The 70,741-nt window shown below is 45.4% G+C and overlaps 2 protein-coding genes, 1 long non-coding RNA gene and 2 pseudogenes across 5 annotated transcripts in view; 3 read left to right on the top strand and 2 right to left on the bottom strand.

Moving 5' to 3' along the window:
* Positions 1 to 482, bottom strand: part of LOC131382082 (uncharacterized) — a 1,789-nt gene extending 1,307 nt beyond the window's left edge. The window contains exon 1 of the long non-coding RNA XR_009211253.1: positions 248 to 482. This is a non-coding gene — a long non-coding RNA (uncharacterized LOC131382082). The remainder of the gene's footprint in view (positions 1 to 247) is intronic.
* LOC116460062 (class I histocompatibility antigen, Gogo-B*0102 alpha chain-like) lies at positions 471 to 1,610 on the top strand (annotated as a pseudogene).
* Positions 1,611 to 22,431: 20,821 nt separating this feature from the next.
* TRIM26 (tripartite motif containing 26) lies at positions 22,432 to 51,658 on the top strand. 3 transcript variants are annotated; one of them, XM_032140892.2, is made up of 9 exons: positions 22,434 to 22,742; positions 35,372 to 35,475; positions 37,363 to 37,850; positions 37,992 to 38,087; positions 39,785 to 40,015; positions 46,381 to 46,403; positions 46,885 to 47,000; positions 47,219 to 47,251; positions 49,543 to 51,658. In XM_032140892.2, the coding sequence occupies exons 3-9, from the start codon at positions 37,413 to 37,415 to the stop codon at positions 50,223 to 50,225; spliced, it is 1,620 nt and encodes a 539-aa protein (XP_031996783.1). In that variant the 5' UTR covers positions 22,434 to 22,742; positions 35,372 to 35,475; positions 37,363 to 37,412; the 3' UTR covers positions 50,226 to 51,658. The 3 variants fall into 3 exon arrangements, with proteins under 3 accessions (XP_058288118.1, XP_031996783.1, XP_031996784.1); XM_032140893.2 differs by lacking the exon at positions 35,372 to 35,475; XM_058432135.1 differs by lacking the exons at positions 35,372 to 35,475; positions 39,785 to 40,015 and having other exon boundaries at positions 22,432 to 22,742.
* Positions 48,315 to 49,307, top strand: LOC116460061 (polyadenylate-binding protein-interacting protein 1-like; annotated as a pseudogene).
* Positions 51,659 to 60,690: 9,032 nt separating the features above from the next.
* On the bottom strand, positions 60,691 to 69,827 carry TRIM15 (tripartite motif containing 15). Its single transcript, XM_032140907.2, has 7 exons — positions 69,317 to 69,827; positions 66,111 to 66,206; positions 64,850 to 65,080; positions 64,117 to 64,139; positions 62,770 to 62,885; positions 62,378 to 62,410; positions 60,691 to 61,553 (listed from the first exon to the last, which is right to left on the bottom strand). The coding sequence occupies exons 1-7, from the start codon at positions 69,695 to 69,697 to the stop codon at positions 61,036 to 61,038; spliced, it is 1,398 nt and encodes a 465-aa protein (XP_031996798.1). The 5' UTR covers positions 69,698 to 69,827; the 3' UTR covers positions 60,691 to 61,035.
* Positions 69,828 to 70,741: the final 914 nt, after the last annotated feature.

The following is a 70,741-nucleotide window of genomic DNA, read 5'->3' as shown; positions in this document are numbered from 1 at the left end:
TGCAGAAACAGACAGGAAAATCCACTGGTCTTCTAATGAGACAGACCAGAAAAGAACTTGTAAGCATGTAAAATGTAAAAAAAAAAAAAAAAATACACCCCTCTCACTATATTGTTTTATTTTGGAAAACAGTGATTTCTCATAAAAATATTTCTAACATGTAATGTGGGTTATTAACACTCTAGATGAATTAAATATTTTGAGTTTTAATTTCTAATATGGTAAATATTAACAGACATAAAATTACCTTTGGCGTCTTCACTAATTCCTAAGAGCATATAGGGATCATAAAACCAAAGCTTTTGAGAACCAATGACATAGCTCCTGGGCCAGGACTCAGGGAGACAGTGTGACAAAGAGCGCTCGGGGCAGGAGGAGAAGGGTCAGGGCGAAGTCCCAGGTCCTCAGGCATGACCTCAGCTCTCAGGGTCTCGGGTCCTGAGGGCGGTGTCTGGATTGGGGAGGCCCGGCCTTGCGGATTCCCTATGCCCGGAGTTTCTTCTCCCTCTCGCAACCTATGGGACTCAGACTTATCTGCAGATCCCGAGGATGGGGTCGTGGAGCCCCGAATCCTCCTCCTGCTACTACTTGGGGGCCCTGGCCCTGACCGAGACTTGGGAGGGTGAGTGCGGGGTCGCAAGGAAACTGCCTCTGCGGGGAGGAGCAAGGGGCCCGCCCAGCGGGGGGCGCAGGACCCGGGGAGCCGCGCCGGGAGGAGGGTCGGGCGGGCCTCAGGCCCTCTCGCCTCCAGGCTCCCACTCCTTGAGGTATTTCAGCACCACCGTGTCCCGGCCCGGCCGCGGGGAGCCCCGCTTCATCGCCGTGGGCTACGTGGACGACACGCAGTTCGTGCGGTTCGACAGCGATGCCGCGAGTGCGATGATGGAGCCGCGAGTGCGATGATGGAGCCGCGAGCGCAGTGGGTGGAGCAGGAGGGGCCGGAGTATTGGGACCGGGAGACACCGAGCGCCAAGGCCCACGCAGAGACTTTCCCAGGCAACTTGCGGACCCTGCTCCGCTACTACAACGAGAGCGAGGCCGGTGAGTGACCCCAGCCCGGGACGCAGGTCACGACCCCTCCCCACCCCCCAAGGACGGCCCGGGTTGCCCTGAGTCTCCGGGTCCGAGATCTACCCGGAGGCTGCGGGACTCGCCCACAGCCTCGATTTAGGAGAGCCCCAGCTGCGTTTACTCGGTTTCATTTTCAGTTGAAGCGAAAATCCCCGCCGGTTGGTCGGGGCGGGGGCGGGGCTTAGTGGGCGGGGCTGACTGTGGGGGCGGTGCCAGGGTCTCACACCTTCCGGGAGATGTTTGGCTGCGACGTGGATCCAGAGGGCAGCTTCCTCCGCGGGTATGAGCAGCATGCCTAAGACTACAAGGATTACCCCGCCCTGAACGAGGACCTGTGCTCCCGGACTGCGGCGGACACGGCGGCTGAGATCACCGAGCCCTAGGAGGAGGTCGAAGAGACAGAGCAATCCAGGGCCTACCTAGAGGGCCTGTGTGTGTAGTCCCTACACAGACACCTGGAGTACGGGAAGGAGACCCTACAGCTTGCGGGTGCCAGGGTCTGTGGGGCGCCTCCCTGATCTCCTGCAGATCTCCTGGCTGGCCTCCCACGAGGAGGGGAGGAAAATGGGATCAACGGTAGAATATCGCTCTCCCTCTGGGTTTCATATCCTGAGACGTGACTCTGAGGAACAATTAAGTGGTGAAGTCTCTGAGGGAATGGAGGGGAAGACAATCCCTAGAATACTGATCAGTGATTCCCTTTGTCCCCTGCAGCACCTTAGGCACCACAGGGCGATTTTCTCTCAGGCTTTGTTCTCTGCCCCATACTCAGTGTCTTTGGAGGTCTGATTCCAGCCTTTCTGCGTCTCTTGGCTTCCACCCGGGTCAGAAGCTTAAGTGCTTGTCAGAGACCTGGAGCCTCTCAACCTGTGCTGAGTTATCCAGATTCTAGACCTTCCGAGGAATAGGAACATTATCCCAGATTCCAGTGTCCAGGCTGGTGTCTGGGTTTTGCGCTCTCTCCCCGACCCCAGGTGTCCTGTCCATTCTCAGGATGGTCACATGGGCGCTGCTGGAGTGTCCCATGAGGAGTGCAAAGTGTCTGAATTTTCTGACTCTTCCCCTCAGACCCCCCAAAGACACACGTGATCAACCACCCCGTCTCTGGCCATGAGGCCACCCTGAGGTGCTGGGCCCTGGGCTTCTACCCTGTGGAGATCACACTGACCTGGGTGTGGGACGGGGAGGACCAAACTGACAGTGATTGAGTCTCATGAGATCTGATTTTTTTTTTCTGAAAGGGAATCTCACTCTGTCACCAGGCTGGAGTGCAGTGGCCCAGGCCAGAGTGCAGTGGCGCAATCTCGGCTCACTGCAACCTCCGCCTCCTGGGTTCAAGCGATTCTCCTGCCTCAGCCTCCTGAGTGGCTGGGACTACAGGCACGCACCACCACGCCTAGCTAATTTTTGTATTTTTAGTACAGACGGGGTTTCACCATGTTGGCCAAGATGGTCTCGATCTCTTGACCTCGTGATCCCCCTGCCTCAGCCTCCCAAAGTGCTGGGATTAGAGGCGTGAGCCACCACGCCCGGCTGAGAACTGATGGTTTTTTAAAAATGGAGTTTTCCTGCACCAGCTCTCTCTCCTTGCCTGCTGCCATCCACGCAAGATGTGACTTGCTCCTCCTTGCCTTCCACCATGATGTGAGGCCTCCCCAGCCATGTGGAGCCATTAAGTCTGTTAAACCTCTTTCTTTTGTAAATTGCCCAGTCTCGAGTATGTCTTTACCAGCAGTGTGAAAACAGACTAATACACAAGTGAAACACATTATACATTTTAATCCATTAAAGACTAGTAGGCAGCATTCCCCATGAGCTGACACAAGAGCCCGTGGGCCTTAAGGGAATATTGGCTGGTAGTCTACTACAAACGGGTAGTCTGACTTCCCCTCTTCCTATCTGGATACACTTTATTTCTTTCTCTTGCCTTATTGCTGTGGCCAGGACTTCCAGTACTCTGTTGAATAGGAGTGGTGAGAGAAGGCATCTTTGTCTCGTGCTGGGTTTCAAGGGGAATGCTTCCCCCATTTGGTATGATGTTGGGATGTTGGCTGTTGGTTTGTCATAGATGGCTCTTATTATTTTGAGGTATGTTCCTTCAATACCTAGTTTATTGAGTGTTTTTAAATAAAGGAATGTTGAATTTTATCAGAAGGCTTTTCTGGATCTATTAAGATAATCATGTGGTTTTTGTCTTTAGTTCTATGTATGTGATGAATCACATTTATTGATTTGCACGTGTTGAACCAATCTTGCATCCTGGATATGAAGACTACTTGATCATTGGAATTAGCTTTTTGATGGGCTGCTGGATTTGGTTTGCAAGTACTTTGTTGAGGATTATTCCATCAATGTTCATCAAACATATTGATCTGAAGTTTTCTTTTTCTGTTTTGTCTCTGCCAGGTTTTGGTATCAGGATGATGCTGGCCTCATAGAATGAGTTGGGGAGGAGTTCCTCCTCTTGAATTTTTTGGAATAGTTTCAGTAGGAATGGTACCAGCTCTTCTTCATCCATCTGGTAGAAATCACCTGTGAATCCATCAGGTTCAGGGATTTTTTTGTTGTTGGTAGGCTATGTATTAAAGATTCAGTTTTGGAGCTCATGATTGGTCCTTTCAAGGAATCAATTTCTTCCTGGTTCAGTCTTGGGAGGGTGTATGTTTCCAGGAACTTATCTATCTCTCCTAGGTTTTCTAGTGTGTGTGCATACGGGTGTTCATAGTAGCTTCTGACGGTTATTTTTATTTCTGCAGAGTCAGTGGTAACATCTTTTTTGTCATTTCTAATTGTGCTTATTGGGATCGCCTCTGTTCCTTATTAGTCTAGCTAGCAGCCTATTTATCCTATTAATTTTTTCAAAAAACCATCTCTTGAATTTGTTGATCTATTGAATACTTTTTTGTGTCTTGATTTCCTTCAGAACTTAACTCATTCTCAACATTTCACAGCCCACTTTCAGTTAATAATGTACTAGTTCACATAAATATAGAAATCTTGCAACCATTTATCCTCTGTACAGCGTCCATCTTTTATACTATAGATATTATATGTGATATATCTACATAGGTTATAAGCCCCATAAGAAAGCCTGCTTATTTTACCTTTAAACAGTTCTATGTATATAAAGTAAGATTAAACAGGGGGGAGCAAGATAGCCTTTTGTACTTAGTGTCTACCACTTCTGACATCTTCATCTTTTCTGATAATATCATTTTCCACCTGGTATCATTTGCTTTCAGCCTGAAAAATTTTCTTTACCAATTTTTATTGTACAGATCTACTGGTGACAAATTCTCTTAATTTTCTTTTACCTGAAATATCTCCTTATTTAGCCTTTATCTTGAAGGACATCTGTACTGGATATAGAATTCTTAGTTGACTTTTTTTTTCTTCCAGCACTTTAAAGATGTTATTCTACTTTATTTTGTTTCTCTGGTTTCTGATGAGAAATCATTGGTCAGGACAAGAGAAACAGAGAAACAAAAACTGAGAAAATAACATGATAGACCTAAAACCTATCATATCAATAATGACAAAAACCTATATAAATAACACTCCAATTAAGGGCAGAGGTTGGTGACTGAATTAAAGAAAAAAATAACCCAACCATATGCTCTTTTCAAGACATGAACTTTCTTTCTTTCTTTCTTTCTTTTTTAATTTAATGCTTATTTTTAGTTCAGGGTACATGTGCAGGTTTTTTATATAGGTAAATTTGTATTATGAGAGTTTGTCATATAGTTTCTGTACCCATTAGTAGCCACCCAGGTATTAAGCCTAGAACCCATTCATTATTTTTCTTGATCCCCCCCCTTCTTCCACCCTCTATCTTCAAGTAGGCCCCAGTGTGTGTTGTTCTCCTCTATGTGTCCATATGTTCTCATCATTTAGCTCCCACTCATAAGTGAGAACATGTGGTAATTGGTTTTCTGTTCCTGCATTAGTTAGCAAAGGATAATGCCCTCTAGCTCCATCCATGTTCCTGCAAAGTACATGATCTCATTTTTTTTATGGCTGCATAGTGTTCCATGGTACATATGTGCCAGATTTTCTTTAGCCAGTCTACCATTGATGGGCATTTAGGTTGATTCCATGTCCTTGCTATTGCGACTAGTGCTGCAATGAACACACATCTGCATGTAAAACATGCAATTTCAATATGAAGACACAGATAAATAAAAATTGATGGAAAAAGCAATGCCATACAAACAGTAAGCATGGGGGATTGAAATGGTTATTTTACTACCAGTAAAAGATTTTCAAATAATATATATTACCAGAGAGAAAAAGAGGCACTTCATAAACAAAAGGGTGAATTCAACAGAAAGACACACAACCAGAAATGAGTCCAATAGAAAGTCTTCAGAGTTCACGAAGAAAAATTGACAAAATTACAGAGAGAAGTGGAGAATTCTACAAACATGATTATTGATTTTAAAGCTTTCTTTCAGCTATAAATATAAAAACTAAGAAAAATTTAGCAAAGACACAGAAAATTGAAAAGCATTATCAAGCACCCAGACTTAATTTATTTATATACCTATGCACATCAATGAAAAATACATATTATCTCAAGTATGAATAATACATTTACCAGGAGAAACCATACTTCAGGCCATAAAACAATAAATTTGAAAACATTGAAATCATACAGAATATATTTTCTGGCCATAATGGAAATACATTAGAAATCTGTAACAATAAGTTGATCCTGTGGGACTGAATGCTTTTGTCATCCTTAAACTCACAATTGAAACCTAATCTCTAATGTGATGGTATTTGGAGGTGGTGCCTTTAGGAAGTGATCATGCAATGAAGGCAAAACCCTTATTAATGAAATGAATGCCCTTATAAAACGGACCCCAGATTGCTCGTTGCCCCTTCCACCATGTGAGTACACCAAGAAAAGGCAACATCCATGAATCAGGAAGCAGCCCTTACCATACACTGACTCTTCCCAGGCCTTGATCTTTGACTTCCCAGCCTCCAGAACTGTGAGAAATAGATTTTTGTTGTTTGCAAGCCACATAGACTATGGTATTCTGTTATAACTGCCCAGATTGACTAAGATGATCATGAAAATACCAAGTATTGGAAATTAACATCAAAATTCTAAATGACAATTTATTCAAAGTGGAAATCACTAGATAAATTAGAAAGTCTTCTGTATTCTGAAGGATAATGAAACACAACATATCAAATGTATGGGATGCAGCTGAAGTAGTACTAGAGAAAAAACCGATATCCTTAAATGCCTATATTAAGAAAGAAGGTAGGTCTCAAATTAGTAAATTAGTTTCTGCTATAAGAAACAAAGAAGAACAAATTAAACCAAAGCATGCAGAAGGAAGAAAATAATAATTAAATGGAAAAAATGAAGCAGAAAGACAGAGAAAATTAATGAGCCCAAATATTGGTTCTATGGGGAAAATCAGTACACATTATAAATTTTTAGCTAGACTGATCAAGACAAAAAGATGCACATTAACAATGTCAAGAAAAAACGAACATCAGTGCACACTCTCTAGATCTCAAAAAGAAATATTGATAATCTCATGTCAATAAGTTTGACAAGCAAATGAAATGAACAATTTCCTTGAGAGAGAAAACTTATGAAAACTGACCTGAGAAGAGATAGAAAATGTGGCCAGTCATATATTGATTGTAGAAATTGAATTTGTAATCAAAATCCTTCTCATATAGGAAACTCCAGGTCCAGAGGGCTTCACTGATGAACTGTATCAAACAAATAATTTAGAAATAACATCAATTTTACACATACCTTTTAGAAATTAAAGGAGGCAACAATTTTCAATTTAATCTATGAAGCCAGCTGTATTAGTCAGTTTTCATGCTGCTGATAAAGACACACTCGAGACTGGGAAGACAAAGAAGTTTAATTGGACTTACAATTCCACATGGCTGGGGAGGCCTCAGAATCATGGCAGGAGGTGAAAGGCATTTTTTTACATATCAGTGGCAAAAGAAAATAAGGAAGATGCAAAAGCAGAAACCCTGATAAAACCATCTGATCAGCCAGGCATGTGGCTCATGCCTGTAATCCAGCACTTTGGGAGGCTGAGATGGGTGGATCACCTGAGGTCAGGAGTTCGAGACCAGCCCGACCAAGATGGTGAAACCACGTCTCTACTAAAAATACAAAAAAATTAGCTGGACTTGGTGATGGGCACCTGTAATCCCAGCTACTCACAAGGCTGAGGCAGAAGAATCACTTGAACCCGGGAGGTGGAGGTTGCAGTGAACTGAGACCACGCCATTGTACTCCAGCCTGGGTGACAGAGCAAGACTCCATAAAACAGCAACAACAAAAAAAATCAGGTCTTGAGCCTTGTTCAATACCACAAGAACAGTATGGGGGATACAGCCCCCATGATTCAAATTATCTCCCACTAGGTACTTCCCACAACACATAAGAATTATGGGAGTACAATTCAAGATGAGATTTGGGTGGGGATACAGAGCCAAACCATATCATTCCATCCCTGGCCCCTCCAAATCTCATGTCCTCACATTTCAAAACCAATCATGTCTTCCCAACGATTCCCCAAAGTCTTTCCTCATTTCAGCATTAACCCAAAAGTCCACAGTCCAAAGTCTTATCTGAGACAAGGCAAGTCCCTTCTGCCTATGAGCCTGTAAAATCAAAACCAAGCTAGTTACTTCCTAGATATAATGGGGGTACAGGTATTGGGTAAATACAGCCATTCCAAATGGGAGAAATTGGCCAAAATGGAGTTACAGGGCCCATGCAAGTCCTAAATCCAGTGGGGTAGTCAAATTCTAAAGCTCCAAGATGATCTCCTTTGACTCCATGTCTCACATCCAGGTCATGCTGATGCAAGAGGTAAGTCCCCATATCTTGGGCAGCTCTGCCCCTGTGGCTTTGCAGGGTATATGTTCCCTCCTGGCTGCTTTCACAGTCTGGCGTTGAGTGTCTGTGGCTTTTCCAGATGCACAGTGCAAGCTGTTGGTGGATCTACCATTTTGGGGTCTGGAACACGGTGGCCCTCTTCTCACAGCTCCACTAGGCAGTGCCCCAGTAGGGACTCTGTGTAGGGGCTCCAGCCCCACGTTTCCCTTCCACACTGCCCTAGCAGAGGTTCTCCATGAGGGCCCTGCCCCTGCACCAAACTTTTGCCTGGGCATCCTAGCATTTCCATACATCTTCTGAAATCTAGGTGGAGGTTCCCAGACCTCCATTCTTGACTTCTATGCACCTGCAGGCTCAAAACCACAGGGAAGCTGTCAAGGCTTAAAGCTAGCACCCTCCAGAGCCATGGGCCAAGCTGTACCTCGGCCCCTTTTAGCAACAGTGGGAGCAGCTGGGATGCAGGGCACCAAGTCCCTAAGTTGCACACAGCATGGAGACCCTGGGCCTGGACCATGAAACCATTTTTTCCTCCTATGCTTCTGGGTCTGTGATGGGGAGGGGCTACCATGAAGACCTATGGCATGCCCTGGAGACATTTTCCCCATTGTCCTGGGGATCAGCGTTTGGCTCTTTGTTACTTATGCAAATTTCTGCAGCCAGCTTGAGTTTCTCCTAAAAAAAATGGGTTTTTCTTTCTACTGCATTGTCAGGCTGCAAATTTTCTGAACTTTTATGCTCTGTTTCCCTTTTAAAATGGAATACTTTTAACAGCACCCAAGTCACCTTTTAAATGCTTCGCTGCTTGGAAATTTTATCTGCCAGATACCCTAAATCATCTCTCTCAAGTTCAAATTTCCACAGATCTCTAGGGCAGGGGCAAAATGCCACCTGTCTCTTTGCTAAAACATAACAAGAGTCACTTTTGCTCCAGTTCCCAACAAGTTCCTCATCTCCATCTGAGACCACCTCAGCCTGGACCTTATTGTTCATATCACTATCAGCATTTTTGTCAAAGCCATTCAACAAGTCTCTAGGAGGTTCCAAACTTTCCCACATTTTCCTGTCTTGTTCTGAGCCCTCCAAACTGTTCCAACCTCTGCCTAATACCCAGTTCCAAAGTCAGTTCCACATTTTCGGGTATATTTTCAGTAGCGCCCACTCTACTGGTACTAATTTACTGTATTAGCCCGTTTTCACACTGCTGATAAAGAAATACCCAAGACTGAGAAGAAAAAGATGTTTAATTGGACTTAGAATTCTACATGGTTGGGGAGGCCTCAGAATCATGGCAGGAGGTGAAAGGCACTTCTTACATGGTGGTAACAAGAGAAAATAAGGAAGATGCACAAGCAGAAACCCCTGATAAAACCATCAGATCTCATGAGACTTATTCACTACCATGAGAACAGTGTGGGGGAAACCAACCCCATGATTCAAATTATCTCCCACTGGGTCCCTCCCACAACACATGGGGATTATGGGAGTACAATTCAAGATAAGATTTGAGTGGGGACATAGAACCAAACCATATCACCTGCATTACCCAGATAAAAATCCCAAACAAGAACATCGCAAGAAAAAGAATCAAGAACAAATATTCCTCTTGAATACAGACTCACAATTCAATACAAAACGTTATCCAATTAAGATATACATAAAATGAATAATATGCCATGCCACACTGGTTTTCTTCATGGGAAAGTAAGGTTGGGTTAACATCTGAAAATTAAGCAATACAATTCACCCTATTAATAGAACAAAGAACAAATGTTGCACAATTATTATAGTCAATGCAGAAAAAGCACTTGCAAAATCGAGACTGTTTCATGACAAAATATCTCAGCAAACTAAAAATCGAAAGCAATATCTTCAATGTGGTTAAGGACATCCACGAAAAGTTTACAGTTACCCTCATATTCAATTATGAAAGGCCAGATGCTTACTTCCTAAGATCAGCAACAAAGCAAAGATGTGGCTTTCCTCATTTTTGTTTAAAACACCTTACGAGCATCCTAACCCGTGCAATATGGCAAGAAAATGAAATAAAAGATCAACAAAAGGACCAGGTGTGGTGCCTCATGCCTGTAATCCCAGCACTTTGGGAGGCCAAGGTGGGAGGATCACTTTAGTTCAGGAGTTCGAGACTAGCTTGAGCAACATAGTGGACCCTTGTCTTTACTATTAATAATTTTTTTTTTTTTTTTGGCCGGGCGCGGTGGCTCACGCTTGTAATCCCAGCACTTTGGGAGGCCAAGGCGGGCGGATCATGAGGTCAGGAGATCGAGACCACGGTGAAACCCCATCTCTACTAAAAATACAAAAAAAAATTAGCCGGGCGTGGTGGCGGGCACCTGTAGTCCCAGCTACTCGGAGAGGCTGAGGCAGGAGAATGGCATGAACCCGGGAGGCGGAGCTTGCAGTGAGCCGAGATTGCGCCACTGCACTCCAGCCTGGGCGACAGAGCGAGACTCTGTCTCAAAAAAAAAAAAAAAAAAAAAAAAATGTTTACTAGGCCAGGCAAGGTGGCTCACACCTGTAATCCCAGCACTTCAGGAGGCCAAGGTGGGTGGATCACAAGGTCAGGAGTTCGAGACCAGCCTGGTCAATATTGTGAAACCCATCTCTACTAAAAATACAAAAATTAGCTGGGTGTGGTGGTGCTCGCCTGTCCCAGCTACTGGGGAAACTGAGGCAGAAGAATCGTTTGAACCCAAGAGGCAGAGGTTGCAGTGAGCTGAGATCGTGGGCAACAGAGGGAGACTCTGTCTCAAAAAAAAAAAAAAGTTTACTAAACTGACCCAGATTTAGCAATGTCCAGATAATCCTGATATCTGGAGAACAAAGGCATTCCTAATTTTGCTTTAAAGATAATAATATTGATTCTTGCAAACACAGTAATTAAGGAAATTAATCCTTTATCACAAACTCTTGCAGCAGAGCACATCTTCCCATGATCTTCTTTTATCATATATATATATATATATGTAAGTATATCATATATATATATATGTAAGCATTGTACCTAGGGTGGACGCATTCCTCCTCTTACTTTTTTACTTTCTGGAACGCCCTACTCTGTCTATGGAGTAGCTATTCTTTCACCACTTTACTTTCTTAATGAACGTGCTTTGCTGTGCACTCCAGCAGACTTGCTCTGAATTCTTTCTTGCACGAGATCCAAGAACCCTCTTTCAGGGTCTGGATTGGGACCTCTTTCCTGTAACAGGACCACCTTCCACAAGTGGACCCAGGTTCAGTGTCCACTCTGATTCACTGTCCCATGCTGCCCTCCCTAAAGCAGGCACTTTGCCACTGGTTTCACACATCTGGGGTGAAGAACTCTTCTTGGTTTGTCCGGAACCTTTCTGGTTTTGCGTGGAAAGTCCTGCATCCTGGGAAACTCCGCAGTCCCAGGCATCTTATACCATGCTTCATTTGCCAAAAACTGTGACCCAAAAAAATTGCGAACAATGATTTTACTGCAAAATGCTGGAAACTCTGTATAAAGTAGTTGTATGGTATGCTGTGAAAATAGGGAATTTTTATTGGGTATTTGATTTTGTAACACTTTTCTGATTATAAAAGCATTAAATACACATTTGGAGGTACTCGGAGAGACAAACGAAAGCCTAAAGCAATGCTTTTCAAGCTTTGTTATGTGTAAGAATATCTTGCTTGAAATGTAGAGTCCCAGACTGCAACTCAAGAGTGTGCATCAGGAAGAGTAGAGTGTTGCCCAGAAATCTGGAAGGTAAGAGAAAAGGGTAGCCACTAATAGTAGCTTAAATGAGTTGAGAGTCTGATCTACGTTTTGCGTGTCTAATAGACATCTCAAAATTAGCATATCCAAAATCAGATCCAAATCCTCTTCCCTGGTCTGTCCCTGCCCACGCCCCTACCCTCTGTCAAGTTTTTCCCATCTCAGCATCCTTCCAGTTGCTCAAGCCAAACACCTGGGCATCAGCCTTGTCTCTATTGTTCCTATCACGCCATACCTAATCATGTTAATTCTATCTTCAAATGTATTCTGAACTTGACTATTTCCCACAACTCCCATCATGACTTGCCTAGTTTATTTCAATGGCCTTCTGACAGGTGTTGCTACCTCCATTCTTGTTTCCTTGCTTCCATTTAAAACAGAGGAGCCAGAGAAATTAAAACATGAGTTAAAGCCTGTAGTCAGAGCCTATCAGTCCTTTGTCCTTTTAGTGCCATCCATCTCACTCAAAGAGAATCAAAGTCCTTAGAATGGTCCACATGGTCCTACCCAGCCTGGACCCACTCACTTCTGTTGAGCTGATGACCTCATGTCCTGCACTTCACCCCTCCTTCACTCTGGTCCAGACACACTGGCATCGCTACTGCTCCTTATACTTGCTAGGCATGCTTCTGCCTCAAGGCCTTTGTGTAGACTCTTCCCATTGCCTAGAACACATTTCTCTCAGATATTCTCAAAGCTGGCTCTCTTACCTCTTTCAGGCATTTGCTGAAATATCGCTTTCTCTGTAAGGACTTCTCTAACCTCCCTATTTAAAATTGTAACATTTTCTCCCCACTCCCTATTCCCCTTCTTGGTTTGTGTTAATTCATAGTACCTATTACCATCTAATATTACAAATTTTTTGTTTTTTGAGACCAAGTCTTGCTCTGTCGCCCAGGCTGGAGTGCAGTGGCAGGATCTTGGCTCACTGCAACCTCTGCCTCCCAGGTTCAAGCGATTCTCCTGCCTCAGTCTCCCAAGTACCTGGGACTACAAGTGCGTGCCACCACACCCAGCCAATTTTTTGTATTTTTAGTAGAGACACGGTTTCACCATGTTAGCCAGGACGGTCTTGATCTCCTGACCTCGTGATCCACCCGCCTAGGCCTCCCAAAGTGCTGGGATTACAGGTGTGAGCCACTGCATCCGGCATATTACAAATTTTTTATTACTTTGTTCGTGGTTTGCCTTCCTCCAACAGAACACAAGCTCCACTGGGATTTTTGTCTGTTTTGTCACTGCTTTATTCCCAGCACCCAGAAGAGCACTTAGCATAAAGTAGATGCTCAATGAGTATTGGTGAAGGCATGGATGGATACATAACATATGACAGAGCTTGCAGTGTAAAACAGTGGGGAAAATTAAAGGCTGTGCATTAGATGACACTGAGATAATTAGTTAACCATATGGAAAAAAGGGGAAACAAATATATATTTTGCTCTAAACACAAAAATTAATTCCAGATCTATAAAGATTTACATATGAAAGGCAAATGTCTTAGTTGTTCAGGCCTCTATAACAAAAATACCATAGACTGGGTGGCTTAAATAACAACCACTTATTTCTCATAGTTCTAGAGGTAGGGGAAGTCTGAGCTCAGGGTGTACAGTCAGTTTTAGATGAAGGTTCTCTTCTGGGTTGCAGACTGCCAGCTTCTCATTGTGTCTTCACATGGTGGAAGAGACAAGGGAGCTCTTTGGGGTCTCTTTCATAAGGGCACAAATCCCATTCAGCAGTGCTCTGATCTCATGACCTAATCACCTCCCAAAGGCCCCACCTCCAAATACCATCACACTGAGGATTAGGTTTTAACATACGAAATTTGGGAGGGACACAAGCATTTGGTCTGTAGCAGCTAAACTGAAAAATATTTAGTCAATAATATAGATTATCTTTGTAATCTCAAGACAAGGTAGGACTCATTAAACTAGACCAAGAGTCCAAAACATAAAGATTGATACGTTTAGCTACTTTAGAATGAAAAAAAAAATGCTTCTCTCTTCGCAAAAGATGACATAAAGAGACAGAAAAGACAAGCCAGAAACTCCAAGAAGATTTTTGTAACACATATAACCAACAAGGAATTAGTGTCCAGAATATACAAAAAACAAATATTTCCCATAAATCTGAAACCAACCCATTTGTCCCATAGGACTGATTATGTTTTTTCTTTTTTAATAAACATAGAAATTTACCCTACAAGTCTTAAAACTTGAGAAACTTACATTTGTCTTATCTGAGTTCCTTTCTCAGGAGATTGACCATCAGGGCTCCCTGGTAGTATCAGAAAACTGAAACTTACCTTTCACTGCATCTGGTAAGACACCAGACCCCTCACCCTTCATGACTGCCTAACTGACCCCAGGCTGCCTGTTGACCAACTCCTCTTCCTTACCCCTCCCTAATTCCTGTTTTCCCATATGTAGTTACATTTCTCCCTGCTTTATAAACCCTTAATTTTAATCAGTTGAGAAGAGGAGACAGAGTTAAGACTGATCTCCAATCTCCTCGGTTGCAACACCTGAATAAAGCCTTCTTCCCTCACAATACTTGTTGTCTCAGTGATTGGCTTACTGTGCAGTGAGCAACCTAGACCAAATCCTTAGCATTTTGGTAACAAATCCAAAAGAAAACTAAAAATAGCCAATAGAAGAAAGTATAAAAAACATAAAAGACACTATACAGAAAGAGAAATACAACTGGCCAAAAAAAAGGAAAAAAGAAAGAAAAGAAAAATGCTCAGCTTCATTAATAATTAGGAAAATGCACATTAAAACCAAATGTGATAACATTTCACACACATCAAAATGGCAAAAAGTCAAAAGTCTGACAATTCCAAGTGAAGCTGCAGATGTGGTTTAATGGGAATTTCATCTGCCACTAAAGGGAATGTAGATTATACAACCCCTAGGAAATAGTCTCCCCTCACAAAGTGACACTATATATACTGCAACCACATTCTAAGACTCAGAAATTTCACTACTAGTTATGTATTCTAAAAAGTCTTGCAGGTATGTGCCAGGGTACATGTATGAGAATGCTCATAGCATCATTGATCATAACAGCAAAACTATGAAGACAAACCAAGTTCTAAGAATAGTAAAATGGAGAAGAAAAACACATGGGACTTTCAAATCTGGAATACTACACAGCAGTGAAAATGAACAAGCCAAAGCTATATGCATCAAGATGGTTAATCTCAAAAATAAAGACAAGTCACAGAAGAACACGTACATTACAATTCCATGTATACAAAGTATAAAAATAGGCAAAACTAGACAATATCCTGTTTAGGGATACATACATGTATCAAGGAAGTATAAAGAAAAGCTAGGATGGCCGGTGTGGTGGCTCATGTCTTTAATCCTAGCACTATGGGAGGTTGAGGCAGTAGGATTGCTTGAGGCCAGGAGTTTGAGACAAGCCTGGGCGACATAGCTAGACACCATCTCTACAATAATAATAATAAGAAGAAGAAAAGCTCACTGGGGCCAGGCACGGTGGCTCACGCCTGTAATCCCAGCACTTTGGGAGGCGGATGGGGCAGATCACGAAGTCAGGAGATTGAGACCATCCTGGCTAACATGGTGAAACCTTGTCTCTACTAAAAATACAAAAAAATTTGCTGGGCATGGTGGCATGTGCCTGTAGTCCCAGCTACTCAGGAGGCTGAGGCAGGAGAATCGCTTGAACCCAGGAGACGGAGGTTGCAGTGAGCTGAGATCGCGCCACTGCACTCCAGCCTGGGCGACAGAGCAAGAGTCTGTCTTAAAATAAACAAATAAATAAATATAAAAATAAATAAATAAAAGCTAGGGAATGATTATCACAAAAAATGCAGCTCTAGCAGAGAGGGAGAGTGATCTATTGGTTAGGAGCACATAATAAAAGATATTGGAAATATTTGATTGCTTAGAGTGAGAGATGATTACATAACATCCTTTATTATCTCATCAATATTTTAAAATGTGTATATGGATTATATGTACACTTTTGAACATATATTTCACAGTTTTTGAGTAAAGAAAGAGAGAAAAGGAAACAGAGAGCAGGTACAGACAATATTTTCTAGTTTTGCTGTAAATGTGGAGCAGGAAAATAGGAGAGTGCCTGAAGCAAAAACCTTTTAAAAACTTATGTTACCGGCCAGGCGCAGTGGCTCACACCTGTAATCCCAGCACTTTGGGAGGCCGGGGTGGGGCGGAGGGGGGGTGGATCACCTGAGGTCAGGAGTTCAAGACCAGCCTGGCCAACATGGTAAAACCCCGTCTCTACTAAAAATACAAAATTAGCTGGGAATGGTGGGGGGGGTGCCTGCAATCCCAGCTATTGGGGAGGCTGAGGCAGGAGAATCGCTTGAAACCCAGAGGCGGAGGTTGCAGTGAGCTGAGATCGTGCCATTGCTTTCCAGCCTGGGTAACAAGAGCAAAACTCCATAAAACAAAAACAAAAACAAAAAAACTTATGGTATCAAGGAGTTTGTTTTGTTTTGGTTTTTAAAGCGATAATATTATAACATGTTTGTATGCTCATGAGAATAATTCAGTGAAACGGTAAAAAAAAAATTGCTGAAGCAGGAGAGTAGATATTTATAGATGGTTAGTCCATTTTTGAGAAAACAAGAGAGGATGGGATCTAGCCTTATCAGGGAGAGTAGAGACATCGAGGTGGTTCTGCTATGGCAGAACTTGCTGGAAACCCACTCTCTAGGGTGCAGGCAAAAGCTGTTCATACCAGAGACACTCCAGTATAAAACCCCTTCAGGAGGGGTGCCTAAGGAAGCTGCTTGCTGCTGGGTGTTGCTGACTGTGACTGCAGTAACTGGACACTGGGTAAGTTTTGGGTGCTGCAGGAGCAGGTGCTGGTAAACTATGCACTCACTGCAGGAACCTGGCAAACAGCACGCAAGAACCAGGAAGCAAAATCATTTTTCCCAGCAATGACTCTCCAGTGCCCTCTACTGACAAAGCTTCAGGGCCAGGTGGCAAAGAAAACATAATTTAAAAATTCAGGATCATTTTTGGAGCTGAGAGGCAGTAAATCCATAACTCACAAACTGGGGAATGGAGGGATCAGGCTGACAATACCTGAATCTTCCATCAAATCTACCATCACTAATAGTGGGATGAGATCATATACCTCTAAATGTGATACCATAGGTACACAGCACTGCTTTTGAAGTATTCTCCTTAAAAAATTGAACCCAGCCGGGAGCGGTGGCTTACACATGTAATCCCAGCACTTTGGGAGGCCGAAACGGGCGAGTCACCTGAGGTCAGGAGTTTGAGACCAGCCTGGTCCAACATTGTGAAACCCCATTTCTACTAAAAATACAAAAATTAGCCTGGCGTAGTGGCGGGCGCCTGTAATCTTAGCTACTTAGCTCAGGAGACTGAGGCAGGAGAATCACTTGAACCCAGGAGGTGGAGGTTGCAGTGACCCAAGATCGCACCACTGCACTCCAGCCTGGATGACAGAGCGAGACTCCATCTCAAAAACAAACAAACAAAAAACTCCAAATCTGATAAAGCCTTTTAAGTAAATAAAAATAAAAGCTAAGGAATGATTATCACAAAAATGCAGATTAACGCTTACCTTTACAGCAGAGAGAGACGGACTAGTAGTGTCTGGGTTAGGGACATACGGTGAAAGATACTGAAAATGTTTGATTGCTTAGAATGAGAGATGACTACATAGCATCCTTTATTATCTTATGAATCTTATCTAAGATACACAGGAAATAGAGGAACAAGTTAATTGATACCATGAGGAAGCAATCAACCAAATCCAGTACGGGGAACATTCTACAGGATAAATGAACTGGCTTCTCCAGCAAATTAATGGAATGAAAATAAGGGAAGGGTTGATTGTTATAATAAGATTAAGAGACATAATAATAAAATGCAATGTATTGCCAAAGTATAATTTTTAAGAGTCAATGACAGTATCCTATACAAAGAAAAAGTGAGCATGTATCAAAGATGTACTAACAAGAGACTAGTAAAAAAGAACTAGTTCAAAGAGAATTTGGAAGATTGAATATACATACACTGGACATACATCTTCTATACCTCCACTGAACAAAATTCACTGACATTGCTATTGGCCAAGAATTATTTCCATTGATATCACTTTTCTACAAGTTACTGTCTACCCCTAAGGAGTACTCTAAATACCCTGAAATACTAAATCAAAGTTAAACTACCCTAGAGAATTAGATAATTTTTACGTAGGCCTATTAGAAAACGCTGCAGTGTCGGCCGGGTGCGGTGGATCAAGCCTGTAATCCCAGCACTTTGGGAGGCCAAGGCAGGAGGATTGCTTGGGTCCAGGAGTTTGAGACCAGCCTGGGCAACATGGCCAGAACTTGTATCTACAAAAAACACAAAAATTAGCCGGGCATGGTGGCACACACCTGTCCCAGCTACTCAGGAGGCTGAGGTGGGAGAATTGCATTAGCTCAGGAGGTCGAGGCTGCAGTGAGCCATGATTGCACCACTGCACTCTAGCCTGGGTGACAGAGTGAGACCCTGTTTCAAAAAAAAAAAAATTTTTTTTAAAGTTGAATTTGTCATTATATATTATACAATATATTTTCACTAACTTTTGAGCTAATAGACATTTAAAAGTCACCAAATTTGGAATACAAAGTATTTTAAATGACATCCCAAGTCATATAAGAGATTGGTTCAGCCTACGCTTTCTGTTCAAAATCCAGTAGTTAATGCTATTAGCATTCAAAATGCCTTTTTTTCCTTTTAAAAAGGACAGTTAAACCTGTTATTTTTTTATCCTGCAGCCAGTTCTTAGCACAAAAGCAGGCAGATTTTAGTAGCACGAAAGTTATTTATTAGCTTATGCCTCTACCAGAAAACAGAAATGTTGGCTTAAAATTGTTTCATTGATGTAACTTTTACCTTTTCCTTTACAGATATTCATTTATTCATTCTGGCCCTAATACCAAGGTATCCTTCACACAAAAGATTCAAACAGATTCTTTGCATCTTTACCAATGGGAGTTTCATGTTTTCAAGTTTTTTGTTTGTTTGTTTGTTTGTTTTTTGTTTGGAGGCCTCTTTCCAAGCACTCTAGTATTCTTAAAATCCTGAGATTCTGAATGCTATGTTTTAGCTCAATATGTTTATACTAAACTTAGGGGGAAAAACACTAATATATTTTCCTTACCCATCACAAGGTTTATGCTGAGGCTCCAATAACAAAAAACAGACTAACAAGAGAAAAGCATGCACATTTATTTTATCCAAGTTTTACATGACATGGGAACTTTCAGAAACGAAAACCCAAAGAAATGGGGACATTTGCATAGTTGTATAGACAGTCAGGCAGATGTATGATTGCATGGACAAAAGTGTATGAGCTAACGGTGATAAACTGAGAAGTTGGAAAGGCCTGTCTATTCAGTTTCTTCTTGGCATACCTGTGTGGCAGTCCCTTCCTCAGGGCATAGGAGAGGATGCCTGTTATATAAGGGCCTTCAGATGAAGGAGGGAGAAGGAGGCAGCAGGTCAGAGAGTGACCTTGCTAGATTTTGTGGCCTGCTTCAGGGAAGAAGGGGCGAGGGGAACTCTAGTTTCTATGGCTTGCTTCAGGGCAGAAAGGAGCAAGAGGTCAGAGAAACCTTCCTGTTTCTGCTATTTTCTCAATTTCCAAGGTGCCATATTTTGGGGTGGCATTTCTTGTACCCTGTCATATACAAACTAATTTTTAGACAGCAGCCATTAGTTCCTCCTTAGGTTAAACCAGAGCTGCTCAAGGAATATAACTACTAAATCTTCTTGCTCCATTTATTTATTTCAAATGCAAATAATTATACCATACCCTTTGGCCTAGTCAGCATTGATTCACTATTTCAAAGCTTTACATTTAAGCCTCATAATAACCGTACCAAGCAGATCTAGCTACTTCCACATTACAGAAGAAGAACCTGTGGCACACAGAGGTTGAGCAGCTGCCCCAAAGCCTCACAGAACATGGCAGACTGGAGAATTCAACTCAGAACTCTTACCCAGCCCCATATGCTGCCCTGGCCTCCCATCTGGTATGACCACAGAAATGGAGAGCTGGAGGAAGGAATTTCAACTCTGCTTCAGAACCTTAAATGAAGCAGGAAGCTGTAGAGGGGCACAAAGCTACAAAGCTGCTACAAAGCTGTCTCCTCCACCACAAAGCAGAAATTGTGTTCCCAGCGTCCATTTCTGTTACCCTTACTTGAACTTGAGAAGCTGTATCAATCAAGATGTAGTGTGGTGAGAGAGGGACTCAGTGCATGACTGATACCCAGCCAAGCAGGGCCAGGCAGCTTTAGAAATGCCCACACGGGGGAACTGAACAATGAGAACACATGGACACAGGAAGGGGAACATCACACACCGGGGGCTGTTGTGGGGGAGGTGGGAGGGAGGAGGGATAGCTTTAGGAGATATACCTAATGCTAAATGATAACAAACCTGCACGTTGTGCACATGTACCCTAAAACTTAAAGTATAATAATAATAAAATTTAAAAAAAAAAAGAAAAAGAAATGCCCACACTGAGCTCATTTCATTTAACATACATTTATTTACATGGAACCCATGTGCGTGGAAGACAGGTGTTGCCTCAACTCTCTTGGGGCTTACATTGAGGGGGAGGAAGATGGAAAATAAACACATTGACAAAGAAATGAACAAGGTGCTTTCAAATGGCAACAAATGCATGAAGAAAGGGAAACAGAATAATGCATGATGGGGAACTGGTTTCAACTGGGTGAGGGAGGAAGACCTTTCTGAGATGCCAATTAAACAGAGACATGACTGACAAGAAGCGGGCAGCCATGCAAGGGGCTGGGGCAGAGGGAGTTTCAAGACCAGGTGTAGGGTGAAAGCACAGAGACCGAGGGAGAAGTGGCATGAGGGAGGTCAGAGAGTTAAGTGGAGCTGTCATGTCAGGAGCCCCAGCCCCTGCAAGGGTCTTCCATGCCCCTCTAAGAGTGCTGAGAGGATAGAGAATTTTAAGGGGGGTGGTGGATTTGTGGCTGGAGTCTGCCCAGAATGGTCTGTGAATAGGCCAAAGACCTCAGGACAGGGAGAGAAGGCTTAGTGGCACAGCATTATTTTTTATTTTATTATTATTTTTTGAGACGGAGTCTCGCTCCGTCCCCAGGCTGGAGTGCAGGGGGCGATCACGGCTCACTGCAACCTCCGCCTCCCGGGTTCAAGCGATTCTCCTGCCTCAGCCTCCTGAGTAGCTAGGACTACAGGCGCGTGCCACCACACCCGGCTAATTTTTGTATTTTTAGTAGAGACGGGGTTTCACCATGTTGGCCAGGATGGTCTCGATCTCTTGACCTCGTGATCCGCCCACCTCGGCCTCCCAAAGTGCTGGGATTACAGGCGTGACCCACCGCGCCCGGCGGCAGAGCATTATTTAAGGAGCATGTTAAACACACTTTCTTCCCACAACACCAACTAAAAAAGCAGGTATCAAGAGGGTCTAGGTAGGTGCTGAGACCACCTCCAGAGCACAGGCCCGCCAGTGTTATGCTCAGCAGGTGAGGTCTACACCCCTCCCAGCCCGGAGGGGCAGCGTGAGTTATACTGCTGGACAAAGGGGAAAAAGACAAAATGCGGGGCTGGGGGAGAAGGGAAGGACGCGGGATGTTAAATGTGGGCGTGGTTTCTTCTGAATGTCCCACCCACTCCACTACACTTTGCTTAAATGCAGTGCAAATTTCCCTACCCCCAGCGGAGGAGGGGTGAAGATTCAGCAGGTTTTAGGGTGTAGGACCCTGAGCTCCTCCATTCATGAATACCCAAACAACTGTAGCCCACCCTCTCACTACTGCCTAGGCGGGCGACCAGCGTCCCCAGCTAGATCTCCACCCTTAGGAGCAGGGCACTGGCTGACCGGGAGAACCTGCGCCGCCTCTTCCCAGCTTGCTGCCAGCCCAGTGCACGAGTTGAACGCCGCTGCCGCCTGGCTGGCCGGGAAAGACGGGGATCTTGACGCGTCGACGCCTGGGACACGGCAACCGCAGCACAGGGCATGGCCCTGCGGCTGGACTGGACGCAGCGGCTGCAGGCAGAGCAGGAAGCGAGGGCAGGCTGGGCAGCGGCGTACGCTTCGGCGGCGTCAGCTTCCGGGGCCGTGGGCGGGGGCGCGCCCGAGCCTCCTGGAAACCTCCCTACCAAGGACCTGGGGAACCCGAGTCTCGGCCCGCTCTGCAGCCTCTGGTTTCTAAATTCAGCGTCGAGGAGCGGAAACAACCCCCCTGAACTGGGCCCAGACCCTTAAGCTTCTGGAACCTCAGTTTTTCCTTCCGTCGAATGGCGACAATGGCTGTCTGGTTGAACGTTATTTTACCTAGGAAGTAATAATTTTCGTAAATAGGTCTCTGAGAGTATTTGCTTGCTAAAATTCTGCTTTGTCCTGGAAGCAAATTTAGGCAACGTTAGGAGAAGGGACTTCGTATTTAATGTTGAGCACCCGGCGAGCGCCACCTTCGCCTCATACCTTCATCTCGGACCCTGATCCAGCATAAGGCCAGAGTTGGGCAGTGAGGGGTCTCGAGAGGTAGAAAGGGGATTATTGCCCTCTCAAGGGTCCTACGTAGGGGCCTCCTAAGCCTTAGCATTTACTCCCTTAGACCGTGTAACAGGCCACCCCGATTACGCGCCAAACTCAGGCTGCGGTTCTAGGCGCAGCCTCGGTCCCGCCTGATTTCTGTTTCCATTTCGCTGCCCCTGGTGCCCCACCGCCCTCGGCTGTCTGGGGATTTGCCCGGTGATCAGTGACGTAAAAGAGACTAAGGTTCCTATTGGAAGGCGAAGTTCGGCAGGAGCCAATCCCGGGGCTGGTCTGGGAGAAATCTCGGCGAAGGGCCCCCGAATAGCCGGGAGATTACGGGGCGGGGACGAGCTGTCGCGCTGGTTGCTCGTGTAGGAGCGGGACCCGGAACAGACTGCCGCGAGAGAGGAGGGGCCCCGGCCGGGATTCGCGGCCCGGAGCTCGGGACCGGTGAGTAGGGGGTGTCAGATGAGACATACAGCGAAGCAACAGTCTCGCACGCTCGCCGGGTTTGGGGCGACCCAACGCAGCCGCCGGACCCGGGTTCAAAACGGGGCCAGGCCCCCGGGCGGGCTCAGGAGGGGGTCAAGTTCGCTGCGTCCTCTCTGCCAGCCAGATCCCTCCTGTTTGCTTGTCCTTCCATTCTCTCCCTCCTCTTGGGTCTTTCTCGCTTTCTGGTATCCTACTCAGACTCCCATCCATTCTAGTCTGCGGAACCAGAAGTAAGCAGGGCCTGGATGACCGTCCGGTTGCTTGGAGCCTGGTAGATAGGCGACTAATCCAGCTCCCTGACCAAAGTGTCATGCTTTCTTTCTGTCTTTTTTTTTGTTGTTGTTCAGAGTAAACCGGTTTAGCCGCAAATACTTGGAGCTGTGCTTTCACTCTTTCCAGCCCATTAGCATTTTTCTTACTGATTTTCTCCCTATTTGGCCTTAGAAAAAAGGTGTAAATTTAACTTTGTGGAGTAAATGGGAGAGACACACTTCCAAATCTCCAGTAGATTTCAAATTTTGACACCACGATTTGTGTGTACTTCAAAAGAGGGGAGAATGACATTCGTTTATGCATGCCTTAACCTTCTGTTTTTAACTGTTAGCTGAAATCATAATCCCTAACATGTTTTTCCCCAAGTTCAAAAAAATCACCTTTAAAAAAGCTAGGCTTTTTATGTTTCAAAAATTGCAATCTTATTGTTTAAATAGACTTTATTTCTTACAACACTTTTAGATTTACAGAAAAATTGAGAAGATAGTACGAAGTTCCCACATGCTCCAAACCGGGTCCCCTGTTACTAACATCTTACCTCAGTTTGGTACATTTGTTGCAATTAACCAATATCAATACATTATTATTGACCAAAGTCCATAGTGTGTTCAGATTTCCTTAGTTTTTACCTCAGTACTTTTTCTGTTTCATGATCCCATGCAGGTTACCACATTACATTTAGTTGTCATGTCTCCTTATGCTCCTCTTGGCTGTGGGAGTTTCTCAGACTTCTTTTGATGACCTTGACAGTATTGAAGAATACTGGTCGTATATGTTGTAGGATGCCCCTCTGTTGGAATTTGATGTTTTTCTCCTGAGACCGGGCTTACGGGTAACTGGGAGGAAGACCACAGAGGTAGATTGCCATTTTCATCCCATCGTGTCAAGGGCATGTACTAACATGATTTATGACTTAATATTGATTTGGCTGAGATAGTGTTTTTCAGGTTTCTCCACTGTACAATTAGTCTCTTTTCCACTCTTTGCGTGTATTGTCCTCTTTAGAAGGAAGTCACTAAGTGCAGCCCATACCTAGGGAGCTGAGAGTTATATTCCCCCTTCTTGAGGGCAAGTATCTACGTATTATTATTTGCAGTTATTCTGCATGGAAGATTTGTTTCTCTCTTCTCCCTCATTTATTAATTTATTCAATCATTAATTTCAGTGTAGACTCAGGGACATTTATTTTATACTTTGGTTTATAATCCAATACTACTTTATTTTGTTGCTCAAATTACTGTGGCTTTGGCTGTTGGGAGCTCTTTTCACATTGGCTCCTGTGCTCCTTCTTAGTATTTTTATAGAGCTTTTTGTTAGTGAGACACTTGTACTTATGTGACCTTGCCTCAACCTCAAATAGCCTGGTAAACTTGGCAAAATATTTTCCCCTTGTTAAGAGGTAAGGAGACTGAAGGCCCAAGGCAGTGGGTGACTTCTTAGATATCACTTCCTGCAGGGGAGTAACAGGTTGGACTCAGATTGTGTGTGACCACCACAGAAGACACTGCAAACCCCCGAAGAGAGTCCATGGTCTGAATTGAGGCTTCTTGGAATGACTTCAGACTTGGACCCCCCAGGATCAGAATAGAAAAAACACGGAGAATGGGAAGTTGGTTTCGGAAGACAAAAACATAATTTGGCTGGCATCAGGATGAATTAGATTTTGCCAGCTTGATAGAAATGGAATTTTGTTCTTCCCCCCAAAATTGTGTGTATGTGGAGGGAGGCCAGGAGAGATCTAGGTAATGTGTGTGGCCAAGAATGTCTAATCTAAGGAGAGCCCTGGAAGCCTGCTGCTGAAGCAGAATTTTAATGTGGGAAAGGGGGGTGTGTGGTGAAAGGGGGAAGAATGGAGATGGCAGGGCTCTGGAATTAGGGGAGGTCATTCATTTCACAAACATTTGCAGACCCCCTACTTTGTGCCAGATATTGGAGATAAAAAGGTCAGTGAGGCATGACCTTTGGGTTCACATTCTGGTGGGAGAGAAGACAGATAAAAATATCAATTACAGCCACTTATCCATGGCTTAGTTTTCCGTGGTTTCCGTTACCCATGGTCAACCTCAGCCCAAAGACAGTAAACAGAAAATTCCAGAAGTAAACAATTCATAAGTTTTAGATGTGCATTGTTCTGAGTAGCATGATGAAATCTCTTGCCCTCCCACTGTTCCTTCATCACAAGAAGGGTGAGTACAGTACAAGATAGTTTGAGAGAGAGAGACCACATGTATATAACTTTTATTACAATATATTGTTATAGTTTTTCAGTTGTGTTATTATTGTTAATCTATTTCTGTGCCTACTTTATAAACTTTATTACAAGTGTGTGTGTGTAGGAGAAACATAGGTTTCAGACATCCACTGGGGGTTTTGGAATGCATCTCCTGAGGATTGAGGGGACTCCTATATGAATGTATCTTTAGCGGATGGGGGGTGCTACTGTATGGAGCAGTGTGATAGTGCTATCGTAGAAATACAGTATATGCAAAGCTGCAGGAGGAGAGATACATTCAACTCAGAGATGGGAATGGGATGGGCACAGGAAACACCTCACAGATAAGGGGACAAATTGTATTCAAGCCTTCAAGGATGAGCTGGACTGGAGAGAAGAGCATGTACAAGGGAATGGGTGGAGAGTGGGGAGTGAAGAAGGGGCTGTCTTCCTGGTTCAGTGTATCTAATGGCCAGAGAATTAGGTAGGACGAGGAGGGATTTGGGGCTGGATGGGTAAGTTGGGGCTAGCCGGATGCAGGGCAGGGGAGGATGTCTGTGCATTTTTTTTTTTTTTTTTTTTTAAGAGTCGGAGTCTTGCTCTATCACCCAGGCTGGAGTGCAGTGGTGTGATCTTGGCTCACTGCAACCTCTGCCTCCCAGGTTCAAGCGATTCTCCTGCCTCAGCCTCCCAAGTACCTGAGACTACAGGTGCGTGCCACCATGCCTGGCTAATTTTTGTATTTTTAGTAGAGGCTGGGTTTCACCATGTTGGCCAGGATGGTCTCGATCTCTTGACCTCATGATCCGCCCGCCTCAGCCCCCCAAAGTGCTGGGATTACAGGCGTGAGCCATCGCGCCCAGCCACCTGTGCAGTTTGGACCTCAGCTAGTAGGATTTTTTTTGTTTTTATTTTTATTTTTATTTATTTATTTATTTATTTATTTATTTATTTATTTATTTATTTATTGAGACGGAGTCTTGCTCTGTCGCCCAGGCTGGAGTGCAGTGGCACAGTCTCGGCTCACTGCAAGCTCCGCCTCCCAGGTTCACGCCATTCTCCTGCCTCAGCCTCTCCGAGTAGCTGGGACTACAGGCGCCTGCCACCACGCCTGGCTAATTTTTTGTATTTTTAGTAGAGACGGGGTTTCACTGTGGTCTCGATCTCCTGACCTCGTGATCCGCCCGCCTCGGCCTCCCAAAGTGCTGGGATTACAAGCGTGAGCCACCGCGCCTGGCTATTTTTATTTTTATTTATTTATTTGTTTTTTTAGAGACAGAGTCTCCCTATGTTGCCCAGGCTGGTCTTCAACCCCTGGATTCAAGGGATCCTCCTGCCTCAGCCTCCCAAAGTGCTAGGATTATAGGCATGAGGCACCAAACCCAGCCTCAGCTAGGAGATTTGAAGCAGGAGAATAACAGGATGAGATCCTGTGTGCTAGAAGGATGATCCTGGCAGCACTTTTTAGGAAATATGCCACATCTGACCAAATCTAAGATGCTATTTGTCTTAATCCATTTTCTGTTGCTGTAACAGAATACCATAGACTGGGTAAATTGTAAACAACAGATGTTTATTCAGCTCACGGTTCTAGAGGCCAATGGACTCTAGCAAGAATGGCATTAATCCATTCCTGAGAGTTCCACCCTCATGACCCAGTCACATCTTAAAGACCCCACTTCTTAATACTGTTACATTGGCAATTACGTTTCCAACACGTGAAGTTTTGGGGGACATGTTCAAACCACAGCACCACCAAATCTTTTATGTGCCCTTATTTTATGCTCCACATCAAAAAAATACTTTGCCAGTTAAATTATGACATGTGATTGATCACATTTCAGAGATGCTAAAATGTGATGTCACAGGTGTCTCAAATTTGATGAAAAGCACTAACTCCCTTGCTGATGGCTTAGATTCCTCCCTTTCCCTGGATTAATGGTTAGAATGTCTCCATCTCATTAACTCATAGATGGTAAGTTACCAAGGGAAAGAAGAACAAGCTGGGTGGGCCCTTCCCCTTCTCTCCCCAAAGATAAACATTTACAACATTTATTGGTTGGGTCGAGGAGCACAATATCTGGTCTGCTGCTATAGGATTCCTTGGCCTGTTACTAGGCCTGTCTCATGCTGTTTCCTTTTGGGGAGTTAAATACACACACACACACACACACACACACACACACACACACACACACACACATTCTATATCCCATCCTCCAGAGTGGCAAAAATTAAAGCTGATGTTATCAGGTGTTGGTGAGGCTGTGGGGCAGCATGAGTGCTCGTAGCCTGCTGGGCAGACTACTTAGCACTATAGTCACTTTGGAAACAGTTTGGCCTGCTTAGTCAAATTGAGGGTACATCTTGCCTGTGTGTGCTAGAACATGTATGCAGAAATATTCACTGAAGCAGTGTCTGTAATTGTCCCAAACTGGAAACAACTCATATGGCTATCAGTAGACTGCATTAAAAATTGTATAGTTACAGCGCAGCATTTAAATAAAATCAGCTCATAATCACATGAATGAGCCTCACAAACATGATGTTGACAGCCCCCCAAATACATGCAAAAAAAAATGGAAAAAAATTCCATTCATTTGAGGCTCAAAACCTGAGAAAATAAACTCTTGTTTATGGGATGTATACCTAGGTCTAAAACTAAAGAAAAGGGAAGGAGTGATTCTCACTATTACAATTTACTCCACAACAACCATTTTCTCAGACACAGCTTTTTCTTCTCCTGGTTTCTGTAAGTTCCTGGAGCGAAACCTTGGATACGATGATTTGATGGTGACGTGCAGCCTACTGTTCTTGCTGCTACAGGGAATATGAAGAAATTGCTTCTCTCTCTACCAATTTACTACCATCTTGCTGGAGAGAAAGGGCAGGTGGCTAAGATTGTTCGCATTCCTTCAGCAGATGTGTAGGAAGCATCTTCTTTGTGTCAGATACTCTGTGCTTGTGCTTTGTTTTCTCAGTTTTTATTGTCTACTCTGTGCCAAGTACTATGTAGATTCTGGGGATAAGACAGACACAATCTCTCTCCTTGTTTCATGGAAAAAGCTGGTGTTAAGCGAGTAATTACACTAATAAGTCAGGACTTAAAATTGCAGAGAAGTACAGGGTGCAGCATGGGGTGTTTTGGGGCTGTATGACTAGACTACATGTGGACCCAATCTGACAGGTCAGGAAAGAATTGCCAGAGGAGGTGGCTTTCAGCTGAGACTTCAAGCTAGAAAAAGGCTGTGATTATCTGGGAATCCAGCTAGGATCTCCTGGGACAGCCTCCTCACAGAAGAAAGGAAGGACAGGAGTTTTGACTTTATTCCTGGAGCACCAGAAAGCCATTGAGGGGTTTAACCTGGTTGGTCACCCGGGAAGATTGGCAGTTTAATACGTGTGTTTGAGGATCAAAAGGCCAGAGTGGCTGCAGCAAAGGGGAGAGGAGGTTTATGTAAATCAGGAAACGCTTGAGGGTGTGATGATCCCACAGTTGGATCTGATTTCAGCTTCTAAAGGATTCCTCAGGTTACTGGATATAAGTTCTGGTAGGACAGGGAGTTTGCCATTTTTGTTCTCTGCTATAACCTTGGTGCCTGACACATAGTAGGCACCTAATAAACGTCTGCTAGCTGTTGAATAACTTTTAACATCCTGCTGCTTAAACCCTCAATGGCTTCCCAGGGCTGTTAGGATAAAGTCCAAAATTCTTAACCTGGGTCACAGAGTCTTGCATAATCTGTTCCCTCCTGTTTCTCCACCCTCCCTCTGCTCTCCTCACTGCACTCCACCTGTGGCCAATTGTCAGCTCCTCAAATTCACCGCTACCCTTTCTCCGGCAGAGGATTTCCTCTGCCTGTGAGGCTAACCCTCCACAGCACTCCATATGGGCAGGGAAGAGTTCATTTTCCAGGCACCAAAGTGCAGTGTATGGTGGAATGGAAGGAGCCCAGAGCTGGGAGGCGCACCTCACCCCACCTCGTGCTAGTGCTGGCCTTGCTGCCAGCCAGCTCTGCTGCTGGGCAAATGAGTCCGAGGCTCTGGCACTCACTTTCTTCCTCTGTAAATAAGGGGTTCTAGTGATTCACAGTCCTGGATAGACTGTAGAATCTCCTGGGAAGTTTGTTTTTTAATACCAGAGCCTGGTCCACCTCTGGAGATTCTAATTCAGTTGGTCTGGGTGTATTTTGAAGACTCACCAGTTTGAAGACTACAAATCTGATGTGTAGTCAAGGTTTGAACCATTCCACAAGATGATAAAGGATTCCTTCCTATATTTGGTGCAAAGCACCAAGTGACACTTAGGAATATTTTAGACAAGAGAGAGCTTGGTTCATGATTCAACATTAGACAGATATTCCGGCACAAATATGAAGAACACCCAATTTTCCCCTGTGGGTCAGCCGCAAGACCAGGGCACTTTAACGCCTTGTCTCATCCACCTCCCAGCTGGCTGCTACCTCCTGCTCCTCTTTGAGCCCTGTGGGGATTTCTAGTGTTCAGAGCCCTGGTGGTTTTTGTGGCCTGCACTGTGCTTCAGAGCACCACTGATGCTGAGCTCTGTGGGGAAAGTAAGCCAAGTGTGACCACAGGAACACATCATCCACAGTCACTGGGATCTCCTGGGACAGCCTGGGATCCAGGCCTCTGGCCTGGCGAGTAGGGGTGCAGTCACTCCTCTAGTATGCACATCGAAATCACTTGCTTTTTGCCCTGAATTCTGGCCTCTCCAGGTTTGTTAGAGGTGTCTCATGGCAGTTTACCCCATGGAGACTTTGCTTATCTCAGATTAAAATACGGGGATTAATCTGGGACCCCAAGAGCCCTTAAATGGAGTACCCACAGGGAATGGAGCTCTAGGCTAAGTGCTTTGGGATTACAGGTGCTTTGCTCTTGTTTGGAGGTCCAGACATATACTTGAGAAGCAGCTTGGGATACTCAAGAGAGTCCTGAACTGGTACCCTGGAGGCCAGGATGAATACCCAGGCCTCTCCATTTACTTTGTCGGGCTCCAGAGTCCACATCTGGGACTCAGTGTCTACCAGGGCACCTCTCTGGGTGGCATCTAGGAGCCGGAGGCAGGCCAGAGTTTCGCCCAGGCTGGAGTGCAGTGGCGCAGTCATGGCTGTCTGCAGCCTCAACTTCCCGGGCTCAGGAGATCCTCCTGCCTCAATTTCCTAAGTAGCTGGAACTATAGGCATGCGCCATCACGCCCAGCTAATTCAGCTAATTTCTTTATTGGGAGACAACGTCTCACTATGTTACCCAGGCTGGTCTCAAACTCCTGGGCTCAGGCAGTCCTCCTGCCTTAGCCTCCCACAGTGCTGGAATTACAGGCACAAGCCCCCATGCCCGGCTTTCAGTTAGTTTTTGCTGCTCATAGTGATTATTCTTGGAGCCAATAATCGTGCATGCATCCACATCTTGAAATTATGTGGTGTCACCTTGGCCAGTCTGTTGACATATGCAGATTAGGTATTTATGAGATCCAGAGACTTATAGGGAAGGGGTGGATTTCAGGGAAAGGGGAACCTCTTAGAGAAAGGTAGGGAGTGTCTCCAGTTCTGCCTGTGAGGAGGGTACCAGGACATTGGAGGGCTTGTTTGTTGCATCTTCCTGGTTCTATAGAATTGCAGCTAGCTTCTGGTTTATTTTTTTATTTTTATTTTTTGAGGTGGAGTTTTCCTCTTGTTGCCCAGGGTGGATGGAGTGCAATTGGCGTGATCTCAGCTTACTGCAACCTCCGCCTCCTGGGTTCAAGCGATTCTCCTGCCTCAGCCTGCCAAGTTGCTGGGATTACAGGCATGCGCCACCACACCTGGCTAATTTTGTATTGTTAGTAGAGACGGGGTTTCTCCTTGTTGGTCAGGCTGGTCTCAAACTCCCGATCTCAGGTGATCCACCCGCTTCTGCCTCCCAGAGTGCTAGGATTACAGGCAGAAGCCACTGCGCCCGGCCACTTCTGGTTTATTGAAGAGACAAAAGAATGCCTCCTCACCCCCCAGGGATGTGTGACCTCTGGTGCAAGAGAGTTCATGAAGTGACTTCTTCAGGTTCAGAATTCTCATCTGAGTAAAGGGAGTGGGGGTGGAGTGGGTCATCTCCGAGGTTTTTTTTTTTTTTTTTTCTGGCTCTAATTTTGGTTTCTGTCTGCCCAGGAGCCAGGAATGGAGAGAAGGGTAATGGTTTTACCTCTTATTGTGGAAACCTGTTGAGATAATCACAGAGAATATACTGAAGGCATAAAAGGGCAGAACCATAGCAGGGTGTGGCAAGTTGGGGAAGAGTTTTTGGAGAGGGTGAATTTTGCGTCGGACCTGACAGAATTGTGTATGGGGAAGGGGAGCGGTTATTCTGTTCTGCCCACATCTCAACCTCATTTCTCCTAATTCTGAAATCTTGAGAGCCTCCATCACTAAGAAGGAAAACTACTGTCCAACAGGGACACTTTATTGCTCACCCCATATGTGAAAGTTTGTCATAGCTAAGGCTAGGGTGCTTTTGGTCAGTATCAGCAGAATATATGCCCCTTTTCTTTTGTCAGCATTACTCTGCTTACAAAGCCCTTCCATGTAGATGACCTCATCTGAGCTTCCTAACAAAGGAGCTGGTATTAGACCCCATTTTACAGTGTGCCTGGGTAGGGAAGAGAGTGTAGTGGATTGAGTGGAGGCCTTGGCACCAGACACTGCTTCCTAGCCATGTGCTCTTGGGCAAGTTGCTTAACCCTGCTGAGCCTCAGTTTCCTCAGAAGGAGTCTGTATAAGCAAGGGAAGGGATTGGTCATGGAAGTGGTACTGTGTTTTGTTTATCTAGTTATGGCAGACTCTCAAAAACAAATGGTTCTATACAATTAACATTGTCTGCAGTTCCCCTGAATACATTCACTTGTTCAGTAAATGTGTATTGAGCTTCTACAAGGTGTCAAGCACCATGATCTCTGTATCAGTGATTTAACCATTTTTGATGGTTACTACAGACCTCTTTAAGAATGTGATAGAAAACTATAGCTCCCTCCCCAGAAAACTTTTCTAGCTTTTTATTTTGCTTTGCAGTGAGCCAAGATAGTTCTACTGCACTCTGGGGGACAGAGTAAGACCCTGTCTCAAAAAAAAAAAAAAAAAAAGAAAGGAACCATTTCAAATTAGGTGGGAGACATGGAGCTCTAAATACTACAGCATCCATTGCCTAGAAATACAGGTATTCTCAGCCGGGCGCGGTGGCTCATGCCTGTAATCCCAGCACTTTGGGAGGCCAAGGCAGGTGGATCACCAGAGGTCAGGAGTTTGAGACCAGCCTGGCCAACCTGGTGAAACCCCGTCTCTACTAAAAATACAAAAAATTAGCTGGACGTGGTGGTGGGCACCTGTAATCCCAGCTACTAGGGAGGCTGAGGCAGGATAATCACTTGAACCTGGCAAGCGAAGGTTGTAGTGAGCCAGATTGCGCCATTGCACTCCAGCCTGGGCAATAAGAGAAAAACTCCATCTCAAAAATAAATAAATATATAAATAAATAAATAAGAAGTATAGGCATTCTCATACATAACCTCAATAAATACCATTAAGAAAATAATTTTAGACATGATGCAGTTGCTCATGCCTATAATCCCAGCACTTTGGGAGGCTGAGGTGGGAGGATGGCTTGAGCCTAGGAGTTTGAGACCAGCCTGGGCAATATAGTGGCAACTCTTCTCTACAAAAACCTTTAAAAATTAGCCAAGTGTGGTAGCATGCACCTGTTGTTGCAGCAGCTCGGGAGCCTGAGATGAGAAGATTGATTGAGCCAGGGAGGCAGAGGTTGCAGTGAGCCAAGATAGTTCCACTGCACTCTGGGGGACAGAGTAAGACCCTGTCTCAAAAAAAAAAAAAAAAAAAAGAAAGGAAATAATTTTTTAATATGATCCAACACCCAGTCTATTTACAAATTTCCCACAATAGTTCCAAGACTATTTTTATAACCTTTTTTTTTTCTTTTTACAAGATCCAATCAAGGTTCACGTATTGCATTTGGTTATTATTTCTCTTTAGTCTGTAAAAATCAAGAGCAGTTCTTTCGAAGGTTTTTTTTATGACATTGACTTTTTAAAAGACTGGGCCAGTTGCCATGTGCAATGTCCTGCATTCTGGATTTATCTGGTTCTTTCCTCATGGTGTGGTTTAATTCCTCCATCGGTACTTTTTCAGTTGTAACATACTTCAGAGTATTCCTTTCCTTTATATTTTTTATAAACTGGAAGTTAGATCTAAAGGCTTGACTAGATTAATTCAAGTGAAACATTTTTGGCACAAAAACTTCATAGGTAATGTTGTGTGATTCATATAGTGCCATGCCAGAAAGCACATGCCACTTTGCCCCGTCTGCTGATGACGCTGGATTTGGTCACTTAGGTAAGGTAACCACTGGATCTCTTCCTTATGAAGGTATGTCAGGAAGTAATCCATTCGTTGGTGCTTTGGCACCATGGGTGCTATCTCGTCCCCCAAAACCTTTCACCTAATAGTTTTAGCATCTATTGATGATCCTTGTGCTATTATAATGGCAGTCGCAAAATGATTTTCTAATTCTATTATCCCTCTTCTACTTATTCGCTGATTAATCTTACAGAAGGTTATTCTTCTGTAATCCCCAGACAATTTTAGGTATCTAGTACATATGCAATAATTTTTAGACAGTTTCAGGAGGTTTAGAGACCATCGAACCCCAGCATGGAGCCTGGGTGATGAGGTGTCCTATTTTGCATGGAAGAAGAGCTGTAGCTGAGCTCTTCATAGTCCTTTTATTCTTCTTATTTTGCAAGTAAATTGCAAAATAAGTTCCCAACCCAAAGATAACACAGGCTATCCTTCAACAAAAGAAAACCCTCAGCTTTTAAACTTCTAGGCCATTTGGCAAAGAGGCATGATAAAGGGCTTGAAATCCCACAGACACACCCAGTACCATTCCTTTTTTCTCTTTCCAAACACTTGAAGTATGTTACAACTGAAAAAGTGCTGAGCCAGGCTTATTTCCTCTTTCCTCAACAGTAAGCCAAGGAGTTGGACTAGGCAATTCCTAGCATTTCTTTCTTTCTTTCTTTCTTTTTTTTTTTTTGAGACGGAGTCTTGCCTTGTCGCCCAGGCTGGAGTGCAGTGGCGCAGTCTCGGCTCATTGCAAGCTCCGCCTCCCGGGTTCACACCATTCTCCTGCCTCAGCCTCCTGAGTAGCTGGGACTACAGACGCCCGCCACCACGCCTGGCTAATTTTTTTTGTATTTTTAGTAGAGACGGGGTTTCACCGTGGTCTTGATCTCCTGACCTTGTGATCCGCCCGCCTCGGCCTCCCAAAGTGCTGGGATTACAAGCGGCACCCGGCCTTCTTTCTTTCTTTCTTTTTTTTTTTTTTTTTTTTTTCGAGATGGAGTCTCACTCTGTCACCCAGGCTGGAGTGCAATGGCATGATCTTGGCTCACTGCAACCTCTGCCTCCCGGGTTGAGGTGATTGATTCTTCTGAGTCAGCCTCCTGAGTAGCTGGGACTACAGGTGCATGCTACCACACCTGGGTAATTTTTGTATTTTTAGTAGAGATGGGGTTTCACCGTGTTAGCCAGGATGGTCTCGGTCTCCTGACGTGATTCACCCGCCTTGGCCTCCCAAAGTGTTGGGATTACAGGCGTGAGTCACCGCGCCCGGCCAATTCCTAGCATTTCTACCAGCATTACTAACATGTAGGAACTTGATATTACTTTTACTTGACAGTTAAATTCCTTGATTCCTTCATTTGAGCTTTGAAGGTGCTTGATTTTCCCCTCATTATGTCTCTTAAAGTCACACATACCTAGATCCATTAGTGCTTCCAGTTGGAATTTATTATCAGCACTATAATAGTCTCTTATATTTGTGTAGTCCTTTTACGTTATAAAACACTTTTTATGTATTATTGTACTAGACCCTCAATGAGTGGACGTTATATCCCTGTTTTGTTTACTCTTGGGTCTTATAGACTGGGGGTTTTATTTCTGTCCCATTAATGTCACTACTGACAGAGGCCACTGAACTCTGTTGCGATGGACTTTCACCATACATAATCATTAATAGTATTGATTTGCCTGTAATTCAGGTTGCTTCATTCCAGCCTCGCAGTCACCTCTGTGCCCTGCTGGTTGTCTTCCCAGCGCTGCTCTAGTTGCCTTCCATGGATCTATAGGAGAGCAAGTCCTCCAGGTACTGCCCTGTGACGATGTTGTTGAACTCTGTAGCACATGTGTCACTGTGGCTGGTTCTGCTCACTTCCTCTCTTGCTGCCACTTTTGAATTTAACTCTTTGTTTGTGGTTTGGACACTCACTGGATTTGGAAACCAGGGGTTGTGGGTTCTCTCCTACATGTCCGTCTGTGTACCAGGCTTGTGCTTAGTACTTTTCCCATAATTCTTTCATATGACCTGCTTAGAAACCCTTAAAGGTAAGTCTCACTCTTCCCATTTTACAGATGGATACACTGAGGCTCAGTACTTAAGTGACTTCTGTATTGTCACACAGAGTCAGGGGCAGGAGGCTGCTCTTGGGTTAGATGTACTGAGGCTCATAACCTCAGCCTGGAACTGGGCCAGGACTACAAAGGTAAACAGAAGCAGAGTCCTTTCTGTGTGTCCCCGCTCCCTGTACAAGCCAAGGCCTCACAGCACATAGCAGCCACAGCCACCTGAGGATTCCTCCCAGCTAGACGAGGCACTTACAGCCAAGAACAAGTCCATTGAGGCTAAGCTGTGCTCCTCTGGAAGGCTGAGTTTAGAGTCCAGCCTTCTAGGGGAAGCAAATTAAACCCAAACTATAGAACAGCCCAGGGAAATACTCACAAAGGGAAATGCTGACAATCAGACTACTGAAGCTTCCTGATGCTTCTGGAGTTTTGGTAAAGAACCTCAGTGCTCTTTGTTTGTTTGTTTGTTAATGTTTTCTGGTTTTTTGTTTGTTTTGGGACAGTCTCTTATTCTGTTGCCTAGTCGGGAGTGTAGTGGTACAATCATGGCTCACTGTAGCCTCCACCTCCCAGATTCAAGTAATCCTCCTGCCACAGCCTCCTCAGTAGCTGAGACTACAGATGTACGCTACTACACTGGGGTATTTTTAAAAATTTTTAAATTTTTTTAGTAGAGACAGGGTCTCACTATGTTGCTGAGGCTGGTTTCAAACTCCTCGGTTCAAGTGATCCTCCTGCCTCAGCCACCCAAAGTGTTGGATTTACAGGGTGAGCCATGTTACATTGCCCTCTCTTAGTTCTTGAAAACTGAAACCTTGAGGAGCAAACAAAAGGGGTCTCTTGGCCGGGTGCAGTGGCTCACGCCTGTAATCCCAGCACTTTGGGAGGCCGAGGCAGGCGGATCAGGAGGTCAGGAGATCGAGACCATCCTGGCTAACACGGTGAAACCCCGTCTCTACTAAAAATACAAAAAATTAGCCAGGCGTGGTGGCGGGCGCCTGTAGTCCCAGCTACTTGGGAGGCTGAGGCAGGAGAATGGTGTGAACCTGAGAGGCGGAGGTTGCAGTGAGCTGAGATCACGCCACTGCACTCCAGCCTGGGTGACAGAGCAAGACTCCACCTCAAAAAAAAAAACAAACAAACAAAAAAGCAAAAACGGGGGTCTCTTGACTCTTTCAGGACCCCCATGACTGCTTGTGTGTCTTATCCTTTGCACAGTTGAGTGAAGGAGCACTGTGTCCACAGTAGACGTTGTAGATTTGTATATGTATCATTATGAGTTTCCCAGCAGGTAGTGAGTGATTTTTCTATTACAGTTGGTGCATTACAGCGATTTTCCAACAGATAGAAGGAAAGGGTGTTGAGGCTCTCCCAACAGCAAGGTATAGGCTAGTGGCTGTCCTGCTCTTCACTCTACCAAGCTAATCTTTCTGGGTTTCCATATCCTTATCTATACAATGAGGGAGTTGGACTAGATCTATAAGGTCCTCTTCTCTTTGACATTGTGTGAGCCTTGTAGAAGCTGGTGGTGTCTGTAGATTGACTGAGTGCTGGAGCTGGCAGCCCTGTGCAGGCTGCCACCTCTGCCCCTTTACTGTGCTTGCTCCTGACTCTATGTCACATCCCCAAGGAGAAGAAGTCCTCACCAGTGAACGGAGACCTCTCTGAACTAAGGATACCATGGCTACGTCAGCCCCACTACGGAGCCTGGAAGAGGAGGTGACCTGCTCCATCTGTCTCGATTACCTGCGGGACCCTGTGACCATTGACTGTGGCCACGTCTTCTGCCGCAGCTGCACCACAGATGTCCGCCCCATCTCAGGGAGCCGCCCTGTCTGCCCACTCTGCAAGAAGCCTTTTAAGAAGGAGAACATCCGACCCGTGTGGCAACTGGCCAGCCTGGTGGAGAATATTGAGCGGCTGAAGGTGGACAAGGGCAGGCAGCCAGGAGAGGTGACCCGGGAGCAGCAGGACGCGAAGTTGTGCGAGCGACACCGAGAGAAGCTGCACTACTACTGTGAGGACGACGGGAAGCTGCTGTGCGTGATGTGCCGGGAGTCCCGGGAGCACCGGCCCCACACGGCCGTCCTCATGGAGAAGGCCGCCCAGCCCCACAGGGTAAGCCCTCCTCACCCCCGAGGGTGCCTTGCCACCTTCTCTGGACGCTCCACCTTGCAGTCCTCAGAGGACTCAGCCTGAGTCTCCCTTCCTGCCCCAGCCCAGAGCATCCACCTGTTCCCACTGCTTGTTTATCCACAGGAAAAAATCCTGAACCACCTGAGTACCCTAAGGAGAGACAGAGACAAAATTCAGGGCTTCCAGGCAAAGGGAGAAGCTGATATCCTGGCCGCGCTGGTAAGTGAGGCTGTTTCAGGAAGTCCTGAGGCAGTGCGCCCGTGTAGGGCAGGGTGAGCCTGGGCAAGTAGGCGGCAGCTGGGAGGTGTTTCTAGGCGCTGCTCACAGGGAGAACGGGCATCAGCCTGGCAGTAGCAGACCTGGGTTTTAGCCCAAGTGCTGTCTTTCTGAGCTGTGTGGTCTTGGGCATGTTTCTTTCCTGTCTGAGAGACAAGTGGGCTGCCTGGATGTCAGCTAGAGTCCCTTCCGTTTTCTGTGACTCTCACCTTGATGGCAGTGCCCATGTCCAGCTGCTGGTTCTCTTCTGCCAGGGGACTGAAGAAGGTGTGGCTTCATTCTTCCTTCCTTTCAAAGAGAGAGAGAGAGAGAGAGAGACAAGGTTGCCTGAGAGTGGAGAGGGTTTAGAAGGACGGAGCTGGCTCCAGGGTAAGAACTGAGAGGGAAGGGCTGGGGAACAGCTAAGGCAGACCTGCCAATTCTGATGGCGCTGTATGCAGTGAGGACCAGGCCCAGGATCATGGTTGCCAGTACAGCGGGACCTCCTTCATATCTGTGGATTCCGTAACAGTGAATTTACCCAACCGTGGATCAGAAATATTCAGAAAAAAGAAAAAGCATCTCTACTGAACATATATAGATTTTTTTCTTGTCATTATTCTCTAAACAATTCAGTGTAACAGCTATTTATATAGGATTTACATTATATTAGGCATTATAAGTAATCTAGAGATAATTTAAAGTATATAGTAGATTTTATGTGACTATTATTCCATTTTACATAAGAACTTCAGCATCGTTGGATTTTGGTATCCTTGGGGAGGGAGATCCTGGAACTCATCACCCACTGATACCAAGGGACAACTGTAGTTAGAAAACAGGCAGCACATTATGTACTTGATTAGAGATGGGGTTGGGGGGAACTGATCAAATGGTTCTGATTTTCTGGGGAACTGTGTATGTTGAGGAAGTGGGCAGTGGAGGAGTAGTGGGGTCAGGGCCAGTGGTGAGTCATTAGGCCCAGGGAGAGGGAGAGAGTAAGCTAGAGATGGCTAAGTCCAAGGACCCCTCCAGGCCCTCAGTGTGCATGGCTGCCCCCAACCCAGCACCAGTCAACAGGGCCACTGAGGACTCCCCCAACCCCAGCTGGGGAGGAGATTTGGAGGCAGGAAAGGACATGGTCCCTAAGCACAGATGTCACACAGTTTTGCTGAGGAAACAGGATGCAGTCTTACATGGCAGAGGTAGGGTACATATAGATATTTTAGACTGAACAGTGGGGTGCTGAAGAGAGGACTGGTCAGGCTTAGATGACATTAATCAGGCAAAACTTCCTGGAAGAGGTGACAGATTTTGTCCAGGAGGGAAAAGTGCGTCGGCTCATGAGTGAGACCCACAGAGTTTCTCCAGGGGCCCCAGAGCGTACTGGTTTAGCTAGAACAGATTGTGGCTGACCAGGCAGGTGGAGACAAGGTTTTGATCATATAGTGGTGGGGTGAACTGAACTAATTCATTACTGGAGTCTTCTTTGAGAAGAGGAGTGTGGACCAGGAACCCTCTATAGCTCCTCCCACTCCAGATCCTGTAGAATTCCTGAACGGGGGTAGCGAGGTGAACGAGCCAGCCTTGCACACCTCCAGCACTGGGCCCTCCACCCTGAGCAGAGGTGTCAGCCCTTCTCCCCTTCCCGCCCCCTGCAGAAGAAGCTCCAGGACCAGAGGCAGTACATTGTGGCTGAGTTTGAGCAGGGTCATCAGTTCCTGAGGGAGCGGGAGGAACACCTGCTGGAACAGCTGGCGAAGCTGGAGCAGGAGCTCACGGAGGGCAGGGAGAAGTTCAAGAGCCGGGGCGTCGGGGAGCTCGCCCGGCTGGCCCTGGTCATCTCTGAACTGGAGGGCAAGGCGCAGCAGCCAGCTGCAGAACTCATGCAGGTGAGAGGCCGTCCCTGGGCAGGGCGCCAGGGACCAGGATGGTGGGTCCCAGCCCTGCCATTCACTTGCAGGACCTTTGGAGACATGGGGGCTCAGTTTTGTCATCTGAAACTTTGGGATGATAATCCTTACCCCTGCCAATTAGTCTGTAGATTGCATGAGCATAAAATGAAATAACTGGCGTGGTGTCACTTCAAAAAATAAACTTTCTACACAAAACTGTTCAAAAAACTAAATGATATAGTAGAAAATGGAAGGGAAGATTATTAATATCATTTACCATCCTCCATCCTCATCACTGCCATCATGAGCCCTTCTAACAAGTCACTGGCACACACTTAGCTGGTGGAAGCTTTTTATGGTGTTATGGTTGGGGGTGGCTGAGGGAGGGCTGACCAGCAGCTCCTCTCAAAGACCCCGAGGATCTGGAAGAGATAGGGTAACTGGGGAAGGGAGACAGAGATAGCCAGGTTTTCTCTGGGCCTGTGGGATTACTACACAGAGAACAAGATGGAAAGCAGACAAGGGGACCTCGGGGCACCTCTTAGAGGAGGGGGCTTTGATAGTGAGAAAGGGAGGCTTTGGGGCTGAAGAACTGACTGTGAAGCTGAAATGGCACCTCATCTGCCCGGGAGCCTCTGGGGATCACACTACCCTGAAGAGGGCCCAGCAGCCTTTGGAGGGGTAGAGGGCTCAACCTTCCTGCTCTCATAGGCTGGGAGGAGAGGGGCTCTCTGATGGTATTCCCCCACTTGCACTGTTTAGGGTGGCTGGGTCTGTCTGTCAGCAGCAGAGCCACCCAGGATCTCTAGGAAGGTGGAGTCCCAGGCCAATGGCAGGGCAAACCAATAGCCAGGAGGGAGAGATAGCAAGGCAGACTCCGCAGTATGTGCACCAGGACAGACTGCAGAAGGAGGCGGCCACCTGCTCCTCATTGTTGTGAATTCAGATGCACAGAATGAGGACTGGCAGGGATTTTAGACCTTCCAGTCCAGCCCGTACTGATGAAGTCACTGAGGTCCAGAGAGTGGAAGGAGTGTCCCAGGCCATGGGGCAGGTGTCAGGTCACAGCTTGAGCCCAGATGTCTTGACTCCTGGGCTCTGAGCTCTTGTTCTCATTTTGTCCAGAATGTCTCTCTGGCCCCCTCTTTTCCTCCAGATGTCATTCTGTTCCCCCAGATTTCTCTTGTCATACTCTTTGACTGGGTCATTTTCTGTATCTCCTTTTGTCCCTGTTTCTCTTCTCTTTCCTCTCCCCACGCCCCTGCCGTGTGTGGATCCCTACTGTGTGTGGAACAGAGGCACACAGCTGAGGATGTAGTGGGGCTGAAATCCATTGTGTTTGCCCAGAGGGGTGCCTTTTCCTAATGCACCCAGAGAAGTGGCCCTCAGAGCAGAGGCCTGGCCCTCAGTGACTCAGAGCACTCAGATTGCAGCTCTCCCTGGGGTGGGATAAGGTCAAGGGAAGGGAGAAAAAATGGTGTCTGCTTGAAACTAGTATAGGAAATGTTATTGGTACTGGTAGGTTTCTTTTTTTGTTTTGTGTTTTATCTTTTAATTTTAGTGCTATGTAATGTATATATTTATGGAATATAGAGGTTTTTGTTTGTTTTTGAGACAGAGTCTCGCTCTGTCTCCCAGGCTGGAGTGTAGTGGCGTGATCTCAGCTCACTGTAACCTCCGCCTCCTGGGTTGAAGCAATTCTCCTGCCTCCGCAACCTCTGTCTCCTGGGTTCAAGCGATTCTCCTGCTTCAGCCTCCCAAGTAGCTGGGATTACAGGCGCACATCACCACACCTGGCTATTTTCTGTATTTTTGGTAGAGTCAGGGTTTCATCATGTTGGCCAGGCTGGTCTTGAACTCCTGACCTCAGGTGATCGCCTGCCTCAGCCTCCCAAAGTGCTAGGATTACAGGCATGAGCCACTGTGCCTGGCCTAGAGTGATACTTTGATACATGTATATAATATATAATAATAAACTAAGAGTAATTAGTATATCTGTCACCTCAAACACTTATCATTTCTTTGTGTTGGAACATTCATAATCCTCTCTTCTAGCTTTTTGAAAATGTATAGTAAATTATAGTTAATTATATTCTCCCTGCAATGCTGTACAACACTAGAATTTATTCTTCCCATGTAGCTGTAACTTTGTATCTGTTAACCAACTTCTCCCCACCCTCCTCTCCCCAGCCCCTTTCCCAGCCTCTAATCTTTACTGTTCTACTGTCTTACTTCCATGAACTCAAATTTATTATGGATGAATAGTACTCCATTGTGTATATATACTGCATTTTCTTTATCTGTCTGTCGATGGATGCTTAGATTGAGTCCACATCTCAACTATTGTGAATAGTGCCACAAACGTGAGTGTGCAGGTATCCCTTTGATATACTGGTTTTCTTTTTTTCGGATAAATACCTAGTAATGAGATTGCTGGATCATATGGTAATTCTATTTTTAGTTTTTTGAGAAACTCTCATACTGTTTTCCATAACGGCTGTACTTATATGGAGAAAAACCTAAAGGCCCCACCAAAAAGCTCTTAGAACTAATAAATTCAGTAAAGTTGCAGGATACAAAATCAACATAAAAAGTCTACTGCATTTTTAATACACCAATAACAAACTAGCTAAAAAAGACACCAAGAAAGCAACACCATTTACAATAGCTACAAAAGTAAAATAAAATACCTGGGAATGAAGTTAACCAAGAAGTTGAAAGACTTCTATAATGAAAACTATAAAACACTGATGAAAGAAATTGAAAAGGACACAAACAAATGGAAAAGTATTCCATGCTTGTGGATTAGAATTAATATTGTTAAAATGACTATCCTACCCAAAGCAGTCTACAGATTTAATACAATCCCTGTTATCAAAATACCAGTGACATTCTTCAGAAAAATAGAAAAAAAACTAAAATTCATATGGAGTCACAAAAAACCTCAAATGGCCAAAGCAATCCTAAGCAAAAAGAACAAAACTGGAGGCCTCACACTATCTTACTTCAAAATATGCTACAGCCAGGTGTGGTGGCTCACACCTGTAATCCCAGCACTTTGTGAGGCCAAGGCGGGTGGATCACGAGGTCAGGAGTTTGAGACCAGCCTGACCAACATGGTGAAACCCCATCTCTACTAAAAATAACAAAAATTAGCCGGGCGTGATGGTGCACACCTGTAATCCCAGTTACTCGGGAGGCTGAGGCAGGAGAATCACTTGAATCCAGGAGGCAGAGGTTGCAGTGAGCCGAGATCATGCCACTGCACTCCAGCCTGGGCAATAGAGTGAGACTCCATTAAAAAAAAAAAAAAATATATATATATATATATATACATATATATATACACTACAAAGCTGTAGTAACCAAAACAGCATGTATTGATATAAAAGCAGACACATAGACCAATGGAACAGAGAACTCAGAAATAAATTCACATATTTACAGCCAACTGATTTTCAACAAAGGCGCCAAGAATATACAATGGGGAAGGGACGGTCTCTTTAATAAATGGTGCTGGGAAAACTGGGTAACCAACCATACACAGAAAAATGGTATTGGTAGATTTTGTCTGTGTGCTTATTTGAGTTTGATTGTACTGCGTGGGAACTGGACAGCTAACTCCCTAATTAGCATTAATATTTTCCCAGAGATTATTTGGCTGTCAAGGTATAGTAGGAAAAAGACCTAAAATAGGGTCCAGAAGTCTGATAGAGAAATACAGGTGAGGCTTTGGTGGCTTACACCTATAATTCTAGCACTTTGGGAGGCTGAGGCAGACAGATTGCTTGAACCCAGGAGTTTGAGACCAGCCTGGGCAACATAGATCCTGTCTCAAAAAAATTAAAATAAAATAAAATAGAAGTACAGGTGAGAGGGATAAGCAGCAGGACAAAATGTGTAAAATAGAAGAGATCTTTGATAGAGGTGATAGGAAAGGAAAGACAAACCTATGGGCTGGGAGCATCAAGAAGACATTAAAGGGATTGGGGTGACAGGAGAGGCCCAGAGAGACACTGCATCCTGCCCTGGTTAACCCGGGTGGGCCCTGCAGGATCAGGTGGCATGCTTGCACCCGGCTTCTCCTGCTGTACACCCCCGTGAAGAACTTTCTTGATGCTCTCTGTTAGTAACCGGGCACATTCCCACCGGGAGCTTGCCATGACTCATTGCCGCGGCCCCACTGCTCGGCTCTGCCTGTTTCGTGACAGCTGCAGATGTCTTAGGTGAGAAGAGTCCTCCAGGAGACTTGGGCTGATCAGTTCCCTCCAGAGGCCCCGTATGTGGCTGTGGATGGGGGCTCCTCAGTCTTTCAGCCTCTTCTCCGCAGGGCCAGCCCTGCCCTGGCTCTCGGGACCCCACCGTCTCTGGGCTGCTCACAACATTTAACCTTTAGAGGACTCTTCTTTCTCCTGTATGATTCTCTCCCTTTCTACTGTTCTAGGAACTTCCACGTCAGGAAATATGCCCAGTTGGGCCTCTGGCCCCCACTCCAGCTGCTGCTCCATTCATTTGCTCTTTTATGCCACCTTTGTCAGCAGAGCTGTCAGGACACACTGTCTGTTTTGTTGCCTATCCTCTGAAGCTACCTTGGACTTACATGTTTTCAGGGGCATGTTAGAGGACTTGGCCAGAAATTTGCTACCAGTCTCTGGGCATTTGCTTCACAGCAGGGGGTTGGGATGTGCCTCTGACTTCTTGTCTTACTCCTCTGGAGTAAAGCTCACAACTCTTCCCAAACTTTCAGAAGCAGTCATCAGCAGCCACAATTTGTTAATTCCATTTGTTTCCCAAATCTCACCCTCTCCAGGAAGCCAGCCTGCGCCCCACCGGCCCCTGCTCCCATCCCCCTTCACTCTGCTCTCTTTTCCTGTGGTGCGTATCACTCACATAGGCTGATGTATTTGCTACATTGATTATTGTCTGCTTCCCCCTGCTAGAATGTCAGCTCTACAGAAGTAGGTATTTGTCTCTCTCTCTCTCTTTTTTTTTTTTTTTAATTGTTCTGAGGCTTCTAGATGAGTGCCTGGTACCTAGGAAGCACGTAATAAATATTTGTGGAATGAGTGAAAGGAAGGCAAAAATCAATTAATACAGAGTATTAAGGAGGCTTTTCACTCAAAAGGGAATCTGAGCATCTCAGAATAGCCCTCTTCCCACTCACCCTGCCCTACCACCTGTCTGTCACAGAGATAGCACCACTGTTCTCCCTCCTGTACAAACCGTGCTCTGTTCTTGTTTATCCTTGACCAGTATGTCCAGTTGAATCTGTCTCTAAAATACCTGGAATGTGTTGCTTCTCTCTTTTTCTCCCTACTGCCACCACCTTAGTTCAGGCCATGTTTAGCTCTCCCCTGGTCCATAGCAAAAGCCTCCGGACCAACCTCCCCATGTTCCCCTTGCCTCCTTAGTCCCTTCTCTGTGGGGCAGCCAAGCAAGTGGTCACTTAGGGTTTTGGCTCGCTGCTGTACAGTGACGCAAACAGAATAGAAGTTTATTTCTGCCTCCGTTAATAGTTCAGAGGTCCGGGGTCTAGAGCTATCACAGTAGCTGTATATAAGCTTATCCAAGGGACTGGGTTACTTCCATGTGGTTCTTCTGCCAGCTTCTAGATGTCCTCTGCTGTGTGGTCAAAGTTGGGCTCACCACCACCATGTCCAAAATTCAGTTGGGGTAAAAAGGAAGTAGAAAGCAATTTTCTTTTTTTAAAGGACAATGCCCAGAATTATGGTCATTGCTTCCTATCACATTCCATTGGCTGGAACTTAGTCTCATGACCAGGCCTTGTCGTAGGGGATCTGGAAAATGTAGTCTTCCCAGGTGGCCATCTGACCAGCAATAACTCCAGGGGTTCTATTATTAAAAGGAGGAAGGGGAGAGTGGACGCTGGAGGTTACACAGCAATCTTAGCCACATGTAGAGCAGATCACACATATTATGCCCCTACTTGAAACCCTTGGTGGGTTTCCACTGTACGTGGAGCAAAAGTCAAACTCCTTACCATGCATATCCAGCCCTGCGCGATCTGGCCTCTGCTGCTTTCACCAAGCCCTTTCCTGTTTTACCGTACCTCTCTTCATCTGGCCAGTACTTCTCATCCCTCAATTCTCTGCGCAGGTATCTCCCAGAGAGGTTGCCCCTGTCATCCCCAGCCATGGTGGCTTCTGTCATTGTGATGATTTTGTTTGTTTTCTTGTTGTTTTATCCAGTGACCCCACTGGAATGTCAGCTCCATAAAAAAGGGACCACATTTGTTTTGTTCACTGATATGTCCCACCTCTGCTACAGTGTTGGGTGCAGATGCATTGAAGTCTTATTTGATTCATATTGATACTTGTGCTTTTTTTTTTTTTCCCTTCTAGGACACGAGAGACTTCCTAAACAGGTAAAAGAGTCTCCTCTCCATGGCGTACCTCATCCCCCTTGTTTATGTTCCCTCCCCTTCTAACTAGGTGCATTTGAATTCATGGGGAGTGGTATGGTGCCAGAGGTACTCACATCCCATGATTCATCCTGATGCCCTTCTGAGGAGCAGGACACATCCTTGAGAACTGGAGACTTGCTCTCCTCCTTATGAGTTCTCTGTGTAGCCCCAGCTCCTTGGTCCACTGGCCTTATTTGAGGTGGGACAGAGCAGAGAGGTTAGAAACATGGCTTAGTAGACAGAGTGCCCTGGATGTGGAGTCTACTGATGTTCTGAAGCCCTGGCTCAGCTGGTGTCTTTGGGCCACTGTTTTTGTGTCACTTGTTTGGGGATGATCATACCTTTCCTCTCCCCTTCATAATTGCCATGAGGATTGAGAGATAAGTATGAAGGAAAGTAAGAAGAGCTGAGTAACAGCTTGTTATGTATGTCATCTTCTCAGGTATCCACGGAAGAAGTTCTGGGTTGGGAAACCCATTGCTCGAGTGGTTAAAAAAAAGACCGGAGAATTCTCAGATAAACTCCTCTCTCTGCAGCGAGGCCTGAGGGAATTCCAGGGTAAGGGTTGGGGAGTGCACAAAGGGTGGGAGTCAGAGCAGGGCTACCTCATAGAAAGAGCGCACCCGGCGCCTTTCCATCACCTCGTCGAGCCTCACTCTTCTGAGGGCCTCCTGTCTTAGACATGGATCCCTATCAGGAAATTGATACCGCCCGAGCAAGAAATGGGCTCATACATTTGAGGGACTTGAGTCATTGCTGTCCTTTTTTCTCCCCAGGGAAGCTGCTGAGAGACTTGGAATATAAGACAGGTGAGTGTCTAGAGGGTGTTCCCCAGATGTACATCAAATATAGAAAACTCCGCCTGCAGAGATTCTGACTGCCCAGTTTTCCCCCAGGTAGCCCCTTTTGCAACAGGAAGAATTTCCCAGCTGCACGGTAGAAGCCCCCCTCTCTTTTTGCACTTTCTAATCAGCCTACTCTTTAGTCTGCAGTAGAGACCTCTGCTTGCTAGTCTGATCCTTCTCTGCCCTGTGTTTGCTTTTCTTTTTCCTATCCTCACAGGTCCTACCACCAGTCCTTTTCCTGTGGCCGAGCTTTCTCTCATCTTCCTGGCTGCATGGCTCCTATATTCAGAGCAAAAAGCAGGGGCAACCTAAGGCCAGAGGCCATATCCACCACAGGCCCCACTACTGTGCTCCCTCTCAGCCCTGCAGTTAGGTTGTACACTGCATACCAACCACCAAGGAGCACCATCCACACAGACCGAGATGTGAATGGTGCCCCTTGGATTGTGAAGACTGGTGGTCTCCTCCTGGTCCACTTTCACACTTGCTTTCATGAGAACCACTGCGGAGATCGGCCTGTCTGGGAGCAAACGAGGCCTTGAGAGCTCCATCTAGTTCACAGGATAAAATCCCATAGCAGAACTGAGTTAGCAGTAGTTAAACCTTAGGTGTAGCTTCTTTATTAATGTCTGAGCTGTCTGTGAATACCATCGAATTTTACCTATCAGGTTATTCTAATTATAGAGAATCCTACGAGGATGATGGTGAGGATTATCCCACTCTGTCAGTACATGTTCAGGGTTTCTTGAACCATCTTACAGAGCAGCCTGGTAGTTTTGAAACTGAAATTGAACAGTTTACAGAGACGCTGAATGCTTGTGTTACAACAGATGATGCTTTGCAAGAACTTGTGGAGCTCAGAGGCCACATCTGTCCCAAATTTCCTTTTTTTTTTGAGATGGAGTCTTGCTCTGTCTTCCAGGCTGGAGTGTAGTGGTGTGATCTCAGCTCACTGTGAGCCCCGCCTCCCAGGTTCACACCATTCTCCTGCCTCAGCCTCCTAAGTAGCTGGGACTACAGGCGCCCACCACCATGCCCAGTTAATTTTTGTATTTTTAGTAGAGATGGGGTTTCACCATGTTAGCCAGGATGGTCTCGATCTCCTGACCTTGTGATCCACCCGCTTCAGCCTTCCAAAGTGCTGGGATTACAGGCGTGAGCCACCGTGCCCAGCCCCAAATTTCTCTTACATGGGAGCTCACCTGTGTAATTACCTGGCCCATCATCTCACAGTTAGCATATAGAGTAGCACCTTCTGCCAATTTCTACTTCAAAGATGTTGGACTGAATATGACATTAAAGATCAAACTGCAAAAGGGGATGAAGTTACTCCAAAACAATTTCATGCGTTTGTACCCTTTCTGGGAGAGCTTTATTATAACCTGGAGATCAGAGGAACAAATGGACAGGTTACAAGGGCAGATATTCTTCAGGTTGGTCTTCGGGAGTTGCCGAATGCCCGAATGCCCTCTTTTCTAATCCCATGGATGACAGCTTAATTTGTGCAATAAAATTGCTGAAGTTGACAGGGTCAGTTTTGGAAGATGCTTGGAAGGAAAAAGGAAGGACTGATAGGGAAGAAATTATTCAGGAAATTGAAAATGTTGTTATAGATGCAAACTGTGGCAGAGACATGAAACAGATGCCCTTGAAGCTTGTAGAAGTCCAGTGCAGTAACTGGGGTAGAGTCCGTGCAACTTCATCATACAGAAATGCAGCACCCAAAAAAGATCCCAATTACTATGTGAATGAACCAACATTTTATAGTGTTCATTCACATAGTAATTGTGTTTCATAGTGTTCCTTTCACTGCAACTGATCCGGATTACCAAGAGGCATATCAAGAGTTACTTGAAAAAGAGGACTTTTTTTCTGGTTTATGAAGAAAGTGGAACAGATTTATCAGGGCTGGTGATCCACACTTGGATGATACTGATGATGAGTTGGACCCAGAGATCCAGAGATAGAGGAAGCTTATGAAAAGTTTTGTTTGGAATCAGAGCGTAAGTGAAAACAGTAAAGTTAAATTTCAGTATATCATGTTTATAAAGCGGTTTAGTTATGGTGATTTAGCAGAATACAAAGCCAGAAAATGTGTCTCACTTATACCAAATTAAGGATGTTGAGTTATATTACTAATATATGCAACTTTAATTTTGTTTAACACTGTCTGCCAAAATAAATTTTATTCCCTCTAACTTAAAAAAACAAAACAGTGATGCTGTTTTTTTTTTTTTTTTCCCTTGTCCCCACAGTGAGCGTCACCCTGGACCCACAGTCGGCCAGTGGGTACCTGCAGCTGTCGGAGGACTGGAAGTGCGTGACCTACACCAGCCTGTACAAGAGTGCCTACCTGCACCCCCAGCAGTTTGACTGTGAGCCTGGGGTGCTGGGCAGCAAGGGTTTCACCTGGGGCAAGGTCTACTGGGAAGTGGAAGTGGAGAGGGAGGGCTGGTCTGAGGATGAAGAAGAGGGGGATGAGGAGGAAGAGGGAGAAGAGGAGGAGGAGGAAGAGGAGGCCGGCTATGGGGATGGATACGACGACTGGGAAACGGACGAAGATGAGGAATCATTGGGCGATGAAGACGAAGAAGAGGAGGAGGAAGAGGAGGAAGTTCTGGAAAGCTGCATGGTGGGGGTGGCCAGAGACTCTATGAAGAGGAAGGGAGACCTCTCCCTGCGGCCAGAGGATGGCGTGTGGGCGTTGCGCCTCTCCTCATCCGGCATCTGGGCCAACACCAGCCCCGAGGCCGAGCTTTTCCCAGCACTGCGGCCCCGGAGAGTGGGCATCGCCCTGGATTATGAAGGGGGCACCGTGACTTTCACCAATGCAGAGTCACAGGAACTCATCTACACCTTCACTGCCACCTTCACCCGGCGCCTGGTCCCCTTCCTGTGGCTCAAGTGGCCAGGAACACGCCTCCTGCTGAGACCCTGAGCCCTGATATCTGCCCCGGGCCCCACACCCTCAGATGCTTCACTTCTTTGGAATTCTAGGACTCTCAATGGAGGGAAGGGATGCCTGGCCTGAGCACCTGGAGCAGGGGACCCCATATCCACTGGCAGCCACCTCCCCATCGCTGTGGCCCCCCGAGATCTCACTCAGTGCTATTGTTCCATCTACTGCCCCAATTGGGGCTCTTCTCCCACCTCCTGCTGGTTTCCCGAGGGAACTTCTGATCCTGGAGTCCATGAGGGCTCCTTTCCTTTTTGACCACGACCTTGGCCCCAGCTCTGCACTCTCTGTGGAGTAAGGGCCTGACGCAGCATTTTCTTGCCCAGTGTGGCAAGGCCTTGGAAAAACGTCGATTACGCCTAAGATCATTTTGCTGTCCTTAAACCCCCCAGGTTCCTTCTTGCACAAATCCACTCTGCTGCCCACCTTCCCTGGCATCTTAAACAGACCTACCCCACCCCAACTCAGAGTTAAGCATACACGGGAATGCTGAAAATAAACAATGAAAATCCACTAAGGCTTCCCAGGCCATTTAAGGCCTGGAGTACCAGCGCATATCATCTCATGGGGTCCAGAGTGGAGTCCAGGCTTCTCTGAAACCAGGGCTGAGCATATTTCCATAGCCAAGGAGGTGGGACTCCCTGGAGCTATCTGTGGTCTTAGGGAAAGGATCCAGACATACACGGCTTTGGGGTACAAGCTGTGATCACTGATCAATAAATTATCTCTGGATTGGTCCTTGTGAGGGGAGTTTTAAGAATCCAGAACATCTTGCTCTTGATCAGCACATCCAAAAACACCAAGACAAATATCCAGTGGAGCAGAACCTCTCCTGCCTTGGGAGTTCTGACCAGGTTCCCCAGCAGGGTGGTAAGCCTCTGTCTCTGGCCCTACCAGCATCCAGGTTCCACTTTCCTAGGAGAGAGTGGAGATGGGAAGACAGGGAAAGGAAGGCAGCAGGAGGCCACAAGCCCACCAGGTCTTCATGTCAAGAGAGGGAGTAACATGTCTCCTCATTGCCCACGGACCCAGCCTCTGTCCAGGCACCCCTCATGGCCACAGTTTAACACAAGCTCCCCTGCTCCAGCCAAATTGATCTCCCAGTCTTGTCGTTACCCATTCCAAGTGCTCTGCCAGCCCCTGTTCATCCAAGTTTTAAGTCCTCCACCCTGTTGTAAGAGTCTGTTCCAACGGCTCTGGGTCTCAGTGGTCTCTTGACCACCATTGTCTCAGAGCTGCCCACTTTGTATGTGTTACATGCTGCCTGAGTCACATGTACATCTTATTTCTGCCTCTAGTTTTGTAAGCTCCTGGAGGGCGGATAACATCTTATACTACTCTTGTATTCTCATGGCACCTAGTGCAGTGCTGGGCACAGAGTAGGTGCTCAATAAAGACTTGTTGAATGAACGGCCTGGAGATCTGTATCTGTAGGTCTATATATTATATCTCAAATGCCACCAGACCTCAGTCCGGCTACAGAGAAATTCCATTGATAGCAGTAGCCGAAGGTTTTCCTTCTGTGCCTTCTGTAATAGTGTAACTTTGCTTTCTGTTCTCTGCACACATGCTGTCATTTCTGGAAGTCCCTCAAAAAGAGCCTACTGCAGAACACAGACCAGTTGTCGCATGGATCCACCTTGTTATTCCTCCTGCAGTGGTGCCCTTGAGCTGAGGTCCAGCGTTTTGGAGCAAGTGACAACTCTCCCTGAGAAGGGAGACATCCAGTATAGCACACCCAAAAATTCTTCCTTGGAAAATAAGCACTGCCCCAGAGGAAATAGAATGTGCAGAGATTCAGCCTTGCATCCTAACACAGTCAACTGTTTTTCTTGTCCTTTCTGATTTTTTTTTTTTTGAGATGGAGTCTCGCTCTGTCTCCCAGGCTGGAGTGCAGTGGCATGATCTCGGCTCACTGCAAGCTCTGCCTCCCAGGTTCACGCCATTCTCCTGCCTCAGCTTCCCGAGTAGCTGGAACTACAGGTGCCCACCACCACACCTGGCTGATTTTTTTGTATTTTTAGTAGAGACGGGGTTTCACCATGTTAGCCAGGTTGGTCTCGATCTCCCGACCTCGTGATCCACCCACCTCGGCCTCCCAAAGTGCTGGGATTACAGGCGTGAGCCATCGCGCCTGGCAGTCCTTTCTGATTTTTTAAATTGCCATCTTAAAGATGGAAAAGGGAGGATTATATGAAACTACCTGTAAAATTACACTAGTGGCAAAAAGCATATTTCCTCTCTGTCCTCTAATTTGTGGGCTCATGTAAGTTTTCTGTTTTTTATATTCATAGTTTTTTGTTTTGTATAACTATACTTGCACATATGGTAAACTTTCTACAGTGCGTCTTACAAATAGGAACATTTCCCTGCCCCATTCCTCCCTCCAAAGACCCAGTTCATACCTTTTAGCAAACTATTTTGTGCTTGCCTTGATGTTTTCTAAATAACTCGTGTTTGGGGCCTTATCCTCTCATTTCCCACTGTGGAGCAGGAAGATGTAGCCCTCTCTGTATCCTTTATCACATACACGGACATTCTCTTCCATCCATCACCATCCCTTCAATGTGGTACTAACTGGTTAAACAGGTATTCAGTGTGCTTGATAGTACATCTGTGTAAAAGCTATTCACACCTGGGCTGTGCATGTGGCCACAATTTCATTTCATTCCCATTCTGGAGCTATAGTTTTGCTGAGAATGGATGTTTAGTTAAAAGGTTATTATTATTATTACTTTTTACAAGTTTGAAGAGACTATTTCCTGACCTCTTTTGTTGCTGTCCAAAAGTCTGCCTAAGAAAGTTTAATTGCTCCTTGGGAGTAATCAATTTTCTCCCTCAGACTGCTTTTCAGATTTTTATCTTAGTCTTTGTTTTCTTCAATTCTGTATGTTTGAGGGGGTGTCGGGGAGGCGTGTAGATTTGTCATTATTTATCCTATTCAGGACTTGTGTTTCTTGAATCTATAGATGGTATCTCTTAACAGTTCTGGAAAATTCAGTCAGTATCACTATCTTTGTTCATTCAGGCTACTACAGCACAATACAAGCTGGATAGCTTATAAAACAACAGAACTTTATTTCTCACAGTTCTGGAGGCTGGGAAGTCCAAGATCCAGATGCCAGCAGATTCCGTATCTGATGAGGGCCAGTTCCTCATAGATGACAACTTCTTGCTGTGTCCTCACATGGTGGAAAGGGCAAACAAGCTCCCTCCAGTCTGTTTTATAAGGGCACTAATGCTATTCATGAAGGCTCTGCTCTCATGACCTTGTCACCTCCCAAAGGTCTCATCTCCTAATACTGTTACAGGAAAGAGGTCCCAATCCAGATCCCAAGAGAGGGTGCTTGGATCTCGCACAAGAAAGAATTCAGGGTGAGTCTGCAGTGCAAAGTATAAGCAAGTTGATTTAGAAAATAAAGTGGAGAAAGAATAGCTACTCCACAGGCAGAGTAGGGTGTTCCCGAAAGTAAAAAGAGAAATGAGTCCACCCTAGGTACAATGCTTGCATATATAGGATAAAAAAAGATAATGGGGAGATGTGCTCTGCTACAAGGGTTTGTGATAAAGGATTAATTTTCTTAATTACTGATTTTGCAATAATCAATATTATTATCTTTAAAGCAAAATTAGGAATGCCTTTGTTTTCAAGATATTGGGATATTAGGACCCTCAAGTCTGGGTCTGTTTAGTAAACATTATCGATCTGTTCCCTTAACCATAAACAGCTAGAGGCTAGGAATACTTTTCTGGAAATGCAGCCCAGCAAGTCCCAGCCTCATTTTCCTAGCTCTCACTCAAGATGGAGTCGCTCTGGTTCAAATCCCTCTGACAATACCATCACATTGAGGATTAGGTTTCAGGATATAAATTTTTGGGGGACACAAACATTCAGACCATAGCAGAATCACTTAAATTATTGTTCCACCCAATTTCCTTTCTTTTTTTCTCCCATAACTCATATAAGTCATATTTTGGAGCTTCACATTCCATTTCTCCAAATCTCTTAACTTTTCTTCTGTTTTCCTTCTCCCTGTTTCTCTGTGCTGCATTTTGGTTCATTTCTTCAGAATTCAAAAACTCTCTCTGCAGTTGCTTTAATTTGTTGTTTAGCCAAGTCAATAAGATTTTGTTTCATTTGCCATATTTTTATGTGTAGAAGATCTTGTTGATTCTTTACACCAGATTTCCATGTTCTTTTTTTTTTTTCATTTCAGTTATTTAATCATTCAAAAACTTTAGTCTCTTTTACATTGTTCTATAGTTGGGGTTTTGGGGGTTGTACTCCTCCAAATTTATGTCTCCTGATGGAGAGGGGGTCATTTCTTCATGTGTTTTTTATAATTTATTTTGAGCTCATCTTCAGTAGGGCTTTCTGAGGACATCCATGCAGAGCTTCTGCCAGTGAACCCAGGTGCAATACTACCAGTTCAATACAATTTTATGTTTATTGTTTGGCTTGGGCAGGGGATGGGGGGTTTCTATACCATATACCAAAACTCTGTGCATGCCCTCAGCCAAGGATCCTGTTTCTCAGAAGGATTCTCAGGAAAATCTTCCTCCCTGTCTCCCTGTCACAGAGTGATCTCCCCTAACCCATCCTTTCTCTGACTATGCAGTCCTCACACGGTCCTGAATTTATGCCAACCTCAGTTGTAACTCCATGTCTGTTATTGGTCCAAGGCGTCATACACTGACCGTTCAAGGACGGTCAACCTAATTCCTGAGGCATGGAGTCTGGAGTAAGAGAGAAATCACACTTGCTCACTGCAGCCTCAACTCTTACAGCCACTCAGAATTTTTGTATAGTTAAAAAAAAAAAGTTTTAATTCCTTGAGCATGTCACCAGTACTTAGCTATTTCTTTGCAAAACTACAAACAAATTTTAACCAACCACTTAACTCATAGTGCCACTGGCAGAAACATGTTGTCAACATGGTGGTGAGCTTACATTGTGGTGAAGCTTGTGATGAGGTATGCTCATCAACTGTAAATTTAATTCAATATACAAACCCTCGAAACCCCTGCAGCAACTCTGCAGTGGCCCTGTGAATCTGCCCCAGAGGATTTCATAACAAGGAAGATCATGTGATCCTGGGACATGCGCTAGTATGAGAGAAGGAGGCCTTGGAGGAACACCTAGCACCTGGGAACTCTTAACCTTAAAAAAAGAGATTGCCTTTTCTCCCAGCTCTCATTTATTGGATGAAATAATCTATTTTCCTCATTATTTAAACTTCCTATGTTTTAATTGCCCTCTCTGTAAAGTGGACACCATTAGATGTTTGCCTAAAGGCAAAAGTCTGGATCTCATCAACTTTGAGGTTCTTTCCAGCACATCATCTTCACTAACTGCTTATGCTGTGCCAGGCAATGCACCAAGAGCTTTTACATGTATTATCTCTTTTAGTCCTTATAATGGTCCTCAGGTAGGCACTTGTTGCCACTTTTCAGACCAGGAGTCTGGAAGCTCAGAGAGTTAAGTAAACCTCCCTAAGGTCACACAACTAAAACATGTTGGGATTTGAACCAGGGGCTTCCTGTTTCTAGAGCCCATGCTTTCACTGCTGAGCACAGAGGTGGGAGGTCGTTTCTTTCCTATGAGAACTGTAAGAAAGTATATGAAATTGGCCCCCAGTCATATGAGTAACAAGGTGATACCTAGCGGGTATAAGCAGCACCCTCCCTCCCTTAGATGAACAACTCCTTGAGATTAGGGTTTAAGTCACAAGATCTCAGAGTTAGAAGGGATCCTCAGTCTGTTTAGGCCCTGAGGAAGTGGGATAATTTTCTCAATGTCAAAGTCGTTGGCAGAGTCAAGACTAGAAGAGGTCTTCACATTCACACAGCTGGACATCTTGACTTGTTTGCATTTACTGTTAATTCTGCATAGTTCTTGGGGGCACTCGCCCAGTCTCAGAACTCCTCTACAAAGAGGCTTCTGTGAGGACATGATTCTGGTGGCAGTGGCTTTATTGTCATAATGAGAATAATTACTTCCTGTCTTCCAGACACAAGAGTGTAGTGGGAGGCAGGAAATTTACAAATAATATTCACTGGTGATATTATTTGTGATAATATCCAGTGTCTGTGATAGCTCCACAATCTTAAATTAAAGGCAATCTGCACAGCAATTTTCATTAGTATTTTTTGTTTCTCTGTGAATTTGAATACACCTTTCTTTTTTTTTAATTCCCTACTCTGGCCCCCAGACAATGAAGCTGCACTTCTCTTTGCATTCTAGGGACACCTAGCCCCAAAGATGCAGGGAAAATTGGCCATGACGAGAGTCCACCCTTGGCCCCACTCCTTCCTTCGTCTGTTATTCTGAGTATGAGCTCTGCTACCTTGGTTATCTTTGTCTTAGAGTGCTGGGCTGGACTTGTCCCAAATTTCAGACTTTGACTACAGACTTCTTGATCACACATAAGAAAAAGAATAGATAAGACAGAATTGTTCTGCTCCCAACTAGGTTCTGTTTAATGCTTGGGGAATTCTTTCTCCATTGCTAGTTTTTGTCAGGTTTGTCAAATATCAGATGGTTATAGGTGAAAATCAAATCAAAACCACAATGAGATACTATCTCGCACCAGTCAAAATGGCTATTATGAAAAAGTCAAAAAGCAACAGATGTTGGCAAGGTCGTGAAGAAAAAGGAATGCTTTTAACACTGTTGGTGTGAGAGTAAATTAGTTCAACCATTGTGGAAGACTGTGTGGCAATTCCTCAAAAACCTAGAGGCAGAAATACCATTCAACCCAGCAATCTCATTACTGGGTATATACCCAAAGGAATAGAAATCGTTCTCTATAAGACACCTGCATATGTATGTTCATTGCAGTAGTATTCACAATAGCAAAGACATGAAATCAAACTAAATGCCCATCAATGATAGACTGGATAAAGAAAATGTGGTACACATATATCATGGAATATTTTACAGCCATAAAAAGGGATGAGATCATGTCCTTTGCAGGGACGTGAATGGAACTGGAGGTTGTTATCCTTAGCAAACTAAAGTAGGAGCAGAAAACCAAATACAGCATGTTTTCACTTATAAGTAGGATCTAAATAATGAGAACATATGGACACATGGCGGGAGGCGGGGGGAACAACACACACTGGGCCCTGTTGGAGGGCGGGGTGGGAGGAGGGAGAGGATCAGGAAGAATAGCTAATGGGTGCTGGGCTTAATTCCTGGGTGATAGGATGATCTGTGTAGCTGACTACTATGGCGCACCTTTACCTATGTAACAAACTTGCACATCTTGCACATGTACCCCTGAACTTAAAAGTTGAAAATTTTTTTAAAGAAGAAAAACATTAGGGAGTAGCTGCCTATGGGAGTGAGGAGAATGGGAATAAAAATTGGGGAAAGAGGAGAAAATACAAATAAAACCAGAAGACCTTGCATGGACTGATGATGATAGTGTTCCAAGAACCGAGAGGTATGAGTGAGTCAACGCTCTACACTGGAAGTCTGAAAGAAGGAAAGAACTGAAAATGAAAGAGAAAATAAAGGCCATGAGTAGAGCTAGGAAGCTTCCTTATAGACAGGAGAATGGGCCCCACATCCAGAGCAAAGTAAGCTGACCAGAGAGACAATGCATCTGCCTAGGCTCTAGTTCCCATTACAACCAGCTCACTGTCATCACGGTTCCTGGGCTCCAGAGACATTCCCTTATAGGTCCCACCTTAGTCCTTACAATAACCCCTCCGGTTCTCTGAGGCACCTCAGTGTGACTGCTCCTCACATAGTCCAGCAGCCTAGCAGTTCTTTTGTGGGGTCTCTTTGCCCCCTGCCCAGTAGTGGACAGAACTCAGCACTTGGAACTCAGGAACACTTAAAAAAGCATTAGGGGCAAGATAGGTTGTGCGGAGGATCCTGTAGGGGAGATAGAGGACAGTTTTACATCACAAACACAGGAACACAGCCATCCTGCGGCTCCAGCTGGACCACCAAATGAATCATTTTCCTCTGCTTTTCCTTCAGGCAGCTCTCAGTCCTCACCCTGAGGTCTTAGCCACTCCCAAATTTCTTTTGGCTTCTAAATTTCTCTTTCCTTTCTTATGCAGAACAATTTATTAATATAGGCACAAAGCCTCCAAATGTGCATATCCACACTTTTCAATGATCTGGACCACTCTAAAATTAGAAGTACCAGAGACTTGGAAATACAGTGTGCTTGTGGTTCATCGGTTCTTTTTTTTTTTTTTTTTCTGTTTCATACGGAACCAAAAATGCCCTGTCTGTCTAAAACATGAATTCAATGGGTAGCAAATGAAACAAAGCCCCATTGGGATGTGTCTGTTTTAGAAGTCTGAGTGTGGCGGAAAGGTGACTGCACTGAGCTCCAGGATGGGTAGATTCTACTTCAGCCGGTCACAAGGACCAGCTGTGAAACTTGTTAGACAAGTTCATTTAACTGCGTGCCAGTTTTCTCAACCACCAAATGAGAAAAACAAAATAGGTCTTATGTATTTCACAGGCTTCTTGTAAGGCTCAAATGAAGATGTAATTAAAACAAATTTTTTTAACTTTATAGCCTTGTGTAATGTTTGACCAATGTTACAACTAGCATGTGTTGCACATAGTTTTTCTTTTGGAGGGGTTGCAAAGAATATTTATGGCATAATCTAATTTATGTAAAAAAAGAGAAAGCAATATATATTTGTATTCAAAACTTGCAGGATACACAAAAAATTGATACCAATGATTAACTATGGGAAGTGGCAAGGGGAAGTGTTGAGTGGGTGGGGAAAGAGGTTTTTATCTATACACTTTGAAAATGTTTGAATTTTCTTAACCATGAGCATATACAACTTTTATAATAAGTATTGGGCAATACTACTACCACTACCACTACTACTACTGCTAGGTTGGACTACCAAGCCACTTGGGTCAGACAAGGATGGCTCTGCTCACCACGCTGGGGGGCAGAAGAAACCCCACATTGTCTGGTTTCTTTTATATCAAGAACCTCTATTTGCCCAGCAGTCAAGTTAGGGTTAATTATTCACATCACAATGATTCATGTTACAATTTTTAAATAAAATTCACATATGGTCCAAACTCTTTGAGTGCCTTTAAAACATCTGACCCATGCTTTAGGAGCAGGGCTTATGCAATAATGAAGATGTTCTTTGTTTTGTTTGTTTGTTTCTTGGAGACGGAGTCTCACTCTGTCACCCAGGCTAGAGTGCAGTGGCACGATCTCAGCTCACTGCAAGCTCTGCCTCCCGGGTTGAAGTGATTCCCCTGCCTCAGCCTCCCAAGTAGCTGATCTGCCACCACACCCAGCTAATTTTTGTATGTTTAGTAGAGATAGGGTTTCACCATGTTGGCCAGGCTGGTCTCAAACTCCTGACCTCAGGTGATCCACCTGTCTTGGCCTACCGGCCTGAGCCACGGTGCCCAGCTTGGTTTTTTTTTTTTTTTTTTTTTTGAGATGCAGTCTCACTCTGTCACTTGGGCTGGAATGCAGTGGCTCGATCTTAGCTCACTGCAACCTCTGCCTCCCTGGTTTAAGTGATTCTCCTGCCTCAGCCTCCTGAGTAGCTGGGATTACAGGTGCCCGCCATCACGCTCAGCTAATTTTTTTATTTTTAATAGAGACAGATTTCACCGTATTGTCCAGGCTGGTCTTGAACTCCTGACCTTAAGTGATCCACCCGCCTCAGCCTCCCAAAGTGTTGGGATTACTGGCGTGAGCCACCATGCTGACCCTAAAGTGTTCTTGTACATAGAGTATCGTCTTACACTACAGGGAACCTGGATTGGAGTTGAAGGCAGATTTTTTTCAGAGGTTGGGGTGGAAGGGTAAGGATGTGAGTGCTCAACTTGAGAGGAGAAGGGGTGGGGGGAACCATCACTTGTATAGGGATTCATACGTTGCTTTGTAAAGTTATTTTAACCTGTGGTCTGTTTCTGTGTCCAAATAATAACTGCAATAATAACAAATATTTGAGAGGTTAGTTAGACCTGAGCAAAAGCCTCATTTTATTAAACAGTGGGGCCTGGTGATTGTCCCACTGTCTGTCATCAGGGGTGTCCTGACTAAAAGAAGGGACAGGACTGTGTCTTGGTCACGGACGGATCAGCACCCTTCCTCTCTGCATCTACTCCCTCGAGCCATCTCGGCCCTAAATTGCCAACACAGGCAGATTCCATTGGATTTAAGCCTTTCCTCCAGGTCCCATCAGCGCTAATTGGACACATGGAATCCAGAGGTCTGTGAGTCACACTTTCTTAGGACATTCTCTACAAGTCTAGAGAAATGACCAGAAGGGAAGGGAAAGGAAGGGGCCCTGGGGTCCACCCAGGGCTGATGAAGAGGCCCTAAGCCCTACAAAGGTGGAGGCACCTTCAGGTGTGTGTCAAAGTACGAAGTTAACTGTATAAATTAGTGCAAGTCCAGCAAAACCCTGGTTTTTCCCACGATGATTATTTTGAAACAAGTTTAAACATTTTATTTTAGATGTCTTTTTCTTTTTTTTCCCCGAAAGCCCGCTGGCTCCTAGGTTGGCTGTTGCCCTAGGCACAGCCGAAGCCGCCTGTGCTTCTGCACTCGGAGGTGCAGAGAAGGCCGGAGCGTCACAGGGAGGCTCAGGACGTCAGGAAGCTGAGGGCCTAAGATAAATAAACTAGAAACGACCGCTGTTCGAGACTCAAGTCCCCTGCCCTCTCGCCTCACGCGGGCACAGGGAGCCCCCGGGCCGCGCGCTGGCCAGGGGCGGAGCTGGATCCCAGGGAGCCGCCGTCTCCGCTTCGCCGCCGTTCGCGCGCCCCACTTCAGCCTTTCAGCGTAAGGCAGGAACCTTTCTTCCAGACGGCAAAGAAAGGGAAGACTTTGCCGGAGAAAGAGGCAGTGAAGGTGAAGATGGGCTCCTGGGTCTGGGCGTTGTGGAGGGTCACCCGCCCCGCCTCGTAGTCCAGGGCGACGCTCACGCCGCGCGGGATCTCGCTCAGCGGCAGGTCGGTGCCCGGGGAGGTGCTGGCCCAGCACTGCTGGTGCGAGATGATCACGGCCCAGACGCCGTCCTCGGCGCTGAGGCCCATCTCCCCCTTCCTCCTCACCCCCTCCCCGGCCACCCCCACCGTGCAGCCGCCGCCGTCGCCCAGCTGCAGGTCAACCTGCCAGCGGTGGCGCCCGGAGGAGAAGCCCGGGAAGCCCAGAACGGCCGGGAGGCCGTCGAAGCGCAGCGGGCTGTCTGGCAGGTTCTTCTTCTGCCGGGTGTACCTCACTGACTTCCTGTCTTCCGAGAGAACCAGGCTCCGGCTGGCGGTCTGAGGGTCCAGAGTGATGACCCCTAGAGGGAGGAGAGCGCAGACATCAACAGCGGGCGGCAACCACAGATGTTCCTAGAGCAGGCAACGCGCGTGGGAGGCAGAAGGAGTACCGGACTTGGGCAGCCTGACATTGGGCCACTTCTCTGAACCGCCCTTCTACCTAATCAGCGAGTGGTGCTGTAAGGATTTGCTTCTCAAAGTGCAGGAGGAGGGACCAGCAGCATCCTCACCGCCTGGGAGTTTGTTAGAAATGCAGAATACTGGGCCCCATCCCACACTACTGAATCAGAAACTGCACTTTAACAGGATCCCTAGGAGACCTTTCTGCATATTAAGTTTGAAAAGCACTTATCTATACCAGAGTGAGTGAGATGATGCTTATGGAAACAACTTCTAAATTAAGCACCAATTTAAAAATAAATGTGATTTTTTTAAAATTGCACATTATTTGTTCAAATCAATAAAGAGTCCAGCACAATGCTGCCCAAAAAACTAGGGCTTGATAAGTATTTTTCAACGAGTAATAGCTATACAAGTAGATTACATTAATTGAGCACTTACTATGAGTCAGGTAATATACTAAGCTCTTTGCATGTATTAATTTATTTTGTCCTCACAGCTACTTATGGGACAGGTACAGTACTTTTTTTTTTCATTTTACTGATGAAGAAAATATTGTGGGACAGAGGCTTAATAACTTGCCCAGTGTCTCAGAGTTAGCAAGAGCTGGAATCGAGAACTCAAGCAATCAAGCTCCAGAATTCATGCATTTTATTGCTCTGTTTGCTGCCATGGATTGAATAGGTGAATGGAAGAATGACTCCCCAAATCCCAAGCTGTTTACCTGAATCTATTTCCAGATGATGCGCCAAGTTTTCTGGGGGAAGCAGAAATAGAAAGAGAGATCTGTGACTTATTACTTCTTATAGGCACCCCCAGGGGCAAGGTGTCTTGAGTACAATGTGAAGATGAGGACAGAAGACTCAGCTTCTGCTGTGGTCTAGTGGAGGAGAAGGGTCTTCACCCTCCTGGACTCTCAGTCCCACACCTGTCCTTAGGGAGTGGAGGAGATGCTCTGGGAATGGTGCCCCTGAATAAACTGAGATCACTAAGGGAAGGCTCTGGGGAGGGAAGATGTCTTGAGCCAGATTTCGATGGCAGAGAAGGATAGAGATGGGTGGAAGGCAGGAGGACAGCTAACGGGACTGGGGAAAACTGCAGCTCCTTCCCCTTTACCTGAGAACACCTTCATCATCTCTGGGAGGGTGAGTATTTTCCTGTGGAAATCACGGATCTTCTTGACAAGGTCAGGAGAAATGGCCTCAGGACTCACAAAAGTCTTCATCTCACACCTGCAGACAGGTTTGGTAACCAGTTAGGTCCAAATTCCAAAAACAAATGTGCAGGTGAGACCAAGTGAGGCTAAAATCAGACTAAAGAATGATCTTGGCATCTGTGGTGAATAATCAGATTGAGTATCATTTCTTTACTTTTGCTGGAAATATATAGTTACTAAAGTAGTAGGTATTTCAGTTAAACCTAAGAGGAACTAACGATAATTACTTCTCAAGAATTGGAGGTAAGCCCCTTTAGGAGAATGGTTCTGTAGGGGCTAAAGGACAGAGATCATTACCCCTTTTGGTCTCTAGAGGGCAACAGGGTACCATTTGAAAACAGCCTTAAACTACCCTTGTGTATGCTGCTATTTGTAAAGGAAAAGAGGCTAGAAGGGAAGAAAAAAAAGGATAAACGAAAATATATATTGTAATGAAAAAAACTCCTGATTCTGGTCCCAGCTCAGTCCTCATTAGACACTTGCTGCATTACCTTGAAGACTCTTCACCCCCGGGTCTCAGTTTCTTCTTCAGACTGGAAGACCTCCAAGCCCTTCTAGATCTAAACCTCTAACGCTCTTTGAAAAGCATGTTTGGAGACACTTCCTGATTCATGGACCCTGGGTTTCTCCTCCCTGCACGGGAATAGGCACAAAGCACGTGACAAGTGTTCCCTAGTCACTACACCTCTCCTCATCTTAGTGCAGACTGCTAATGCTTATAGCAGACAGAAAAGGAAAGGGCCATGCATTTACAATGCCTCTGGCTCCTGGTGGCTGTCCTTTTACAGTAGCATTAGAAAATTCTGAAGGAAACCAGAGATGTGTGTAAAAAATGAATGAATGAAAGAACAGGCTGGTATTCCCAGTTTCCATGCTTATCATAGTCTACAAAAAGTATTTCCCCTTTAAATTACATTTTAAATGGTGTTAGATACAGACTCAAGTACTAATAATTTCATAGATTAAATAAATGTTCCTGGATCAACCTAAAAACATGATTATTATTTATAACTTCACTTCTAGGGGAAAAAATATGTCCCCAATACCAACCAATCAATTTAAAAATGAACCTTTAGAACGCAAATCTTTAGTAAGTTTGGACTCTTTGTGCACGGTTGAATGAGACAGTGTGTCTGCCAGAGTGCCTTTGCTTTCCTGGCAAAGTGGGTGGCAGTAAGTGCCCCTACCCCTTCCCCTTCAGTCTTGATGTTGAGTAAAAGGAGGCAGGACTGGGGAGTGGGCCCTACCTGCTCTGGTTGACTCTGACGTCCTACAAAAGAAAGACAAGAACATACATTTAGTTTCCATGAGTCCTTCCTGTCAGGGATTGTGTACATCCTTTTGCCTTTAAAATATGAGCTCAAAACTCTCCTTCTGCAGAGAGTTGTCCTGTTTAATTACCTACTCATTAGATTGTTCTTTCACATCATGTTTTCTTACTAATTTGGGTTTCTGTAGTCAGTTCATTTGTGCTGGTTTCCCTGTTTCAGCCTTATCTTGGGGGTGGGTTGTGTCTGCAAGGATTAGGAGGTGGTAGAGAGCAGGGGCCTGCCTTCAGTTATCAGTTGGACCTGATGTGAGCCAGGATCACATATTCATAACCATAGCAGACACCAGTTATTGAGTTCTTTCTGTATACCAGGAACCATGCCAAGCATTTTGTATGGATTGTTTCTTATAATTCTGCAACAACTTTATGAGGGAGGTGCTATTGTTGTTCCCATGTTTAGAGAGGTTAAGAGACTCACTCAAGTCACACAATTGGAAGAGCCAACATTCAAATCCAAGACTTTCCGACCCTAAAGCCCTTAACATGACCACAGTGTATGACTTGGGCAAGTCTCCAGCCCCTCTGGGTCTGCGCCCCCTTAACCTCTCTCCACTTCCCTTTCCTGCCTCTCTCCAGCCCACAGCATGGTGCCCACCCCCTTCCCCGTGGAGTCCCTCTCCTATCCCACAAAGTGGTGAGGTGTTTCTCACTTGTAGAAGCTCACTTGCTGGCTGCTGACACTTCTCCTCCAGCTCCTTGACCTGGGCTCCAAGCCGGGTGACTTCCTCAGAGACCTTTGTGATATATTCATCCCTCTCCTTCCAAATCTGCTGCTCCAGCTCCCTCAGCCTGGCCAGCAGGAGACACTGCTGTTGCTCCAGCTCCTGCTGCAGCCTCTCAAAAGCTGTTTCCACCTGATGCTTCTTGCTTTCAATCTGAGTCTGCAAGGGATAAAAGGCAGACATGGTTAGGAAGGGGCTCAGAGATAGCTTCCAGGATGATAATCTATTTACTTATTATTGATTAACAGGGATAGGGAGTAACTGGTTTCAAGACTTATTCCATTTACTAATATGCCTAGAAGTAGATAGCTCTCAGGATGAACTTACCAATGATGAGGGCTATGCTATTGTCTTAGCTAGAGATTCTAATAATAATGCTACAATATGCTCTCAGAATGATGTTGAACTTTTCAAAAATATTTCCACAACTACAATACCATCGTAACCCTACTATGCCTTCTTAGAGTTAGGTGGGGAAGACTGTAGTCATTTCTTAGAGGCAAAAGGAAGTTGTGATTGGAGTCAACACAACTTAGTGGGAGAGTGTATAATTTTGGTTTTAGCCATGGAAATCACCAACTACAGGGTATACTTTGATGAGAGCTGAGGGATGGTGGAGAGGTTGTTTTGTCCCCACACTGTCTCCTTGGTCAAGGTACCAGAAATCCCCACACTGCGATTCCTGCATAAATTTATAGCATGAAAAAAGAGGCATGAGGGAGCCAGGTGTAGCCACACCATTAGCCTACTGTCCTCAAGGTCAGCCTGTGGTCCGGACTAGAATCCTGACACTAATATATATTTTCTGACCCCAAGCTTCCCATCTGAAGGTGGTGTGTTCAGGCAGACAGACTAGGATGGAAAGAACAATGAATTAAGGGTCAAGAGATCCAGGTTCATCATGAACTTGGGCTTTGCTATGTGGCCCTGGGAGCATTGCTTTTCTGGACCTAAGTTTTCTGCTCTGTAAAATGTGATATACAAGATGGATCTTGGATTGCAAGACATCAGAACCGCTTCTAGTGCTCATGGTCTGAGATCCCAAATGCCTTTGTGCAGCCACAGGAAGGTGAATGAGAATAGTTTGTCAGCTTTTTTCAGCCAGAAAACAGATACCAGCCAACAGGTTTCCCCAGAGTCTCTTCAGAAAACCTTCAAAGGAAAAGGTAGCCAGTGACGTGGCCTGTACCAGTAGCACTTGAAGCTTCTGGTCTTCTCGACACTTTACATCCTCAATCTCATCTCTCTCCATGCTCAGAGCTTCCAATCGACTCCTGAGACGATCCTGTGGGGAGAAGAATGGGTGGATAGAGGTGACTGAATTGATAATTCAACTCACAATTATTAACTGTCACATCCTCGGCACACTGTTGAGTGCTGAGGGATTCAAAGGTGGAAAAGGCCCAGTCCTTGTCCCTAAAGAGATCACTATCTCAGGAAGAAGTCAACGTTAAGTGATTAAAATACAGATAGATAAATGCGATAGTCCAGGGGTACACACAGTGAGGTAGGAACACAGACGTCAGCTCTGCCTGTAGGCCTAAGGGAAGGTTTGGAAAGCAGAAAACATTTACAATGTGCCTTGAAAGGTAAATTTCCAGTTGAATAGAGAGGGAGAGAAAAGGACTTAGTGCCCACAAATGTGAAGGACCTCTTCAAGGAGAACTACAAACCACTGCTCAAGGAAATCGAAGAGGACACAAACAAATGGAAAAACATTCCATGCTCATGGATAGGAAGAATCAAATATTGTGAAAATGGCCATACTTCCCAAAGTAATTTATAGATTCAGTGTTATCCCCATCAAGCTACCACTGACTTTCTTCATAGAATTAGAAAAAACTACTTTATATTTCATGTGGAACCAAAAAAGAGCCCAGATAGCCAAGACAATCTTAAGCAAAAAGAACAAAGCTGGAGGCATCATGCTACCCGACTTCAAACTGTACTACAAGGCTACAGTAACCAAAACAGCATGGTACTGGTACCAAAACAGATATATAGAACAGAACAGGGGCCTCAGAAATAATGCCACACATCTACAACTATCTGATCTTTGACAAACCTGACAAAAACAAGCAATGGAGAAAGGATTCCCTATTTAATAAATGGTGCTGGGAAAACTGGCTAGCCATATGCAAAAAACTGAAACTGGACTCCTTCCTTACACCTGATATAAAAATTAACTCAAGATGGATTAAAGACTTAAACGTAAGACCTAAAACCATAAAAACCCTAGAAGAAAACCTAGGCAATACCATTCAGGACATAGGCATGGGCAAAGACTTCATGACTAAAACACCAAAAGCAATGGCAACAAAAGCCAAAATTGACAAATGGATCTAATTAAATGAAAGAGCTTCTGCACAGCAAAAGAAACCATCATCAGAGTGAACAGGCAACCTACAGAATGAGAGAAAAATTTTGCAATCTAACCATCTGACAAAGGGCTAATATCCAAAATCTACAAAGAACTTAAACAAATTGACAAGAAAAAAATAAACAACCCCATCAAAAAGTAGTGAAGGATATGAACAGACACTTCCCAAAAGAAGACATTTATGCAGCCAACAAACATATGAAAAGAAGCTCATCGTCACTGGTCACTAGAGAAATGCAAATCAAAACCACAATGAGATACCATCTCATGCCAGTTAGAATGGTGATCATTAAAAAGTCAGGAAATAACAGATGCTGGAGATGATGTGGAGAAATAGGAACGCTTTTACACTGTTGGTGGGAGTGTAAATTAGTTCAACCATTGTGGAAGACAGTGTGGTGATTCCTCAAGAATCTAGAACGAGAAATACCATTTTACCCGGCAATCCCATTACTGGGTGTATACCCAAAGTATTATAAATTATTCTACTATAAAGACACATGCACACACATGTTTATTGCAGCACTGTTCACAATAGCAAAGACTTGGAACCAACCCAAATGCCCATCAATTATAGACTAGATAAAGACAATGTGGCACATATACACCATGGAATACTATACAGGCATAAAAAAGGATGAGTCCATGTCCTTTGCAGGGATATGGATGAAGCTGGAAACCATCATTCTCAGCAAACTAACACAAGAACAGAAAACCAAACACCGCATGTTCTTACTCATAAGTGGGAGTTGAGCAATGAGAACACATGGACACAGGGAGGGGAACATCACACATCAGGGCATGTCAGGGCATGGGGGGCTAGGGGAGGGATAGCATTAGGAGAAATACCTAATGTAGATGACGGGTTGATGGGTGCAGCAAACCCCCATGGCATGTATATACCTATGTAACAAACCTGCACATTCTGCGCATGTATCCCAGAACTTAAAGTGTAATGAAGAAAAAAAAGAAAAGGACTTAATGCCCCTGAATTGTATACTTAAAAAGAGAGAGAGGTGGGAGGATGGGAGAAGAGTATTCTAGGAGGAAGAGACTATGCGCAAAAAGTATTGGAAGCAGGAATGAATAAGACAACTCAGGAAAAAACAGCAAGAGCAACTCAGTCTGGCCAGACACGTGGTGCCTTGAGGAGGGCGGCTGAGCGATGAGGCCGGATAGGGAGGAAGGATCCCGACTGCAAAGGACCTTGAATGTCTTGCTAAAGACGTTGGACTTTCTTTGGGCACTAGGGATACATGGGAGGATTTTGAGCAGATGAGTGACTTTGTGTTTTAGGAGGATCTGTCTCCCAGCAGATTGGAAGGTGACTGGAAAGGGTGAGAATGGAGACAAGGAATGCCATGGAGACTGCAAAGTCTGAGCAAGAGATAGGGAGAACCTGGCTGTGAGGATAAGGCAGAATTAAAGATTTGGGAGATGTTTCTAAGGAAACCACTTCCAGACCTGGTGACTGGATGACAAGAGAGAGACCGGAGAGGCTGACAGGAAAGTGCCCCAAGGCCAGATGGGGAATTCTCACAATTCTGGACTACTGCCACCCTCCCTTTCTCAAGAAGAAGAGCAGTGCTAGCAGGTTCCCCTTCCCAGCTCCTCCCTCCCCTCTGCGCCCTGGCAGTCAGGGCCCTATAAATCCCATTTCCAGTCTGGATCCTGGGACAACAAGTTTACCCTGCCCATAATCTGCAGAAGATCCCACTCGGCACTGGGGCTTTCTTTCCATAGTGAGTGAAGCCAAGGCTACAGTTCTTTGCACTCCATCTCTGTGGGGTCCTCTGAGAGCTGGAGCTGAAGTTCCCTTCCCCCCAGACCAGAAACTACCATACATCCAAGTGGAGCCCTATCTGCCTTCAATCTGGGAATGCCTCGAAAGTCCCTGTAACCTTAGGGTTCCCTGATGTGGAAGCCTTTCATCCAGATCCCCACCCGATTTCCTCCGCTCATAACAGGACATCATTCTGCCCCAAACAGGCCCTAGGTAAAGCCACACCTCTTACCCGGTAGGGCTGAATGGCCTCGTCCAGGAACCCCACGGTGTGCGCCTGGTGCGTGGGACCCTCCCTGCAGAACACACAGAGGAACTCGGCATCGTTCTCGCAGAAGAAGTAGATCTTCTCGCCGTGCTCCTCGCAGTAAGTCTCTCCCAGCGGGCCCAGGGGCACAGGGGCCATGGGAGTCTCTGCCTGCTCCTCCTCTTGGCAGAGCGGGCAGAGCAGGATCTTGCCCGAGGGCTGGGCCCCCATCTGGGAGAGCGCGGGGAGGCAGAGCCGGCAGAAGGTGTGTCCACAGGGAACGGTCACCGCATCCTCCAGCGGCCCCGCACAGAGGGTACAGGCAGGCAGCTCATGGACCACCTTCAGGGACGGGGTTGCGGGCATCACGGTGCCTTCCCCAGCCCGTCCACTCCGGCCTCCTTCTCAGCCCACGCGAATTCCCTTTCCCTGAAATCGAGTCACACTTATATGAATCGCAGAGGGAAAGGGCTGCAGGGCTGAGAGAGAGAGAGAGGCAGGAATGCCAGCACAGGGAAGCCACCTGGCTCCGCCTCTTTTGTTCCCTAGAACCCTGGCCACCACCTATCAGCGGAGTGGGTCCAAATTCCAGGGCGTCTCGAATTACCCAGAATTTCCCAGTGGCGGCCAAGTAAGACAGTTCTTTACTCCTGGCTCCTTCTGGTCCCTAGGGTGGAGAACAGAGCACACCATGAGGTCACGGGGAGATGGGTTTCCTGGAATCTGTAGACCACAGTGGCTGGGGAGAACTGGGGAGCAGACGCTTCCTGTCAGGTTGAGCAGGTGGGAGCCATAAATTTCTGGCTCTGAGGCGTGCCCACAGCATCAAAGTCCAGGCTGGAGTGAAAGGTGTGGACTTCGGGAGATTCTGCGGGAAGTGTGTGGGCGGGGCGCTGTTTCGACACTGCAGGTAGGGGGTAAGGATTGCTCATCGGGTCCCCTCTTCTGCTCCCCTTTCCTCCCTCACCACATCTGCCCATGGTGGCCCCTCCTACGGTCCCAAATCCCCCACCACCCACCACAGTCCCCTTTGGGGTTCGAGTAACACTGGACTATTTTATTTATTTATTTATTTATTTATTTTTACTGTAGCGGGGAGAAGGCAAGAAACCATAATGCGAATGACTTATGTTGATACACATTAGAAAATGATTAGTCAGAAAGATAAACAGTTTCAACCACATGTATCTAGGGTTTAGTATTTTTATATTACTACATTCAATTTTAATAACCCTCTAGGCAAACATTATTACCTTCATTTTACAGAGAAAGAAATGTAAACTGACTTTCCAAATGTAAAGTGACTTTCCAAAGGTTACAGAGCTAGAAAGTATCATGTCAGGGACGATCCCAGTCTCCTGGCTTAAAGCCCTACAGTCCTCCCACACCCCACGCCAAGACCAAGATCAG

This window comes from Hylobates moloch, unplaced genomic scaffold, assembly GCF_009828535.3.
Source record: "Hylobates moloch isolate HMO894 unplaced genomic scaffold, HMol_V3 SCAFFOLD_20, whole genome shotgun sequence".
Classification (NCBI taxonomy): domain Eukaryota; kingdom Metazoa; phylum Chordata; class Mammalia; order Primates; family Hylobatidae; genus Hylobates; species Hylobates moloch.
The sequence above is the reverse complement of the archived record's forward strand: the minus strand, read 5'-3'. Positions and strand labels throughout refer to the sequence as shown.

What these genes read in the sequence shown, in the direction of transcription:
- TRIM26 (XM_032140893.2), top strand. Translation starts at nt 37,413, where the DNA reads ATGGCTACGTCAGCCCCACTACGGAGCCTGGAAGAGGAGGTGACCTGC. An exon ending in CTGATATCCTGGCCGCGCTG is followed by an intron (nt 38,088 to 39,784) that starts GTAAGTGAGGCT and finishes CGCCCCCTGCAG; the next exon opens with AAGAAGCTCCAGGACCAGAG. An exon ending in AGGCCTGAGGGAATTCCAGG is followed by an intron (nt 47,001 to 47,218) that starts GTAAGGGTTGGG and finishes TTTTCTCCCCAG; the next exon opens with GGAAGCTGCTGAGAGACTTG.
- TRIM15 (XM_032140907.2), bottom strand. Translation starts at nt 69,697, where the DNA reads ATGCCCGCAACCCCGTCCCTGAAGGTGGTCCATGAGCTGCCTGCCTGT. An exon ending in GTCAGAGTCAACCAGAGCAG is followed by an intron (nt 62,886 to 64,116) that starts GTAGGGCCCACT and finishes ACCTGTCTGCAG; the next exon opens with GTGTGAGATGAAGACTTTTG. An exon ending in GATGATGAAGGTGTTCTCAG is followed by an intron (nt 62,411 to 62,769) that starts GTAAAGGGGAAG and finishes TGCTTCCCCCAG; the next exon opens with AAAACTTGGCGCATCATCTG.